The sequence below is a fragment of the Trachemys scripta genome, chromosome 5 (genome assembly GCF_013100865.1).
Source record: "Trachemys scripta elegans isolate TJP31775 chromosome 5, CAS_Tse_1.0, whole genome shotgun sequence".
NCBI lineage: Eukaryota > Metazoa > Chordata > Testudines > Emydidae > Trachemys > Trachemys scripta.
In genome coordinates this window covers 74,043,800-74,115,888 of record NC_048302.1, presented here as the reverse complement: position 1 = coordinate 74,115,888, position 72,089 = coordinate 74,043,800, and the positions used below count along the sequence as shown (strand labels likewise).

General features: G+C 40.6%; 1 protein-coding gene across 4 annotated transcripts; it reads right to left on the bottom strand.

Annotated features, from left to right (window-relative positions):
• Window positions 1–16,809: 16,809 nt before the first annotated feature.
• On the bottom strand, window positions 16,810–63,429 carry NEIL3 (nei like DNA glycosylase 3). 4 transcript variants are annotated; one of them, XM_034772515.1, is made up of 10 exons: window positions 63,377–63,429; window positions 53,019–53,143; window positions 44,576–44,710; window positions 41,173–41,386; window positions 37,046–37,120; window positions 30,726–30,892; window positions 25,531–25,700; window positions 23,168–23,594; window positions 18,978–19,152; window positions 16,810–17,542 (listed from the first exon to the last, which is right to left on the bottom strand). In XM_034772515.1, exons 1-10 carry the CDS (start codon window positions 63,386–63,388, stop codon window positions 17,360–17,362), a joined length of 1,683 nt encoding a protein of 560 aa, XP_034628406.1. In that variant the 5' UTR covers window positions 63,389–63,429; the 3' UTR covers window positions 16,810–17,359. The 4 variants fall into 4 exon arrangements, with proteins under 4 accessions (XP_034628406.1, XP_034628404.1, XP_034628405.1 ...); XM_034772513.1 differs by lacking the exon at window positions 63,377–63,429 and adding an exon at window positions 57,253–57,622; XM_034772514.1 differs by lacking the exon at window positions 63,377–63,429 and adding an exon at window positions 57,301–57,622.
• Window positions 63,430–72,089: the final 8,660 nt, after the last annotated feature.

Below are 72,089 nucleotides of genomic sequence, written 5' to 3'. Positions count from 1 at the left end.
GCAGGCTGCCCTGTACATTACTCAGTACAAAATTTGGGCATGAATGATAGTCTCATAGGGCAAAACCAAAGATTTGTCAAACCTTCCCCATTCTAGAATTTCATCGTATACTTTTGCCTTTAATTCTAACTTTGCACATTCTTCAGAGTGTCCTGAAAATGATTTTCTCCATGTTAGGACTGTAGCTAACACAAAGTGAGCTATGTCATCCTTCAAGTATCAGAGGGGTAGCCGTGTTAGTCTGAATCTGTAAAAAGCAACAGAGGGTCCTGTGGCACCTTTGAGACTAACAGAAGTACTGGGAGCATAAGCTTTCGTGGGTAAGAACCTCACTTCTTCAGATGCAAGTAATGGAAATCTCCAGAGGCAGGTATATATCAGTGTGGAGTTAACGAGGTTAGTTCAATCAGGGAGGGTGAGGTGCTCTGCTAGCAGTTGAGGTGTGAACACCAAGGGAGGAGAAACTGATTCTGTAGTTGGATAGCCATTCACAGTCTTTGTTTAATCCTGATCTGATGGTGTCAAATTTGCAAATGAACTGGAGCTCAGCAGTTTCTCTTTGGAGTCTGGTCCTGAAGTTTTTTTGCTGTAAGATGGCTACCTTAACATCTGCTATTGTGTGGCCAGGGAGGTTGAAGGGTTCTCTAAATTTTTGGACTGAAAATATTTCCTATCAAAATGTGCTCTGTGAGCTGTTTGCTGCTGACCTTTCTGGAGATGGTCAATAGCCAATATAAATTGTGAGTCTGAGTTCCCAGCCCTCGCTTGCTCTTCAGTTGCCTATGATGTAACATTGAGCATATGGCTGCATATATTTGTTGAATAATAACTAGAAGTAAAGGGTCAATACTAGCTACATTGCTAGTAGACAGAGGGGGTTGGGGGGATTTCCTCCAGTGCTCCCCACTCCTATTCTCCATCCATTTTATTGTAGTTTAAATAAATTACCAAAATAATTGAAACCAGTGTGATTGTATTGCATTATTTTATCAAATAAAATATGCAACATTTTGCAGAATTTTTAATTTTTTGGTGCAGAATTCCCCCAGAAGTAATCTTCTTAAGTGAGAGAGATGGATAGGGAGAGAGAACTTAGGGTGATTTCCCTCATTTTTATAGTTGTCCCCTTTTGAAATGCATTTTTTTCCTGGGAGTTACCCCTAGATAACCTTCATTCCCACTGTGAGGATAGAGACAAGGAGTTCTTGTTTGCTAAGTTACTTGCCAAAGAATGGCCACTTGATAGATGATAGCCCATCAACTTTGAAAGTTGGCTAGAGGCATCAGCTTATCCTTTTACCTTTTGAGAGACAGGCTTACCCACTTCCCAGACTTGCCTGGTGAACACACTTCAGTCATGATTTCAACTTATATTCATACATTTACATATAATGTTGCTAAACATATTTCATCATGATATTATAGACCAGCAAGTTGTTTGTTTTCAAATGACACCTTATATGGCATATTTTGTACAAAGATTATTACAATAGTGTGTAGCATATGAATACAAGGGTGCAACTGGTCATACAGCTACATTGTTCTGGTGTATATTTTAACTTGTTAGAAGCAATACTACACTTGCCTATATAGATTTACTTTAACTTGGCAATGTCATGCGTATTGTTTATAACACATGCTTTGTTGGTATGGTGGTTGTTACAGTGTGTGGTACGCTACTTGAAAACAAAATGGCTGTTCTAGTTTCAAATAATTGTGCTGTCATCCCAAAAAATAGACCGACAAGAAGATGCTATTTTAAACTACAACAGTACACTGCTGGCTTAGTCTTGTTCCTGGATATTCACTCTAATGGGAAAAATTCCAAAGCAAATTATCATATATGGCCTCTGAGAAATGAGTCTAAGCTTGGCAGGTGGATATATACTGTAGCTTGAACAGACAAAAACTTTCCCTAACTAAACACTTCTATCTGCAACAGTCATTTTTGTAACACCGAGGAGCAATATAGAATTGACAGTTTCTTTTTGTCACATATTTTCTGCCAAGAATGCCATGTCTCTAGCAGAGTTTCCTACTGCTCTGCCAGCCATTGTTACAATTAAATAGAGCAATCCTGCAGTGATGCAATAAAAAAAAGATACAGCCTGGGGAACAATCAGAGGTCAGCTGTACAGAAAACAAATACCTATCTCATTAAACAACAGTAAAATGGGAGTCTTGATGATCACCAAAGAATTGTACAATCTGACACTTTCTAAAGAAAATGATTATTTTTTTTGTTTTAGTAGAATGGTGTGAAAATAAGACAATCCTTTGTCTATATGCTGTTAGTAGAAGTTTTCCTTGTGTAATGGCTGGATGATCAGTCTCTAAAGAAATACTGGTAATAAAGGTTCACAATAAAGAACAAAATGAAATTTAAGTATTAAAAGTCAATACTGAGCAACACACTGGTATAACTATAACTGGGTGACATCTGCTTTACTCATGAAAATAACCTGAAATGTTATGGTAGAATTCAGCTTTTGTAATTATGAAAGTTTGGAGTAATTCTTAGGAGCATGAAGTGAAGTCTGAGATTTGTTAATACACAGTGGTGTCAATGAACTATAATGCTATTTGAATTTAATTATTTGTAATTAATATGAACTTGTCAGCATGGAAGGTCTTAAATTTTCTGTTTCAAACAAGTCTTGTGACAATTTGTATTATTTCTATAGTTTATAGCACTTATTGCTTTTCAGTTAGGTTTCTGTAGTGTTTCATACTCGTAAGAATGAAATCCTTTACAAAACGGAGACTGAAAGTTAAACTTTGATCTTATAAAAATCCTAGATGCATAAATGTTCAGTGTTGGCTGTTCAGATCTATAGAATTGCTTAATGGGACAGTGATCATGAACTACTAATAGGAAAGATTAACTTAAAGTTGATGAAAAAGATGGGTGCAAATGGAGTCAAATTCGATCTTGATAAGTTCAGGTATAGCTGTGTGAGGGAGACATGCAAGGTGACACTTGGAGAGTGTTCAGGCCTTTAATTTGTGGTGATGAAGAAATATCACTAAAGATCAGAAGGGAAATATTCAAGGAAGTGATACAAAACATAGTGGAGGAAATTAGTGGGAAGCATAAGCAATCAAGGAAAAGCAGGACAAACACTACAGGAAAAGTGTAAACAAACTAAGACTGCTGGGATAGCTTAAGAAGTAAAAGCATTATGCAAAGCAGAGAAGAAATCACAAAGACTAGATGAGCAAAAGTTTTGGAAAGGAAAGGCTCAACACCTTTAATAATAATAATAAAAAAAAGTCAGAAAATTATATACCAAAAGATTAAGTTGTATCGAAACAATATCAGGTCAATGATGCAAGTGGTAAAGTATAGAAGAAACATGTTGACAAAGTGTTGAATCCTGTATTTGTCCAAATGCAAGCATTTTAGACATGGTAGATAAATAGGGCAGCTTGCAAGGCAGAATGGGTATGAGCACTGAACCACCATCAAAAAAGACTGAAAGAGCAGTGAAGCAGTTTAAAAAATAGGAAAGCTGCAGGAACAGACACTGTAACAGCTGAGCTGCTAAACACCAGCAGACCAACCTCTATCAAAGTATTATAAAAAATATATATAAGAAGATATGGGAGCAACAGGAGGCACCAGATGACTGGCTAAAGGCAATAGTTGTACCAATCTTGAAGAAAAGAAATCCTGCTGATCTAAATAATAATAGAGGCATAAGCTTTTTGTCAGTACTGGGAAAAATCATGATGAAAGTAATTAACAGATTAAGGCCAGTTTTAAAGGAAGTAGTAGGCAAGGAACAGTGCAGCTTTAGAGCAAGCTGAAGTTGCATTGGTCAAATATTTACACTTTGATGGTTGATTTGGGGGTGGGGGGTAGGGGTCGAGAGAAAACAAGAATGGAGAGTAAAGATGTTGGCTGTTTCCGTAATGCTTCCCTCCAAACTGAATCAAATGCCTTCATGAAGCCAATGAAAGGTAGCAAAATCATATGGAGTTCCAGATAAGATAACTGCAATTACAAAAGCTATGTAGATTCCTGCAGTGCTTGTAAGAAGTGGTGGAAAAGGCACTGTTTCAAGTCTAAGTTTGGTATAAAACACAGAAAGAAACTATTTGAATGCTCATCCCTGGGTAGATGGAGCACCAGAGCGGAGGGCAACCCTTTCCATGGGGAAGAGGCTGGCAGGTACACAGGCCCAGATTCTCAAAGGTAAATTTAGCTTACTAAATTCCATTAAATAAATGGAACTTAGGAGCCTAAGTACCTTTTTGAGGCTCTGGGCTACAGTCTTTATTTTAGGTGACTGGTCTAGCCCATATTGGTGGTGGCATTTCAGTTGAGGTGTAACTACTACACATCTCAAAGTGTAGTTAGTGGACCTATATTGTGTCTGATCCAGAATTCACCATTGCTGTCTACTCTTAGCCAGAATCACTGTTTTTTGAAGTATTGTAGGTGAAAAGGAAATACAAGTAGCTGTCAAATCAGACATCTCTAAACTATAGTAAAGACAATATTTGCTGATAGGTTTCAGAGTAGCAGCCGTGTTAGTAATATTTGCTGAGGGTCAGAGACTGCGTCTGCTGTGGGCTGGAGGAAAGTGGTGAGGGGCTAGAGAGAGTGGGAGATTTGTAGATGTCATGATGTATTTTTTCCCCCTAGCAGAGGTAGATTCACTAACCTCTATCGTAGGGAACAAATGTCCTTTAAATGTTTTTATCTATTTACTTCCTCTCTTGTAATCTTTGAATAAATACTTTCTTTGCATTATTAATGTGATTTAAATCTGGTGAGCTAAGAACACCACAAATCCCTCGCTAGTACTAGGGGACGCTATCAATAAAATATATTAAGTAAAAAAGCCTTTCATATCTCCAGTTCTGGAAGAAGAAACCAGAGGAAAAATAGCTTGACTTAATTGCTCCTTTGTCAGAGCAGGTCTTTGGACCAGCTGGTAGTTCTTCTGCTCCCTTCTCTGCTCCCCCCCCTCCCCCGCATGAAATTGTCCTGGAACAAGGTTGGCAAATGTTGGGGTCTATAAAAGGCCACAAGCAGGTTCATCCTTTCAACTGAGGTGTATTGTCTCTCCCTTTAATCTCCCTACATAAACTATATGTTTCATATGCAAATAAGCGAGAAATATTTCCCTTAAGAATGGTATGTTTTACATGCAAATAATTCTCATGTTTCCTACAGGGTTTGGGAAGGAGAATAAGCCTGCTGTCTAGAGCTGGATTTTCTACTAATTGTGAGAGACCAAACCCATGCTAATGTGTTTTAATGTGACTTTATATCACAGGCACCAGCTTTCTCCTTTCCCTGGGGGTGCTCAACCCCAGCTCCACTCCAGGCCCCTACTCCACCCCTTCCTTCACGGCCCCTGCTCTGCCCCCACCTCTTCCCACCCAGATCCATCCCTTACCCAGAGTGCATCCCAACCCAGCTTCTCTCCCTCCCTCCCCCCAGCACCTGCAGCACACCATGGAACAGCTGATCTTGGTGGATGGGAGGTCCTGGGGGGAGGGGGAGGAGCTGGCTGCTGGTGGGTGCTAAGCACCCCCTAATTTTTTTCCATGAGTGCTCCAGTATCTATGCTATTTTCAAAAACAGGGTAAGGGCACTAGGTATACCTGGAGATTTCTGGATACACAAAATTTTTAGGTGTTCCAGCTGTGGCCAAGGGTTTATGCAGCAAATGGGATTTTCAAGAGGTGAGGCTAAACCTAGCATTTAGGCACCTGAACATTGAGTATGGTCAGGCTCTGCCTAACTCATTAAATGCCGTGTGCTCACAATCAGTTTCCATTGGTTGCTAAGGCTATAGCACACTACAAAATGGGCAGCAGGGGGGAAGGAACCCTGAGGACAGTGAGCTCTTTGAGGCTGTTGGCATTACCATTCCCAGTGAAGAATCTCACCTTTCGCTGCAAGTTCCTGATCAAAAATTCTTCAGTCTGTTGGTTTACACTGTCAGTAAACAAGGATTATACTCACTCACCTAAACTGTCATTCAAAGATTCTTCCCTATCAAAGCCTGCTTGATGGTGGTCACTGAAACATTGCCATGAACCCTGTGATTACTATTTTGATCAAAGCAACTTAGTTTTGCTTGATTAATAGTAACCTCACAGGGACTGATCTCTGATAAGAAATCTCTATCAGAAAAGCTGTCAATGCTGCATTCTCCATTATTGTTAAGAGAGTTTCTCTGAAGGTAGTTACAGCAAAAATGGATGTATGTAAAATATGCCTTTTAATTGATTTAATGTGGTATGTGTAAAAATACCAATTGATATAAAAATAAGTGAAGAATCTCATGAAAGCAATTAAAAATAAGGTAACCTACCACATGCAATGCACCACAGGATTTATATTGGATTAATATGTATATAAAGGTCAAAAGACTTCCAGTGGAGAATTTGAAAAGAAAAGAAAATTGCATGTCTTTTAGAGCTCTACTGCTGCAAAGGAATGACAGCCTTCTACACTGACATAAGCAGAACAATGAAAATACAAACATGTCATGTCTAATTTTAAAAGTTCCAAGTTCTTCCTATATACTTATCTGAACCACCAACACCTATCTGAGCACCTCATAACCTTCTATGTTTTACATTCTTAGTTTCTTTTTGACTTATGGTAATTGTGTTTAAAATATCACACATGGATAAACTTTTAAAATGACATTTTTCTGAAAGCTGAATGAGCCTATGTTTCCCACTGCTGTTTATCCACAAAACATAGAAGTAGACAAACACTTTGGTTTTTGGTTTTTGTTTTTTGGATTAGCAACTTTTACCTTCCAGCATGATTCTTTTCACTAGAAAATTAAGTTGTGGTAGCACACAACCATGAGATGTCATGTTAACTGCACGTGACTTGTTCCTGTCTATTCTGATGGCAAAGTCATATTAAGTAACAGTATTAAAAAAACCAAACTCCTTGAGGTTATGTTCTACCCCAACCTAATTTTCTAGTGAAGACAAGCCTATTCATACAAAAGTGCAGTGCTTGATACAAGTGCTTCTATGGTGAAGAGCTGCAGTATCAAAACACTGGATCTTGACCAAGTGATTTGGAAAAAGAGAAGAGGGAAATGTAGGCAGGTGGAGAATAGAAGGGAAAAGATACTGTTTACACATGAATATACTGTAATAAACGTTTTAAAGTTTGCCTAAATGTGGCTGTGTTCCTTCCTATTTCCAGTAAGCTTCAGTTCTCTCTCTGAACTCTATACTTTCTTTTGAAGTATTTAAAGTAACATGAATACAACTTAAAAACAGCCTTGCAATAACACAACCCATATGAGGGTGGATGTCAAATTTCTGTTCATGGGGATATTTAAAATAGTTCAATGAACTATTGGTTTCTCATTCAGTTCTTTCAGCTTCCTTTCCTATTGAGCATACAGCATTTTAAAATCACTTTTATACTGTTCATAGACTAAGCACAGAACATGCATAAGGAGTTTTTTATGGTTCTGATCAGAGTAAATTATACCTTTGCATTCAAGACTGTTTCAGCTGGAAGTACTCTAAGAAGTTGAAACCCACCACCTTTACCTTCAAAATTCCACTTGAAATAATTAGATTTTCAGTGTCTATAAAATGACTAAAGCATAATGTTAAATTAATGTCACTTAAATTGCAAGGTTGTATTTTACAGCTTACGTTGCTTGAATATTTATTGTAAAGCACAGTGAGCAATCATTTCCATTTGTATGTGTGAGATCATGTAAAAGTAAGTACTAATATGTAATAGCAAAAGATTTAGTCCTGTCTTATTCAAAAAACTGTGTTTGAATTTACATCATAGTTTTCCTAATTCAGGTCTTTTAAAATAACTTAATGACATTATTTGATGGTGGAAAAGTACTCATTATGTACAAGGTACAGTGAACTGAATTACTCTCTATGCAAGGTGGTTTTGTTGTTCATCCCTTTTCTCCAGTTGTACCTGGCAACTTCCTATGCAGGAAATACAGCATCATCTGTTAGGGAGCAGGAGGCAAAGATATACCAGTCATAGATGGTGTATAACTTGCAGTTTGCCTCCTTCTTCCCAGTTCTTTACCTTAGGCTCAGTTAAAGCAGTCCTTCCATGAGGTATTACAGCCTTGGGTTCTTTTTTCCCACACAGCTTCCTCCTACCCTCATCTTACCACTGAGCATAGAGCTCCCTACATTTCATCGTCAAGACAACAAAAGCTCTTCATCTTCAGTGCTCTGGCCAACTCTTGAATATGAAGACAACTTAGCTGTAGACTCTTACCCACTGAAGCCTAGCTTTGCCGGGTAGTGACTTAAATATTTGCCTAGGGAGATGGAGTCTTCTAAAAGACCTTCTCAAACTCAACCTCCCTTATCTCCCACCCACTGTATAAAAAAACCTCAACAGACCCTCAGGTAAGTTACTTCCTTTGCACTTGGCCATTCTGGATGTGAATCTTAAGGAGTGGGCCCAGATTGATTGCAGATCTCATGACTCTGATCCTGTGGTGCAAGGATAGCTAGGAGCTTTGATACAAAAACCCTGGGGAAGATGTGCCTTCTCCTGAGATTGAAGGTAGGCACTAAGAGATTGCTTTTCTGCTTTGTACTTGAATCCCAGAATATTAAAGAAAATCACATAGAACAGAGTGGAAATATTCTTACAAACTCTCATCCTTCCTGGTGATTGCCTTAAACACAGCATTGTGGCTCTGCCAAGAAGTGGGAAGCAAAGATCTGTCAACGATAGGTAGTATATAAATTCATCTATCCTTTCCTTCCCAGTTAGAAAATGTTTAAAACAATTGTAGGTGCCCACTAAGTGACTGTATGCTGTCTTCTTATGACCAAGATAAGATATTTTAAACCAGAATTATAATGTAGCCTTCTCAAAGTATGGCAACATCTAAAACTTGGTAGGCTGAGATATCCATTTCCTATTTCCAAGACAGTTTTTTAGTTTGGCCCTGCCTTTTTACTGCAGATTTAGAGCTCTCTGTCAGTGATCTATTGTACAGATTTATACTCAAAACTTCCTGTAGGGTAATGTTACTTGCAACATCTACTAATAATAAACACTGGTGGATTACAACAGAAGAGAGTCATAGCTAAAACAAGGGAATATTATTTACCATGAATTTTTCGTCCTGTTCTCCCATTTTCCCATCTCTTTGGTTTCCCTGCTTAAGAAGTGCCACTATCCTTACCTATCACTTTCCTTCTACAGTTTTGTTTCTTGCTTTGAAAGTTCTAAAATGGGGCAAATTGGGGCTAGTATTCCACCTATGACTGACTGATCTTTGCCTCTTGTTTTGAGATAGATGAAGGTGTGTTAAGGTTCACACGAGGAGAATGGGAGAAGAGAAGATTACAATACACAATTACTAGTGACTAATCACTCTTTGTAAATAAACGTAACAGGATGTCATTGTAGGATATTACACTATACATCAGGCTAAATTGTAAGCCACAAGAGGTTGAGAATATATAATATGTTTTATTATTATTAGGAAATCAAGCTAACCTTTGAATGAATCCTTCACTTATGAAAAATATGTAATTGTAGAAGGCTAACTAAAAACAGGGAAGAGGACAACTGAAACACTATAATCTTACATTCTTAAACACAACTTTTGTCTTGTTTTTAATCTAGTTTAGTATTTAGAACTATGTTTGAATCTAAGTCCTATTTTGGTTTATATTTCTGAACCTGTTTTTCTGTCCTATGCACCAAGCATTGAGTTGTGCATGTCTGTCACTAGCTTCTTTGGAAACTGCTTTTAACTTTGGTTTTCAATTAAAATTATTACATTGGAAGTTTAGTTACTACTTTTTCAATTTAAAATTAAATATAAAGCACACTCAACATCAATGTTTTTACCAGGGTTCACTATGGTAAGTCACACTACTTTGAAGTATACTTTTTACATAGAGAAGATTTCACGGTATGGGAAAATATTGCAGTGCGCAGTAAGTGTAAAAGTTAAGCACAACTACCACATGTATTTGCATTTCTCTTCTGAATTTTAATCGAAGGCCAAAATATTATGTAGTTCTTCGCTTTGGAAATACCTGTTATGTATATAGAGAACTCCTAGTAGAGTGGTGTAACGTTTACATCAGCATGAATAGCAGATGGTTGCATTACTCAGTAATTGCAAAGCCATTAATCAATTATGTGGGTTATCTCACATTAGGGTAAATAAAATCTGCCACCATACACATTGTCATACATTTGACAAAGTATTTAAGAAATGTCAAATACAAAAATAAGCTAAGTGTATTCCTTCGCTTCTGACCCTCTGTAGTAGCAATGGTCCCAACTGTAAGGAACCAAGGGAGAACAAAATTAACTAAATTTAAATAAAACCACTAAAAACTTTTTTTTAGCTAAATGTCATGACACTAAAGTCCAATATCTCAGAATTTACAGTATTTGCTTCTAGCCCAGGATGGACCAATGGATGTGGTGCCTGTCTTTAACACTGCAAGTCTGCTAGCTATCAACCATAACTCTGGCACTGGATTAGGACTGACTATTTCCTGAACCAGTGGATTTCTGGTGGAAGAAATGCTACATTGGGAGGAAAGGAAACGTTTTTAATGGCCACTGTCTGAGTGGTACTGGAATTCTAGAATAGATGCCAGTGGAGATGGCTTAATGGACAAAGTGCACGTGGGGCAATTAAATGAGCATGATTGTCATATTCTAAGGCCTGGGTGATGTGAGAAAACAGAGTTGATTATCATATTTGGCAGTTTAATCTCAGAATAAATACTCTTTAATACATGGATATCATTTACCAAAAGTGTGCCAACTAGAGATCTGATTTCTTGATTAAAATAACTCTCAGATACGTGTTTGAATCTGGAGGAGACACCTTGCTACTTCATATTTTTCTTGTCTCATTCTTTTTCCCGTGAATCTTATCTATCTGGATTCTGTCAGCTTTTGGGTGCATTCTGATTTTCTTCTTCTAAATTCTTCAGAGTGAAGACATTATCCAAGGTAAAGAGTCCTCTTTGTTTGGTACATATCTATGCTGTCATTCTTCTTAATATCAGACTTCAAATTTTTCCTAAGTCCAAAAATCTTGGTCATCCTTAATGTTGAACACTGTTCCACCTCAATCCTATGTAGAAGTCTGTTACCATCTTGATATCATTCCTTGATTCTTCCTCTGCTGTAGTTCTTTTCCATGCTTTAATCACATTCCTTATAAAGTAGTGCAAGTCTGTTTACCAATTTGTATTTGTGAAGCAAAAAAGCTTGCAAAATGCTGCAGTCAGATGTCACTCAAAGAGCAGGGCCATATCACTTCCACCATCATTGGTGTGCTAACCATATCCAAATATAACTAGGAACAATCCTCTTGTTTTTTAAAACTTTCCCTCACTCTTATCCACTTAGACTTTCATTTTGCACTTCTAATCTTGGCTTCTTTTGTCTCTTTCCTTGTCTCTCGATAGCTAGGGCCTTACTTTCAATTGTACACCCAGCTATCTGCGCCAAGGTGTCATTCATCTTAAGCCTTCCTACTAAAAACAAATACTAAATTACTGGCTCACACCCACAACCCTAAGAGCTAGAAAATGGCTATGTTATTTGAACCTGCTTTCACAATGAAAATGATAAAATCTGGGTCCAAGAAGATTTGCACATCATGGAGAAGTGACTATTGGCAGCCAAGAGACGAGGTCGTCTTGCAGCCAGTAAAACAACCAAAGCACCAGTTACATTTAGATGTCTGTACATTTCCAAGTTCCACCACCTCATAACTTTGCAGAGGTAGAACTGAGCAGGGAGCTTGTGTGTCCATGGAATTTTAAATTAGGTTTTTATTTAAGTGTGAGGATCTATTCTTACCCATTTATTTCCTTGAATGTCTGCTCTTATCACCTTCTGTTCCAACTATAATAAAAAAAACTTCAGCCTTCTCTTTCTGCTTTTGATTGGATTTTTATACATTTTGTTATGTTGCATGCTACAAAAAATTGGTTATACTGTATTTCTACAATGGTCTGACTGGATTTTTAGTTTATATCCTGAATGTTCAAGTGAAAAAAAAATGGAAATAAGCTTTGAGGTATTAGAGGAATGAAAGGGAAGGCAGGTACAATGTGTAAATTCAAACTGGATGCTGAACATTGATTGCTGGCATCAAGAGCACAGGCCAAATGTCAGTTTAAATGCATAAAAGTGTAGGTGAGTACAGGTAAGATCCAGAATAGAAGGCAAAATGGTGATGACTATAAGCCACCGAGAAGCCTATTAGCTACCATTATATAGTAATTCTTGTTTGGGATAGTGTTTTGGAGGTTATAGGAGAGGTCATAAGCAAAAATTCATAAGCAAAAATATGGCAGCAGTCAATTGCTTTTGTTTTTTTAGAGCAAAGTAAATATATTTCCAACAGTGGAAAATATTAAAATTGCTTTTGATTTAGTGTTGTTGGGTTTATGGTTTTTTAATCTCTTGCTTCCTACAGAACAAGTTACACAAAGGTTTTATTTAAAACACCTCTAATTGTAAGGCAAGTGACTGACATAAAATCTACAAAATCAAAATCCTTACCCCAGGCAGAGTTTTCACCTGAAAAAGGGAGATGGGCCAGAGACTCCATGAAGTGAAACAGGGACTTAGCTCCCACTTTTGATTTTAATTGAAAGGTGCTTGGATGTTATGGGGATGGGCAGCCAACAGAGATAAAAGCATGCCCTCTTTCAAGGGTCTTAAGCCTAGCCTTGAAATTTCACCCACAATTTTTCTCATACTAGGGTTTACATGTTGAGTTCTCATGTACATTTTTTATAGCTACAGGAAAACATTATGAGCAACTTGCATTTTGCATGCAAAGGCATTTTTTTTTAATATGTAGCTCAAACTTGAATCTCTCTGCAGTAGAATGGGAAAAAACCTTTTGTCACAATTATGCCTTAATAGTTTCTTAAATTTTGAATATATACTGTGGGTATCTTATGAGTTGCCTCTTTTTTCTCTAGTGAATTATGAACTTAAAGGCCATTGACTACCCTCGATCCAGTTGTGGAATGCCTATTAACATCAAAGGGGAGTTATGTGTATGGTCGGAGAACAGTACATGGCCCTTAGAAAATAAATGGTAATAAAATCAATCCAAATAAAGAGGATAAAGGCCTGAGGCTAAAGTATAAAATGTGTTGACTATAACCAGTATGTCATACACTGGAAAACAAGTATTCCTTTCAAAGCCAAAGACTTACTCCCTTGTACATTCAACATGAAATAATAGAGAACGTGCTAACATAAAACTGACTGGGTATGACATTAGCATTTTCTGGATTTAAATATTCTACTTCTCATTTCTAATATGACCTTGCTCTTATCCTCAAACAATTTTACCCTAGTTCCTGCACAAGGCTGAATGACTGGCCTTTAAGAGTGATGCTGCAGGTCAGATAATTTGAAAAATTAGTTACACTTCTGTTTACAGTATTACTGCACTAGACGATCACATCCATTGAAAAGAAAATGTTTATTTAAAGAGGAGCTTGTATAATGGGCTTGTAGTTATAACAACTTGATATACCAGTTTCAGCATACCCCATTTTTCCTATCTGTGTACAGATACAAGTTGAAACAGTTTCCTCAGGGACTCCTAGTGAAGATGGCTACCTCTTCTCATTTTTTCAGTGGGATTTAAGTTCCAAACTATCCTTGGGAAAGATGGCTCCCTTTTCACTCAAAGCTTTGCTATCATAGTCTGCTACCTTCAAACCAGCATGTAACCTAAGCCATCAACATTTCTGATAAAGTACTGAAATCTAAAAAACCTGTTTTGTTTTCATGTGTTGCCATGACTGAAACAGTAATAGGTTTCATAGTGAAAATCTGTTTAAGAAATACAATAAACCAGGTTAAAAACCAGAAACACACTAATGCAAATGTAAGAATCCCCCAAATGAGCTGTCAGCAGGGTATGAACCCTAGAAGACCTCACTTTAGTGATTTCAGAGAGCATTGCCAAGCATGTAGACCAGGGATCGGCAACCTTTGGCACGTGGCCTGTCAGGGAAATCTGCTGGCGGGCCGGGATGGTTTGTTTACCTGCAGCATCCACAGGTTTGACCAATCGCAGCTCCCACTGGCCGTGGTTTGCCATTCCAGGCCAATGGGGGCTATGGGAAGCGGCTTTTGCTTCAACTGCCACAGGCGCAGCCCTCTTAGTCAACTGGTACCTCTCAACTGTATCAGGAGTCCAGTTCACAAGCATTGCTCGGAAGGCCTCTTTTGACTTGAGAGATTTCCTCACCACTTGAGTCCACCAGCAGGTTCTAGTGTTGCCACCATGACAGCGACCAATCGCCTTCAGGTCACAGCTTTTCGTGGCTGCCTCAACGATTGAGGCCCTGAACATGGTCCACTCAGACTCGATGTCCAAGACCTCACCCAGAATGCAGAAGTTCTTCCAGCGGTGGGAATTGAAGTCTCTCCGCACAAGGTCTTCCATCAGACATTCCCGGTGACCCATACGGATCATTTGAGCCTCCTATGTCTATCCGCCCAGTGTCCCATGCGTCAAATCCAACTCACCACCAAGTGGTGATCAGTTGCCAGCTCTGCCCCTCTTCACCTGAGTGTCCAGAACATATGGCCTCAGGTCTGACAAGATGACTATGAAGTCAATCCTCGATCTTTGGCCCAAGGTGCTCTGGTACCAAGTACATTTATGAGCAACCTTGTGTTCTGAGATGGTATTCATTATGAACAATCCATGACTAGCACAGAAGTCCAATAACAACTCACCTCTCGGGTCCAGGCCAGGGAGGCCATTCTGCCCAATCACTCCCCCAGTAGAACCACAGAGTTGGTTGGTGTGAAGCCTCAGATTTAAAACAAAACTTGAGTTTATGCAGCTGTTCACAAGCTACTTATCTGCAGTCACTTCTCATTACTTAGTAGGCTATCCTAGGACATCCCTTTGATGCTATGTTTGAGTCTATGCTTTAGGCTTTAATGTGCTAATATGTTTAATTGTTATACTCACTGCTGGCTATTAATAGGAAAGTCCTGGAAATAAACTTTCAGCAGAGCTTGCTTTTTTACGATAATAAAAAAAATTAACTGCAAGCTTTGATACAACATGTACCATTTTAAAATAATGCAGTTTTTTAATGCAGTAACTTATTTCTAATACATTTAAATTATTCAGGCTTCGTGAACATTCATTATTAAAGAGATGAGCCAATAACCATGAAAAAATATTTAGTTTAACATATTTCTTGCTCCAATTTCTAAATTGCTTTCTGCAATTTATAGCAAGAGACTTTTTTCAAATGTTGCCCAAATAGCAGTATTAAATGCCTAATCCAAAACCTACTGAAATCATTAGGAGTCTATTCATTGACTTCACTGGATGTTGGATCAGATCCTAAAAGCAGACATTTTAAAGAGTAGAAGCCCCTTTTCTGATCTGCTGATGTTATGCATGGTGCAAATCATGCCTTCAGTTTACGCAGGACTGACCACTTGTTTCAATGGGGAATTCTGATTAAAAAGCAAATTAATATTTGATTGCTTTCTGTAGCTCACTGCTCTTTGATCAGATTGTTAGCCTTTCAAGTCTGATATTTTTCTATATGGATTCCCAAATTGCTGGAATAGGGCACGAAAAAAAATCTGCAATAAGGTACAAACAACTATAATCCTTTAACCTAAAAATAGTGAGATGCATTTGTTTCAGTTTGTATAGCATAGCATTTAACAACTAGTTTGGCTTTAAAAACTGGCTAAAAAAGAATTCAAGAATTTGCCCTTTTGTCAATATTCAAGAATTCGTCCTTTTTTTGAAATGTCGAAATTTGAAAAGTTTCATCCAGTTCTAGTTTCAAGGTTGACCCTGTTAGCAAGATGGACAGTGCCAAAAATTACTGTTGTTTTTTTTTTTTAAAGAATTTAATATAAGCTAGTGTTAAGCTACTATTTTAAAAAAATCTGAAAAATGTTTATTTTGAATTTAGTCATTTCCTTGAAGTGTTTACAACTCAAGCACTGCAGAATTATGCCTGTGCAGGAGAACCAAGAAAGTGACAAATGACTTGTTTTCATTTTGCACTTCAGTCAGGTTGCACAAAGTAAAATTGACAACACAGGTTGAACAAAATTTAAAGGCTTTAATTTTTACGATCTGAGTGTTGTAAGAGGTAAGGGAGACTCTGTAAAATGAAGGCATTGTCCCTTTAGTAGTCTGTCACCTAAATAAACCTTTTACTCGTGTTCTTATTTTCTATGTAATTTAATATTTTCATTGTATTATAAAGATGCATTAGTGCTTTGTGGAACAAAGGTCACAGGGTTTTATAATTGAGGCTTTAGTTAGATTTTAGTTTGCTTACTACTTTGAGCAGATTATATTTTAGTGAGGAAGCGTAAGGTTTTTTGATTACTCCCTCCATTTCTTCCTCTTTTCCATGATCCTGAACAACAGCCACACAGACATGACATATGCAAACATAAATTTCCAGAAGCTGTTAAGAATAAATAGCACGGCTGCTTAACGGATTTACACTGATTGTGAATCACAACAGAATTAGGGTCTTTAGTATTGTTATACAATAACACACTAGTAACATCCTTTCAGGGGTCTATTAAGTGGCACTAGAGGCATTAAGACAGATTAAAATATCCATTAGAGAGATTTGTAAAATTATAAAACAAATGTTAGTGTCTTCTATTACAAGTCTAGCCAACAATAGTGAACTCATTAAGTATGACAAGATTTAAGTGTACAAATAGTGATCCTCATAACGAACTATTAAACATGGATCTGTATAAATAAATTTAAAGAGTGATTTTTTTCTTAAATTTTATTGAACGCCAAATTTTCACCTTCCATTATATGAGAAGTTCACATATAACAATAAATATTTGAACACCTGAAATGCTGAGGAACTAACGCGACACCTATATAAGGAACAGACAGACTCCAATCAAAACCAAAAATACTGCACTGACAGAATATTACAATACATCACAAACTGCAAGTGACAGCTACATTTTAATTACAGATACATTATTCCCCCTTCAGACTAGGTCTTCTCCCAGGAAACTAGCATGCTAATGATATGTTACCATTGTTTAACTTTCAGAATGCCAGATACGTTAACTGCTAATTCTGAAAGATGCTACAGTTAGATAAAACAGCTACAATGACAAGGAATGAACAAAAAATAAAATTTTCTCTAACCCCTACCTCACACTTCTCCTTTCCAAACACCATCTAGGCAAAAATTTTATTGTGAAATGTCACCTGAGAATGAATCTCCTAAAATAATATCCTTTGGAGCAGAGAACTATAGTACACATAGTATGAAAAGTACAATGTCACTATAGATGAAAATCTCAACATCCTGGAATAATCTTCATTCCTGGTCCATTTTCTGTCCACTTGAAGAAATCACACTGTTTATCCTTCCCAAGGGGACACACAAAAAAGTTCTTTCCATTATTAGGCCCAATCTTCAACACTGTCCTCATAATGCAGCGTTTCCCATGATTGCAGAATGGAAACTGTAAGTCTGCCCACTGTAAAGAGAAATTATTAATTTACCATGGGTGTTACTGTGTCTAATGGTTAAATTCCTTTTTATGGACCAATGACAAAAATTCAGACCTACAGAATAAGCCCTCCCACTCCATTCAGCCATGCAAGTGGCAATCAAAAAAAAAAGCTCCCCTTAAAACTGCAGGTTTCATTTCTTAGAGTCAGGTAGTTTGACTTCCATAGCTATAACTGAAGTTACAGTAAATTACTTCAACTTGGTATTAAAATGCACCTTTCTTCTGAATGATGAGTGTTGCAAATGAATTATTGTGTTATAAGTTCTTCTCAGTGGCCTGACAGTCACATGCGTAGATCAATAGGTCTAAGTTGCAATTCCCTCATTTTACTAAGAATAACGAAGGGAAGCAACTGCTGTTACTAATTAGACTTGTGGCATTTGAGGGGGAATCTTTCTTGGTCACATGGTCCTAAAGCCACTGACTTAAATGCACCAGTCTGCCCCACCCCATGTACAAAGTGCAATAGAACAATGGGTCTAAATTCACCACACTCCGGAGGTGGTACACACATTTTCTTTACCCGAGTGATAGCCTCAAGAACTGAGCATGTGAACTGGGAGTTATGTGCCTACCCTGCTAAGGCACTTTTGAAAATCCCATTAGGTAACTATCTGCACCTCACCTAAATACTTTTGAAATTCTGGCTCTTTGGCGCCTAAGTCACGCTGAAAGTTAGTGGGACCTGGTTACTTTTGAAATTGTATCTAAGATAAAATTTCATTTTCCTATAGTGCTCAGATGTAGAAGATTGCAAATATGCATACACAGTTATACTCTGATTCTTCACTACTACTAATAGTTCAGTAGTAATTGAAATGTGTACAGGCAAGGTTTACACTCCAAGCTAGGGGTGTGATTCCCCTGCTCTCATTGAGCCATCACAAGTATAAATAGCAGTGTAGCTGTGATGGTATGGGTGGTGGCTGCAGAGATATGGCTAAACCAGACCGAGCACATACCCTCTGCTGCCACCACGTCTACACTGCTATTTATACTTGCACTAACTTGATGAGAGCCAGCATGAGTATATGTATGCGAGCAGGAGAAACACGCCTAGCAGATAGCATAGATGTAGCCAAAGTGGGATCTCCCTCAGACATTACTTTTGAATAATAGTAATGTTAAAATCTACAACAATCCAACCTTCCTCAGGTACAAAACAAAACAATTGGCCAGAATCGCATCCATTTTCCATGGTGTTTTTTTTCTATTTAATAAATAGGAAAGTATATGAATTTGTGAACATTAGGTATTAATGTAAGTATTATTCATACTTTCTAAAACATAAAAATATTTGAGAAAAAAGGACTTAGTTAAAGCAAAAAAGGGGGTTTTGACTGATGAATAATAGTTTCATTGGGAAGCTTAAAATTAAGGCCCGAGATCTTGTACTTACTTTGAAATAGTCACACTGAGTCCCTCTGGGTAGAGGACAAGTATAAAATTGTCTGCCCTTGTTTTCTCCCTCCTTTCTCACAACTCTGAGACTGCAGAGGCGGTTGTGTTTACTGCAGCGAGGACTGACCGCATTTAAGGTACAAATACCATCTGTCATGTTAACACGATGTTCACTGTAATGACAGGTTACAAAATAACTCCTGCATAATATTAAAGGGATTACACCACCAACCCCCCCCCCACACACACACTCCTGCTTGTAAAACAGGATTGTCAATAATGTACCTTTGCACAGAGTGACAGCTGGATAGAATTTTTCTAATCCACCCCTTTGGTTCTTTATATATAAAATGGATGGATTTCACTGACATTGAATGCTAAATTTAAACTTCTAAAAAAAAAAATGTAGTAAATTCCAATCTACATCTAGAAGCTGTCTTACCTCAGGGCTTTTACATATATACCAGTTTTCCCACTATGGGTCGGATTTTATCTAGTTTAAAACATCCTGAATTTCAGCAGCAAGAAAGATTACAGTTACCATCTTCTCTCAGTCTCTCATGCAATGGAAAACCATCACAAATAGCTTAGACAAGGATCTTTACCTACTTGTTCACTTTAGAGAAAATTTTCCACACTCTGATCAAATCTACTGTAATGATCCCAATCATATTCCAACAAGGAACTGTCTAGCTGACTGAGCGGAAACTTCTCTTATAAAGCTGGTAGGGAAGCTTTGTTCTCCCCTACTGTTATTAAGAATAGTTGGAGATTGTATCTGAATTCAACACAGAAGGGCATATTTCTTAGTTACCTACAGTTTAAATTAGGTGAGTTTTCTTTAAAAGTGTTTTAGAGAAAAAAGGAATCTGTTTTAACAGGTACAGGTTACATGTCATGTTTCCGGAGTGGAACAGCCTTCCACTAGTGAAAATGTAAGAGATTCATTCATCTCTACCTTAAAGAGCAAAAATCTGACCAGGAAATTTCAAGCATTTTATGCACAACACAAGTTATCTGCGTAACCTTGTGTTCCCATTACTGTTACCATGTCTCCCTTCTCTCCCTTGACCACCTCAGTTGCTTCCAACCTGGTTGCATTTTGTCCTATCAGGGTCTGTGTTTGTTCAGAGCTCAGCCCACCATGTTTATTTTTAAATGTGGGGAACGTCTACAAACATTCACCTTCCAACAGAGGGTCATGTTGGAACCTCTGGTTTGGAAGACTGGTGAAGATCACTGGTGAGCCTAATGGTCTCTTTGGATACAATCACAGTAGTACAGAAGAACCTCTGATCTAACCCCATTTAAAATATGACTGTTGGCCAATTACTTTGCAATATTAAGGTAATGGGAATATACATATTTAAGCAAAAGGCAGAATTTATCTTTGGTATTTGGTCTATAACTCATTGTCATTTGCTCAATTTTTTAACGAGCTCTCAAGAAAAATTTCTTCCCCCTCCCTTTAGGAGGTGATAAGCCCCGTGTACTAAGTGCACATGTACTTGCAAATAGGAGAAGTCTGAGGCTAACAAATTCATTAACTTATTTTCCCATTTAAAAAAAAATACTCAAAGATAACCAAGGAAGGAGGAAACACCACGTGGCAAACAAATAAGTTAAAAGGTGCTCTATCTACTTGACTTTTCATAATGAATTTTCTGCCTTCTGATGATGTGTTATAGATCTTTCAGCAAGGTAAAGTGAATGAAGTAAATTGCTAGTGCAGAAGATCATGGGACTGATCCTCAGCTGGGGTAAATCAGCATAGCTCCACTGACTCATCCATGCTGATTTACCACAGCTGAGTTCAGATAATTATCAGGCTGCAATGAAACTGACCAGATGCTAAAAGCTTGATTTTTTTTCCCCAGTGGGAATCTGGGTTGCTCTGCACCTCTGAAGTCTGGACATAAGTGCTGTCAAATGCATAAAGTAAACAAACTGGAAGAGAAATATTTTCCCCATTCACCCATTTCCATTTTAGTAATCGTAGATATTTCTCTTAACTAGAGTAGGTCACAAATTTTCAAACAAGTGTGATTTTCAAATTGACTGCATCCCTTGAAGCTGTTCTGAAAAGTATTTATTATATGCGGTCCAGGAAAAATTAAACTGAATATGTGTGACAGAACAGGCCAATGTTTAACTTGTGCAATTTGAAGCAGGGTTTATGACCTTGTAGAACCATATTTATTTTTTTGTCAAGTGAATGTAATATAAAATATAATATAATATATAATATAATAATTTTGTCCAATTCCCAAGGCAGCGGCAGCAGCAGCAGCAGCAACAGCAGTTAAAAAATAAAATGAAAAAAGAGGTCTTCAGTAGTAGTGTTTTTTGTTTTTTCACAGGAATAAGTCACCTCCAGCAGGTATCAAAGATGGAATAACTCCATGAGAAGAAGAACTATCACTCCAACCTTCTCAAATTTCGTAGTGAATTTTAACAAAGGAGCTCAAAAGGCCCTTCCATGCCCATCACTGGATGGATTTCTCTAACCAGTTAGAACTGAGAATCTGGCTTTTAAATGTGCAAAATATAACGAAATAACTGCTGTGGCCTGATAATCTTTGCTATAAAATTAGTTCTCGTTTTAAAACAAAACATTGCCTAAATGATCATTTTTTTAATCTAAGTAATATTGGAACCATTATACTTTTTAAATCATCCAGAATGAATGAATTCCTGCACCCCAAGGCAATTAAAGATATTTTCATTTTAGACAAAAGTCAGGTCCAAGTCCCAGTGGATGTTTGCACTGAATAATATAATTACAATCCAATTAACCACAGAGACCAGAGATTACCAGGGAAAAATAGCACTGGTGGCTAGTTTTGTGACTGGTTCCAGTGTTTCTAGAGTAGCTCATTTTCAGTTGCTGTTCAGGATACATTACTGCCACTAGTCAAAGGAAAATGAAACAAACCACACCAAAGGAGTTTGAAATTTATACAATTCATTGAGTGGAAGTGCCACTGGAAGTATGTATTTTATTGGATGAATGTGTTCTGATTGTGCCCAATAGAATGCTGATGCTAATCAGAATGGGGCTGCATTGAAGTTATGTTCCTTAAACTGATGGTCTAGCAGCATTATGTAGTGTACCTAACCTGAAAATTAGAAAGAGAATATGATTTTTTTTTTTTAAGTCACAGTGTTTGTAAGCTACATTCATTTTTACCTGTGTGGGTCCTTATATATAATATCCAAGTGCCAGAAACACTCTTGTGAGATACGGAGATTTCTTCCCAATTTTACTGGGAATAAATTTCCCTATTTTACTGGACTATATAGTGATTGCTTTTCTTTCTGGCCCACTTAGTATTTAATTATTTAATTGTTCTGGAATGGCTCTCACGAGAGAGGGAGACCTACATAATAATATCCCATAGTCTGGTCCCCAAAAACGTGAAGATATTTCATCCCATCTCTTTCAACTACTATCACTATCATTTCTGGAAATGTCAGTGGAACGGAAGCAATACTTAAGTAAATACTGTTCAAAGTTCTCTCATTACAGTGTGATCACATACTGGGCTCTTGGATGTGGGAAGCACTGGTTCATCCACCAAGGCACCCAATCACATTGTTCCTGCAATGCTCGCCCACTAATGCCTGTCTCTTTGGAGACAAGATTGCAGACAGTGAAACATGTTTGTGTCAGGCTTTGACATAAATGTATCAGAATCCGCCAACTCAGTGGTTCCCAGCCTTTAATGGTAATAGATTGGCACACTTTCATCATACCCTAATCCCCTTTTGCTGTCTCCTTTTTGTTTTTTTAATCTGTTCTTATTTTCTTCCTTTTCTGTGAATTTTTTCATTTTGGCTTTGTTCTCTCCCCCCCAAATCCCCCGACTCTCACTCAACTCTCTGACTTGCTTCATTTCCACGGAACACATTGTTCCATCTCCAGGCCAATGTCTCCCCCTGGGCTTTCCGCCCTTCTGCCTCTGAGCCTTCTGAAGTTACAGCAAGCAGTTTTGATGTTGCTCAATCACACCAGCACAAAAGAAATAAGTGAACTGGCTTAGGTTCCTAAAGTAAAACATCAAAGGCCAAAACCAAGTTTCCCCCCAAACACAGATTTACATTAATTTCCAGTTAGCAAATTTATTTTTATATTAGACTGATGCACTTTATATGAAAAGCTTGTTTAAGTTTTGGAAAATAACATACCTATTTGACAAACTCACGTTACTTTTGAAATCTGAGGATGAATGATCAATCTTCTGTTTCTTCCTCACTGGATTAGAAGAATCAGCCTGATGGTGGGAGGGTGATGCTGTATTTACTGCAGTGAGTGAGTTTGCTGAATGTAATTCATACTTTTCCCCACTCCTCTGGCAGGTGTTATTCTGGCAATAGTTGTAGTTTCCTGGAGAGTCACAGTGAGAATTTCCATCTGGCGTTTGGCTATCACCTCTGTCATTTTTTAAGGGAGTGAATTTACTGCTGAGATCTGTCAAAACTAGAGTTGTCATTCCAAATGTGGTTTTCCTATTGACCTTTATTTCTGTGTTTGGCTTTCCAAAGCAGTTACAAGGGTACTTGACTAAGCTGCTATTAGAGGCTGTAGAATCTTCATCATTCTCTACCTTTGAAACTTGGAGAAAAAATTCTTGGTTATCCATTTGTGTGAAAGTTTGTCTATAGTTCATATATAAACTGCATGTATTAAAATCCGCTATACATTTATATAGACTACTTCACAGATTAGATATACACAGAATTCATTTTCCTCCATCATAGAAGTTCAGCCATTTTTAGAGTCAAACATGGCAGCTGTTTAACAGCAGGTAACAGTACTACACAAGTGTAGAATACTGTTCACAACTGAAACTTAAAGGGGAAAATTAATTATATAAAATTGAACAAAGGGGGAAAAAAAAGGGGGGGGGGACCAAGAATCTCAATGTCTATAAAGACAGATGAATGATAAAGCCCTACATTGGAAAAGAAAACCCACTTTACATACTACTTTCTGCAACATGAAGAAAATTTGATTTAAACAGAAAATATGTAATTGAAATTTTGTAGATAAAGACGTTTCACTGAATTAACCAAATCCTCAAGTTCCAGACCTCAGTCTTTGATAACAGCTTAAGTGCTACATGATTGGAATGGGGAAGAGGTGGAGAAAAAGAAACAGAATAATCAGGATTTTGTTCTAAAGCCTTAGGCTACAATGCCTTTGTTGTACAAGACTGCTGTAAGTTTTAGAAAATCAGGTGGGTGTATACATTTAAAAAAAAAAGTTAATTGGCAAATCTGAGTTTGTAGACAGGTTTCAGGTTTCTCACACTGGGATTCTGGAGGAAAAGAACCAGCCAGCTCAGCCTCTCCTGGCAACAGAAATCTATGCTAGCTGCAGAGATAAACACTTTTCTTCCTTCCTGGCCTGGGGAAAGACATCTGTGCCAGCTAAACATGACATAGGAGTCAACGCATCTCACTCCCCAGTACAAAAAGACACCCTGAAGTAATAGCCTCTGTTAAAAAAAAATAAATAAAAAGTATAGTAGAAACAAACATCATTTGAGATTATCAAATCGACTAGGGAATTGTACGTTAAAGTGCCCTAGTTGGTTTTGACAATCTATATGATCCTTTACACTTCTTGCACATATACATAGGAAGCATAAGCATAGTGTAGAGTAACAGATGCAAGTGTTTTTGAGGTAAAAAGGCACATGTGCCTGTGGTGTAAGCAGTCTTCCTTAAAAACACATTTGGTCTTATGATGCAGATTCTTAGAATACATGTAGCAACCAAAGGATTTTTGAGCTGGGTTCTTAACGTAGGCTGTTTTTCAGAGTTCCCTTTGTATACAGATCTCCTTTTCACCTGGAAGAATTGGGAAGGGCTCCTCGCCCCTGCCCCACTTAATGTCTCTATGCAGGCCTATGCAGTTGAGTTGGACCTGGGAAATGATGGAGCCCAGGGATATCTGCTCTCCACCTCACCATTCCCTGCCTGGTACACAGATTTCCAGACAAATCCAGGCAGGAGGTATTACAGTTCAGAGCTCTTTTCCCACACTTTCTTGGTCCCATCCACAGTTGCTACTGAGCAGTCTCAGGGAGATCTAGTCAAAAGCAGCATGGCCTAGTAGGAGGCACCCTGCCTGCAAGAGGGAGCTAGCAGAGCCAAGAGTCATCCCTACTCTGAACAGAGTGGAGTTAAGCATGCACAGCACTTTGTAAAATTAGGCTATTAGTGAGCAAATATTACAGGATTCAAAGGGTCAAATAAGTTACCTTTTGGTGCTCTTGTGCAAAATCTACACCCGTGCACACAAGGTAATAATCAGATATGCAGTTAGTCATGTAAAAATAACCTGCAAGGTTATATTCTGGATTGAAATTCACTGAAAATCTGGCCATAAAGTTTGGTTTTAAAATTAAAACCAAGACTGGAGTTTGCAACAAAAAACAAACAAACAAACAAACAAACAAAAAAACAGATTCTCAATACTATTTTCTACAACATGACAATACTGTAAACAGACTACAAAAGCAGCACACAAAAGCCATCATTACCTTCAGGCCTTGAAGTCAAACAAACATCACAGATCTTAGCAGAAGGTTTGTTTATTAGAGTGCAGATAGTACATGTCCACTCTTCTTCAGATTTCTGAGCTACATGTTCATTAGAACATGACCCCCTGCCATATGCCCAGCCAATTAGGCTATTTCTAGTTGGCAGTTTGCTGTGAAACAAAACAAAACAAAACGGAGTTAACCTTTTGTGAAGTTTCTTCCACAAATTGCCTTGAATCTAGCATGTATTGGGAGATGTGGGGCTGGAGAACAAGTGGTACCCAGGGCTACAGCTGCATATCATAGTTTGGATTAGTTAGACGATTCCTTTACCCAAAGGACAAATCCTCCTCAATGCTGAACAGGCCAATACAAAAAAAAAAAATAGTTCAAACTAAAATGGCATCTCAGAGGATCTCAAAGTGCTTTAACAGAGGTTATTATATGCTATGTTATATATCATGCTATAGCCTCGTGCACCAGCAGCAATAAGCAGTAGAGTATAGGGAGGCAGTATCCAGTAGTCCAATTGTTTTCCTTCCCCCCCACAGTATTCATCAACAATGAACCAAATGGGGAACTTAAAGCACAGAGAAGCTGACTTGAACAAGATCATATAGTGAATCAGTACTAGCATAGGGAATACAACCTTGATTTCACACTGAAATGGGAATCTAACACTTACAAATAATAAGCATAAGCGTCTACTTACCTTTCATTGAAAAGGAAACAAAAATATTAAATATATAAATCAGTCTCGTACAATATGAGTTTTATGCATACGGCTGAAACAGGTTTGGTATTTAGGAACCTATTCAGAATCAGAGCATTAAACAATCAAATCCACCATTTTTTTGTCATAGCTGTAAATCCAGATACCACATTCCTGACTCCTGATTAACCTGCCAAGTTGTACAGGGATCTTAATTTATCTCCAGAAATCTGACATGCAACTGTTTTCATGATATATTACTATACTCTTTTGTTGGCACACTTCAGCACTATAGTGGTGGATGTGAAACAGTAACATGATTTCAAGGATTGGTATCCGTGATGGGATCCCCGGGGTGCAACCTGGGACTGTGGGACCGCTCTATCCCCTTAACTGTCCAACCTGGGCTGTCTCTCACGATGCTTTGCTAGTGGCAAGCAGCAAGGCCCTCTGAACTCTGCTACCATATTAATCATGCCTAGGATTGTATTTTATAAATTTATCAATTTTGTGAGAGGTAAGAATTATTTACTTTTTTAAAGTTTCACAGTCTCTTTTTAAAGGTTTTATTAATGCTGGTTAAAAAAAATTCCATCAAAACTGACAAAAAAACCCTGGGTTTTTGGCTAAAAGTTTTTTGCAAAAGTGTCTTTCCAGAAAAAAAATCATAGGTTGATCAGAAAACAAATATTTAATCTAAAAATAGATTTTTTTAAATTTGGAAATGTTGCTGAGATGCCACTTGGAAGTTTTCGTTAGCTACTTCATGCCCCTTTCCACTGTGTTAGCCCAGCTCCCTGGACAGACTACATTTTCCATGATGCAACACGGCCAGGAACTTCCCTAATGCATCACCTCTCCTCTCCAAGAGGAGAGACCATATTGCATCATGGGACATGTAGTCAGACCAAGGAGCCTGGTTCATAGAGGAAAATGAAAGCATGAGGCACCCTAACTATGTATTGTATGGCGGGCCATGAATGCTCACTAAATTGGGGGCTGGGGTGTTGGAGGGGGTGAGGCCAGAAATAATGAGTTCAGGGCATGGGAGGGGGCTCTGGGCTGGGGCAGGGAGTTGGAGTGTGGGGGCCTGCAGCTGGGGGTACAGGTTCTGGGGTGGGGATGAGCGGTTGTGAGTGCAGGAGGGTGCTCCGGGCTAGGACCAAAGGGTTCGGAGGGAGGGAGGGGGGGTCAGGGGTGCAGACTCCAGGTGGCGCTTACTTCAAGCAGCTCCCGGAAGCAGCGGCATGTCCCCCCTCTGGCTCCAACACGGAGGCACAGCCAGGTGGCTCGGTGTGCTGCCCCATCCACAGGTGCTGCCCCTGCAGCGCCCACTGGCCGTGGTTCCCAGCCAATGGGAGCTGTGGGACAGCACCTGGGGTGGGGGCAGCATGTGGAGCCCCCTGGCTGCCCCTACGCGTAGGAGCCGGAGGGCAGACATGCCGCTGCTTCCGGGAGCCATGCAGAGCGGGGCAAGACCCCAGCTGGAGCACCAGATCAGGGCAAGCCCCCAGACCTCGCTCCCTGGCAGGTGCTTGAGGGCTGGATTAAAATGTCTGATGGGCTGGATGCGGCCCCCGGGCTGTTGTTTGCCCATCCCTGCTCAAAGGGCTAGATCCAAAAAGGGGATTTAGACTCGACATTGCAATATTTAACATTTAGGCACCCTGCTGCCTAGTGGAATCCACGGCCTCGAGGCACGCATGCTCCCTGTACAATGCATTGAGAGAGTCATGCACCTAGGAATGGCATCCACAAAACCAGCCAGATGAGTGGGGAGCTGCCTAACCTAGCCAATAGGAAATGCCAAGGAAAGGAGTGGGTATTAAGTCCCACCCCTCAAAGAGTTTTATGCACCTATGTCTGGGTTGGAGGAAGGTGCCTATCTCTTCATGGAATTTACAGCCATGAACCCTCTCCTGGAGTTGGCACCTAATTGCTTTCTCGCAAAAAACAATGGTGCTGGTAGTGGTGGTGGCTTATTATTTTTGCACAGAACTGTGTATTTCGTGTGCAATTAGGTAAAGAGCAATGATTTTAGAATCCTGGGCAAAGTGTGTTATGTGTTACACTATTCATGTGTCCCTTGAAGAGGTAAACTGTGGGCCCAGAACACCCACACAGTTGGAGCTCTGGAAGAAGATGTGTTCAAGCTACAGGGGGAAGCCTGAAGGGTCAGCACCCTTCCAGGGGTGGGCAGCTGGCTGTATGATTGTGGCTCTCATAAGCGGGTGCTGGACATAAGGTGTGCATCCCAAGAGTGTGTCTAAGGACCCCAAGACAAGAGCAGTGCCTGGACTCTGTTCAGACTACTGAGGCTTAAAACACCCAGGGATTCAGCAGTTGGATCCCCTCACAGCAGTCTGGCGAGTGGCCAAGACAGATGCTTGACTGGATCTGTGACAGCTCTAGGTATAACGACTACTTAGTAATCTAAAATATTTTTATTCTTAGTTCACTGGAATTTTGTCATTTCATTATCTTAAAGATTGAAGACTTGCTTGGATTTGATAACATAAAGAACATTTAATAGAATTCCTTTAAGTCTTTAGGATACTTTAATCAGACTGTCACCTGCAACAAATCACAATGCTCCCTTCTGGCCTTAAAAATCAGAGCATCTTAAAGCAGTAAATCAGCCTTTTCATAAAATACTTGACACTTGAAATAAGTGCGTTTTCATTCTGGGAAAGGTATTGTCTAATAGAAAACACAAAGCAATGGAACATACTGTGCTCTGACACTTGAATAACAATAGTGCTGGGAGAAAAGGGAGATTATTTTGGTCTATGGCTACCTTTACCAGATAGCTTTTTCAAATGAGAAATTATATTGTTTCTTTTACTGTTTCCTTAAAAGCACGATATTGCACAGCTTCACTTTTACTGTTGTCTGTGAGTTCTAGCTTACCAGTCTGTTCTAGGAGGGGGTGAGAAAAAAGCAGATTTTTTTCTGTATCATTCTCGGTTTACTTGACACCACAGAAGACCACTCTCACCCCAGCCTGCTGCTAGTGACTTCTCATTATAACCCTCTTCCCCCATATTTTCAGAAAAGTTATCAGCATGTGAAATATTTATCCTATAGGCTGAAATTTTCTTTGTTTGATCTGTGATCAAAGGTTTAAAAAAACCCAAACACACCTTTAGCAAAATCCCTTCAGCTATTTGAGTTATAATTGCCTGAGAAGAAGATGATGGTGGAGGGGATTTAAATGTTCTCTAATCTTCATTAAAATAAAAATTTTAGCTAAGTCTTGAGTAAAATTTTCAAAAGTTTCTTAGGCACTAAGGAACTGAAGGCTCAATGAAAATGAGGCACTTGAAAATTATATCCCTTGCTCCTCTGTGATATCAATGTATTTTCTCCCTTCCCAACTTTCCAAGCAGAAAGACTGAGGCTAGCACAATTGTTTAAGCCTGAAAATGTCTCAATGGCACACAAAGAGTAAAATCCTCCCAAAACTCGTGAGGAGAAAATCAAAAGTATGATTAAAATAATAAGTAGATTCCCATGATTTGACAAGGAGTGCAAAATTTTGTTCCATTATAATATGTTGCAAATTCAGTTTTCATTTAAAATATGAGTTTCGATAATTTTATTCATTATAACTATAAAGCCAAAACAAATTACGTAGACATGCTGTTGCCCGATTCATTCACTTTTATGCATCACAGCCAACCAACAGCAACATCAATGATGTGAATTCATTCCCTTTCTATCCTGTTCAACTCAACAGCATGTAAATCGCAAAGGCTAACTAGGAACATTTAGCTGGTAACAGTAAGAAGATGGACCAGGATTTTCAAAATTGAGGAGTAACTTTGGGTGCCCAACTTGATTCACTTTAAAAATGGCCCGAATTGCAGAGGGTAGATGCTCAGCATTTCCTCGAAATCCAGCCTCTGTAAAATGTCAAGTTTGGCAAGAAGAGTTTATGATCTAAAATCCTGATCCTCAAAGACTTACAGAAGTGCTTAGCTTTACACAAGTAACCCCAGTGGGATCAACAGGACTGATATGTATAAAGTTAAGCACCTGCTTATGTATTTTCAGGATCTGGATCTAATTTAAGAAAAGATGACACAAATGAGTAAAAGATGATTGATGGACAATCAGAGCGAGAGTAAGGAAAACTTATAAATTCACATAGTTATGTAAATCCACATTATGTAGGCTAACCATTGATGGTTCAAATAATTTTAAAAGGTTTGAATAGGGTATTTCGAATTGGAATTTAGCCAATAATTGAAACGGTGTGGAATTTAGTCAACAACTATGTTGACATACAAATAGGAATTGAATTCAGCTCACTCTCTTAGCTGAGCTAGTGCTGCAGTGCTCACAAGAAAAAAAACAATAAAAGCTCCTTTTTGTCAGTAAAGGCAGAATACAGAGTTCTGAATACACACAGGGAGCAGTTCTATTCAGCACTTTTCAGAGTAGGGCCACACTTTAAAGGGTTATAAAGCAAATGCCATACCTAACATCAACAAGCTGAGGTTTATCCTTTTGACACTGAGGACAGAAGTATGTCATCCTGTTATTCTCTCCTAAACGACAAACCGTGATCTTTCCACTGCACTGACCACAGTTAGGGCGTTTGTACACCTTGTAATGTTTGTAGAGTGCTGATCCTGTTTTGCGGCACTGAAATAGAACATTTGTATAATGCGATTAGAAAGAGATTTGATCCAGTGCAAGACATCTGTATCTTCCAATATAAAGAGAGAGAGCACACACACAAACTGACAACTTTGCAGCTAAATAAATTACACAGATAATTAAGAATGGCCATATTCATCTATTGTCTTTGCATCTGATTCAAACATGAATACCACTTCATTCAAATATTCATAATTCAATTCTTCTTGGATTTCTGTTCTACATTTAGAATTATGTTCTCATTACCAGCCAGTTCCCACTCCTGACATGTTCTTTGGGGTGTATGGGGTGGCCAGGGAGGGGTAGTACCTCTGATGGGGGGACTTGTCGTACCCCTTCGGGGGTAGTCCGTCCACTTTGGTCCCCACCTGTCACTCAGCTCTCACCTGTGGCTCCAAGTAGCTGCAGCATGCACAGCAGCCACACCACAGGGAAACGGCTTTGACAGGCCGGCCAAACCATGTGAGTGTAATTGATAGGATTCAAACCCTCAGTGAATTAGGGATATTTCTACCCCGCATGCGACGTCAGCTCCGGCGGACTGGGCAAAAGAGATCCCTAAGATCCAATGGCCAAGAAGGCGGTTTTGCAATGCTTTGTGGAAAGCGAAGGGCTTGACGAGGCACGAAAGACGTCAAGGCCATCCACTGCAACCAAAGAAGTTACCAGTCATGACGATTTTTCATACCATTGGTGTCTGGCTTCTAAGGTCGAGAGAGTGGGATTGCTCCTGTGCAACGGCTCTACCACTTAAAAAGCTTCACGCACACGTCCTGTGCAAATCATCAAACATGATCATCATACTACCCAAGTCCTGCGGCGATGGGGGAGGGGCAAAGCGACAGATGGAGGTTACCACTGGGAGTCGTAGTCCCAATCCTGAATGCAGGCAGTCTGTGGATAGGTGGCTGTCCAGCTCTGTACTTGGGGCAGCAGAGTTGCCCGGCAGCATCCCAGGCATCTGAGCAACCCTCTTCAGGACAGCACTGCTCAGTAAGAGATGGGCCTAGAAAAGGTGGCCTAAAAATTGCCTGCCCTACAACAACAACAACAACTGGCCAGCAAGCCGCGGCTGGCAGTTCAACCCAATCTGCGGCCGAAACCAAAAGAAAAATTTGAGAAAACTTACCATTGGTGTATGGAATATTCGTACCCTCATGGATCGAGAAGCTGTTGCAAGACCTGAGAGAAGGACAGCTCTCATTGCTCGAGAACTAGTCCATTATAACATCAATATAGCAGCATTAAGTGAAACAAGATTGCCTGGGGAAGGTTTCTTGAGTGAACCAGGAGGTGGTTACACCTTCTTCTGGAAGGGTAAGACTGAGACAGAGGACAGAATACATGGAGTTAGTCTGGCAATAAAAACCTTATTGATTCATCAACTCCCAGACCTTCCAGTGGGTATCAATGAAAGATTGCTGAAGCTGCACTTCCCACTAAATGCCAAACGTCTGTCACCATCATCAGTGCATATGCATCCACTTTAACATGCTCTGATAACTCAAAGGAACAATTCTATGAAGATCTCGACAGACTGATCAAGGCCACACCTGTAACAGACAAACTATTCCTACTTGGAGATTTCAATGCCCGAGTTGGGGCTGACAGTGAGAACTGGAAAGGAGTTCACCACCTGGTGTAGGCAAAATGAACAGCAATGGACTACTCCTTTTGAGTCTTTGTTCTGAAAATGACCTGAGCATTACTAACACTCTGTTCTGACAAGTGGACAAATACAAAACGATGTGGATGCACCATAGGTCCAAACAGTGGCATCTGATAGATTATACCATTGTTAGAAGGCGAGACATCCGAGACGTACTGATTACTAGAGTAATATGAGGTGCAGAGTGCTGGACAGATCACAGGTTAGTCAGGACGTCTCTTCAACTCTACATCGTTCCTTCTCGGCAGAAACACTCTAAGCATGTGCAACCTGCTTTCAATATAGCCAAACTGAAGGCTGCTCAATGTTTCAACAAATTCCAGAAGAGTCTTGATGACAAACTGACATCCCATGGACAACTGATCGGTACTGTAACTGAAAAGTGGGACCAGTTCAAGCAGATAGTGACTGACACAGCAATAGCATCTCTTGGACCAAAGAAAATAATACATCAGGATTGGTTTGATGAGAACCAAGAAGAAATATGCTCAGCACTGGAAGTAAAGAGAAAAGCTTTTATCGAATGGCAGAATGATCCCTCCTCAGTCTCTAAGCGGGACCACTTCAAGTACCTTCAGAGCAAAACACAGAAAGACCTCTGTCAGATACAAGACAACTGGTGGGAGAGCAAAGCCAAAGAAATTGAGCACTATGCTGAGACCCACAACTTAAAGATGTTCTTCAGTGCTATTAAGACTGTTTATGGACCTTCTAAACCAAGGATCACCCCATTGCTCTCATTAGCCAACACAATGCTGATTAAAGATAAAGAAGGCATCAATGAAAGATGGCGAGAACACTTTAGCAACCTTCTCAATAGACCATCAACTGTGAGTAATATTGTCCTCAATGAAATTCCACAACAACCTGCTCTAACAGATCTTGACTTTCCACCTACTATAGATGAGATTAAGAAAGCTATTAGCCAGATGAGTTCAGGGAAAGCTCCTGGAAAAGATGGGATACGAGCAGAGATATACAAAGCAGCAGGTCCAGCAGCACTAGCAGCGTTCCACAGCGTGATCACCAACATCTGGGAGGATGAAAACATACCACAGGACCTCCGCGATGCTACTATTGTCTCTCTTTTCAAGAACAAAGGCAGCAAAGCAGAACGTGGAAACTATAGAGGCATATCCCTCCTCTCCGTTGGAGGGAAGATCATCGCCCGCATCATCTTGAATCGCCTAATAGCCAGTATTTCTGAGGCAAATCTACCTGAAAGTCAATGTGGTTTTCGACCTGGCCGGAGAACAGTCAACATGGTGTTTGCTGTCAGACAAATACAAGAGAAGTGCATTGAACAGAACATGCACCTGTATGCTGTCTTCATAGATCTGACAAAGGCGTTTGATACTGTCAACAGGGAAGCCCTTTGGACCATTCTAACACGACTTGGCTGGCCAAGAAAATACGCCTTTTTCATGACAGCATGACAGGCGAAGTATTGTCTGATGGAGCCACATCAGCCCCCTTTAACATCACCAACGGCATGAAACAAGGAGGTGTTCTCGCTCCTGTCCTATTTAACCTGTTCTTTGCATGTGTCCTTAACCATGCAACGAAAGATATGGACCGAGATCTATATTTGAAATACCGGCACGATGGTTCACTTTTTGACCTCCGTCGCCTGAATGCAAAGACTAAGACAGTGCAGAAACTCCTTCTTGAGGCACTCTTTGCTGACGACTGTGCCCTCATGGCTCACACTGAAAATGATCTTCAGCACATTTTCAACAAGTTTGCTGAGGCCTCGCAACTTTTCGGACTAACTATCAGCCTTGGAAAGACAGAAGTTCTCCATCAACCTGCACCTGGATCAAATGCTTCTGTCCCAAGTATCTCCATCAACGGCACTCAGCTGAAAGTAGTGGAGAACTTTAAATACCTGGGTAGTGTCATATCCAGTGATGGATCACTGGATAATGAGATCAACGCACGAATATCCAAAGCAAGTCAGGCACTTGGCTGTCTGCGTGTCAAAGTTTTAAATCACCACAACATCCGGATGTCAACAAAACTGCTTGTGTACAGAGCTGTTGTTCTTTCATCTCTTTTGTACGGGTGCGAAACATGGACACTATATAGGTGTCACATCAAGCAGCTTGAAGCATTTCACATGCGCTGCCTCTGCAACATCATGAAGATCCACTGGCAAGACAAAGTGCCCAATCTCGAGGTCCTTGAGAAAGCCCAGATGACAAGCATCGAAATGATGATCATGAAATCACAGCTACGTTGGACCGGTCATGTCAGCTGCATGGATGCCAACAGAATCCCCCGTCAGCTTCTGTATGGTGAGCTCTCCCAGGGCATCCGGCATATAGGTTGTCCACGGAAACATTACAAGGACACCATCAACGCCAATCTGCAGTACAGCAGTATTAAACCTAGGGACCTTGAGGACGCTGCCAGCGACGGAACACAGTGGCGTGCAACAGTCAGAAATACCTGCATCGCCATTGAGGAAGACCGCTGCCGGCGTCTACAAGAGGCACGCGAACGACGTCACAGAGCATCAGCAGCGCACAATCCATTGACCGCGAACTTCCCATGCACCATCTGCAGCAAAATGTCCACCTCTAGAATTGGCTTGTACAGTCATCAGAGGGCACACCATGACACCAACAATTGATGACCTGCACAGATTTTGTCATCATCGGATCGATGGACTACCAAGAAGACCAGCCAGTTCTTTCTGTAATTTGTAGCATTTGTTTAAATACTTGCGCTACTTTCTATTTTAGTAATGTTTTTAAGAATACCCAACAATGTGTGTACACACAAATCAGGACCCAAAATATTTGCATCATAGATTCATAGATTCTAGGACTGGAAGGGACCTCGAGAGGTCATCGAGTCAAGTCCCCTGCCCTCATGGTAGGACCAAATACTGTCTAGACCATTCCTGATAGACATTTATCTAACCTACTCTTAAATATCTCCAGAGATGGAGATTCCACAACCTCCCTAGGCAATTTATTCCAGTGTTTAGCCACCCTGACAGTTAGTTTTTCCTAATGTCCAACCTAAACCTCCCTGGCTGCAGTTTAAGCCCATTGCTTCTTGTTCTATCCTTAGAGGCTAAGATAAACACGTTTTCTCCTTCCTCCTTATGACACCCTTTTAGATACCTGAAAACTGCTATCATGTCCCCTCTCAGTCTTCTCTTTTCCAAACTAAACAAACCCAATTCCTTCAGCCTTCCTTCATAGGTCATGTTCTCTAGACCTTTAATCATTCTTGTTGCTCTTCTCTAGACCCTCTCCAATTTCTCCACATCTTTCTTGAAATGCAGTGCCCAGAACTGGACACAATACTCCAGCTGAGGCCTAACCTGCGCAGAGTAGAGCGGAAGAATGACTTCTCGTGTCTTGCTCACAACACACCTGTTAATACATCCCAGAATCATGTTTGCTTTTTTTGCAACAGCATCACACTGTTGACTCATATTTAGCTTGTGGTCCACTATAACCCCTAGATCCCTTTCTGCCACACTCCTACCTAGACAGTTTCCTCCCATTCTGTATGTGTGAAACTGATTGTTCCTTCCTAAGTGGAGCACTTTGCATTTGTCTTTATTAAACTTCATCCTGTTTACCTCAGACCATTTCTCCAATTTGTCCAGATCATTTTGAATTTTGACCCTATCCTCCAAAGCAGTCACAATCCCTCCCAGTTTGGTATCATGGGCAAACATAATAAGCGTACTTTCTATGCCAATATTATGTAAAGTTTAACTGGAATTTGTATACACCACAGTATTTAACATTTTAAAAACAATGATAAGATGTTACTACTCTTACTAATAATGCTGCAAAATGGGTTAGCTAAGGAGCTATTTTAGAGAGGATTTAGGGGCTTACTTCATTCTTTAAAAGCATTTTGAGGTCCTTCAACGCAAATGCTGTATAAAGGCAGAATATTACATCTATTTTAAAGATTGAGAAACCAAGCCACTGAAAGGGTAAGCTACTTAGCCAATGTTATGCTAAAAATCACTGGCACAGCCAGGAACAGAATCCACATCTCCTAGCTCCCAGTTCTGTGTCTTAACCACAAGACTCTCTCCCCCTCCCCCTCGTGCTGACTTCAATGGATTCAGGGTTTTAAAGCCCCACTCATCCCTGGTGAATGAGAAGATTGTCTTGGTGAATTTCTACAAAATTTAAGTTCAAAAATCTAAAAAGCTAGGTCAAAATCTACTCTTTGTATTTAAATAACTCCACACATCTTATATCAAACTTTATGAACAAAGCAGTGAGGATTCAATTACCCTCAAATATCTCACATTATTTGCTTGCTTTTTCTCAAACAGTTAGTAGTGCCTGAACCAAAAAGTCCTTCCCACTTCAAGCATGTTGACTTATTGCATCTTTTTATTGTTTCCACTAGATGGCTACATACAGCTTACACATTTTGGTGCAAAATTTCAGTGGATTTTCTCTCTTAGAAGTTATTGCCCTCACCTTATAAAAGAGAAGAGTAAAATCACGGGTCATTTTCACTAAGTGATGTGTCTGTCCATCTGTTAATTGACAAGCCTGTGAAAAAGGCAAAAATGCTTTAAAAAAATAGGTTTCTACAATTATAATACACTAGAGCAACTACAGTAAAGAGATTTATAATTAAAGTGTCTCTATGGATACCTCCAACAACCATGGTATTACATAGCTACTTGATCTCATATATTCTCATACTTTTTTGCCTCCTCTGCTGTATATTTAGACACACAAATATGCTTACTTACTATTCCACAGTGTCTAACTTTGTGCTGCTTCCCCCAAAACAGCTACAAATTTTCAGTGTTTTACTTCAATGTTGACCTAATGATCCCCAGTAGGACAGTTGAATGGGTTTTAGTTTCATGTAGTAATCTGCACTAGCTGCCTCTTGGTTTCTTGATGGAGTTTATAGGTTAACACCAATACCTCCATGATTTAGAATCTTGTATTAGAGAATTTAATTCTCTTGTGTGTGACATCTCCACCACCTGCTTCAATACGGAAATAAAACCCCTTCCAACCGCATACCCCTAGTTATCACTAGGGCTCCGGGTCTTTGACGGAGGTCATGGAAGTCACAGATTCAATGACTTTTCATGACCTCCATGACTTCTGCAGCAGCCAGTGTGGCTGACCCCAGGACCGCCCACGCAGCTGGCTCCAGGGCCAGCTACTCTGGTGACCCCCGGAACAGCCACACCAGTTGCTGCTGGAGCCGCCCCGCAACCAGCCGCACTGGCCACTGCTCGGGTGGTCAGTAGTCCCCGGAGCGGCTGGAGCAGCCACTGGCCCTGGCCCCCACTAGCAGCAGGTGCCCTGCAGCAGCAGCCCCACCCCCCCCCCCCCACCCCCCCCCACCACAGCCCCCCCCCAAAGCCCACCCCCCCCCCCCCCCCCCGCAGAAGCGGCCCTCCAATGCACACACACCCCTGCAGCAGCAGCCCCCAAGATTTAGTCAGGGGTATTTATACTGAAGTCATGCATACGTCACAACCATGAATTTTGGTTTATTGCCCATGACCTGTCCATGACTTTTACTAAAAATACCCATGACTAAATCATAACCTTAGTTATCACCTACCACCCCACACTGGAACCCATATGGGGTATTAGCAAACAATTACAAGCCATCATTGATGGGGACCCCATTTTCAGAGAAATATTTTCTGAACTCCCACTTCTGGCCTTCAAACAACCCCCTAACCTCATAATTAGAAGCAAGCTCCCTACAGACCAGGACACACCAACCAAAATGGCACCAGAACAAATGCAAAACCTGTAGATCTATCTCCATTGCTATGATGATTAACATCCCCACAACACACACTTCAAGATCCATGGGTCCTACTTGTGCCTATCACTACATGTGGGTATCTCATCCAATACACTAAATGCTCCAACAACAACTATGTGGTGAGACAATCATTATGCTCTCAAATGAACTCACACAGAAAAATGATAAAAGACAAACACAACGTATCACCTGTGGGTGAACACTTTTCATAAGGCAATTACTCTATGTATGTCCTCTCAGTCCTCATCCTCAAAGGAAACCCACACAACAACTTCAAAAGACGAGCCTGGGACCTTAAATTCATAACTTGCTAGATACTAAAAATCATGGAATGAATAGAGACACTGGATTTATGGCTTATTACAACAATCTCCCCCCACCCACCCCTTCTCGTCTATGACTAGGAGAAGTATTATCAGGCCACTTCACTTTGTATGGTGCATTGAATTGTGTGTTAACTACTTATGCTAAACAATCTGTTCACCTTGTATTCCACTGTGACACTGAGTACATTTCCCAGACCTGAAGAAGAGCTCTGTGTAAGCTTGAAAACTTCTCTCTCACCAACAGACGTTGGTTCAATAAAAGATATTATCTCACCCACTTTGTCTCTCTAATATCCCGGGACCAACACAGCTACAAGAACAGTGCATACCTCTAGTTAAAGGCTCCTCAGTTTAATCAGGAGAGTGTCTAGAGCCACACATTTTCTGTTATGGGTCGCTGAACTTTGAAATGAACTTCTCCCCCAGAGCCCAGATTTATTAACTATCAGGACACACCCCACAGCACTTCTGTTTCCCCTGTAATTTAGGATAGGTCTACAGAGAGATAAAAAAAAATAACCCACGGCAGGCCTGGGTCAGCTGACTGAGGTTCATGGGGGTCCAGCTCCAGGGCAGAAAAAAATCAGTATGTAGACTTTCTGGCTTGGCCTGGATCCTGTGGAGGTGGAGGGTCTCAGAGCTCAGGCTCCAGCCCAAGCCTGAACATCTACACAGCAATTTTTAGCCCTGCAAGCCTGAGTCAGCTGACCCAGGCCAGCCACAGACGTGCCACGGGTCTTTTAACCCTGTAAAGTCATACCCATAGGGAGCAAGTGAAGAGAGGGTCAAAGGGTTTCCATTTCTGAGCGTGACTCTCATTAGCTGGTGAACATAGTTATCATGTGGAAGCTGCATGGGCACTAAGGTTCAAACCATGAGCAAAACTAAAAATGGAGTGAACAAAAATACCCGAGGAATGGACAGGAATACCTGAACTCTAGAGCTGTGGAAGCATATGAAAAGATTCCCGCCACCAATTCAGTTGAATCACTGTTAAAACCAATGAGAGATAGAGTGTAGACAAGACTCTGGCAGCTAAACAGTTTTTAAACCACCACTTTACTTAAATTTGCTGTAACTGAAACAGTGGTAAAATTGATTCCAACTGCTGGAGACTTATCCAAGCTATGGTTCCCACTGGTTTTAACCTTGGTTGAGATGAGCCAGTGACAGAACCAGTGGGAATTTTGGGGTAACGTTTGCCAGTGTAGACAAGGCCTAAAGCCCATTCCTACAGGAATACTTAAGTTTTTAACCTAAAAGCCCTCAATCCTGCAAAGAGAATGAGAGGTCCCCTCACTAGCTTCAGGAGTTCATTTTGTAGGATTAGGGCCTACATTTCTAACTCACCTAGATTAGCTTTCGTACAGTCTAAGGCTAGATATGTTTTCATTCCATTGACTTATCACGATTTTCTCTCACTCACTCTGATCAACCTTGTTTTAGTTAAGAATCCAGGTGATCTTAAATTGTTTTGAGGATATTTATTCATACCTGTCATGAAAGACAAGGCGTACACACTCTGAGGAAGCTCTGGAGCCTCAAATCAGATAGAGCAGAGGTCGGCAACGTTTGGCACGCGGCTCACCAGGGTAAGCACCCTGGAGGGCCGGGCCAGTTTATTTACCTGCTGATGCGAAAGGTTCGGCCGATCGGGGCCCGCACTGGCCAGCACGTCCCTCACCCACGCCGCTTCCCGCCACCCCCATTGGCCCGGGACGGCGAACTGCAGCCAGTGAGGGCCGCAATCGACCGAACCTGCCACGTCAGCAGGTAAATAAACTGGCCCAGCCTGCCAGGGTGCTTACCCTGGCGAGCTGCGTGCCAGAGATTGCCGGCCCCTGAGATAGAGTCTCACGAGGTTTGGTGAATGCACTGCATGGGAAAAGCTTGAGAGCAGAGTCTGAAGGACTAAAGTAACTGAATATGATGAAGAAAATATGTTGTAATTTAAACTATCTAGAGCCCACAGAGATTTTTGTGTAGGAATTTTAGCAAGCAAAATCAGAACATTCTGTTATATGCTTATTCATTATTTTATAATGGCTGGCATGGAAATTTCATGGTAGCACAACATGATTCAAGACAGCAGGTCAAAGTCTGAAAATTAAATTAATTTCTGGTCAAGAAGGGATGTGAATTGAAGAGATAGCATGCCTGTCCTTATGGGGAACGAAATGCTGCAGCAAGTCTCCCATCCAACCCATGAGCAGTATTGACAGGCTCCAGAGAGTGCCACACTAACCCTCCAAGGGCAGGATGGTCAAGCATGACAGTAGAGTCTGGGAGATCACCAGAATCCAGGATGGCATCAATTAGGGAAAGTGGAGGGAGCAGAATATTATTCAGACCTTACAAGCTCCTCCCTACAAAAATCTAAACTAGACCAAAATATCTTGTAGATATATGTTTATGTTCTTAATAGCTGTTTGCAATAAATACAGAAGGGAATCCCTGTGAATTTCACTTACTTTAACAGCTGGATGAAGACCACTGTCAAAGAGTGCTTCATTTTTTATGATATTTCCCACTCCAGGTAACACTGCCTGATCCAACAACACATCACATAACATGCGACCTTTCTGCTGCTTAATCTCACTTTCTGCTCTTAAGAAACTAAATTTTGGAGAGCATACATCTAAGTCTTCCATCATTCTTACTTTCTGCTCACTTTCAGCAGCATTCCTGCAAGACAAGATAGATTATTTTGTATTTTATCTTGCATTGTAACTAGACACTACTTACACAATGTGTATTATTTATGAGTGCCATAGCACATTACACACAGATCAAAAAGCCACGCAGATACTCATGACATGCATAGAAAAACACAGAAGTCTTACCCTTTTTTAAAAATATGGTGGTTTAATGACACATACATAGAATACACTAGTGCCAGGCCATGTGCATAGGCAAGCATCCCATCCTTGTTCAGGTCAGCTCTAAGAATAAATTATCAGTCCGTGCCTAGCATTTACAGTGTTAAATGCATTTCCTAAGCAGAGACTCTCAATTGTAACTAACCATAAGGGAGGATGGTCCAGTGGGTAAGGCACTAGCCTGGGACTTGATTTCAATCCCTTTCTACACCACAAACTTTCTGTGTGGCAAAACCCTTTAAGCAAGATTCATAAAGATGCTAGGTGCCTAACCCCCAGACTTAGTCACCTACATCCCATTTTTAGGCACCACTAGAATTCACAAAACTCTTTCTCAGTTGCAACCTAACCCTGGGGAAGCCTGAACTCGCTCGGCACCTAAGCTTTTGCAGTAAAAAGTTCCCTAAGTACCTAAGCTTTTGTCTCTGAGCATATATACTGCTGTCTCCAAGCATCCAGGCACCTATCCCCTGCCTGACCCCCAAATGATTCACAAACTAGGGGAAGACAGGTTGTTCATCTACCTAACAGACACAGGCCCCTGATCCAGTAGGCATGTTCAGAGGCCACCTAACTCTTCACAAAACATGGAGGGAGGAGAGAGGGGGAAGAGAAATGGTGCTCTCTCATAACTTTTGGCCCAGTGATTAGAGTGCTCACCTAACTGACTCAACACTGGGATGTGGGAGACACCAGTTGCAGAAGAGGATTTGAACAGGGATCTGCCACCTTTCAGGGACATTGCACGACGGGATATTCGGAAATAGGGCTCCCTCAGTCTTTCCCAGTGAAGCTGTTCTGCGGTGGATAAATCAAAAAGAAAAAGTCACTGGAGCAAGAGGACTAGACCCCGGCTCTCTCACCTCCTAGGCGAGTGTCCTAAGCAACAGAGTCACTCTCACTCGCTCTCTAGCCCAAATAATATTTATTTATCCATAAGTGAAACAGCACCTCCAGGCAAGACTGAGGGAGACACCTTAACCTCTGATTATGAGGGAGCTGCTCCTCCTCCCCCACAATAAGGTGCTGGGCTCCTGAGCATTTACAGTGCAATGTGGTATTGATATCTTAATCCAATAGCTTTCACTTCTGGACACTGAATTTTTTTATTTATTGTTTTATTTATTAATTCCATTCAGTATCAGCTGCCCTCTTTGTAAGTTAAACTGTAAATAGGTATTTTTATTTTATTTTTTTACAGTTTGGCTAGAATGAAAAACAAAAATCCTGTCTCAGAACATCAGGAATATTTGCATTTGGAATGACACACACACTTTTTAAATGATGCCATACAGATATGTTTATGCATAAGAATGGTGGGCATTCAAATCTGATTTAGGTCATGAATGAAATGAATCTAATGGTTCCTCTATATCCCCAAACTGTTTTTGAGGACCTGCTAATGAAATAAATTGCAGCTCCAGCACAAAACACAGTTTGCAGAAGTGCATGTTTCCATGAGAGATTTGGGGCAAATTTCCCTAATGCAGATACCTAATCTCATTCATATTTCTCCCTTGTCACCATAGTATCTGAGCATAGAAACTCAGTCTTTAATTTATTGATCCTCACAACGCCCTGTGATGTGGGGCAGCACTAGTAGTTCTACAGATGGGGAACTGAGACACCCAGAAAATAAGGGCTAGATTCACAAAGGGAGTTGAGCATTCTGATGCTGAGTGTTGCAGTGCCTAACTTTTAGGTGCCTAGCAAATCACAGGAATAACACTGCCATTCACAAAGCCTGAGTTAAGTGCTTGGGCTCTCTATAAAATGAATGGGGAGAGAGGGGCACCTTAGACTGCCATTGACAAAAAAACAGTAGTCCAAGGGACTTCCTGCCTAAGCTAGTGAATGGGAGATGCCATTGACATGGGTGTGTCCTAAGTCTTACCCTTCTCACAGAGATAGGCACCTAAATACAACCTGCAGAAGAGCACTATCTCTGCTTGTGATTCTCAGTTATGAAGCCTCTGCTAGAGTTAGGTGCCTGTGACAGTGTACCCTATAAGGCTTTATGGGGGGAGGTGCTTATAAATGTATATATGATATAACTGGAATAGGGTTTTGCTACATATGCCATGTAACATATCTATGTAAGGTTATGATCTACTGGTTATGTTCATCCTAGTTGTATTCCGACACCATTTGTATGTTCAAAGTTATGTATACTTGCTTGATTTCTAAGTAAGCTTTGTGAGGCATTTGATCAGCTTCTTTAGGAAGGAATTCGCGAGGTTAAGTACCCGATCAGGAAGCATTTGGGGAACAATGCATCTTGGAATGCTGCAATCCACATAAGAAGTCTTCCTGGAGACATACAAGATACTATGTGGACAATGGCTTCTGCCTGTAAAGATGCTGTTCCTCACTAGCTTCCATACAGGTGAGAAGAACAGTGCCAATGGCTGGGAATATGCCCAAAAAAATGTGTCACAAGCACTGCTAAAAAATACCTGCCTACATTTTTTGGGACAGATTCTGAAATATTGACGCACAAGATAGAAGTACATGGTATGTTTTAAGTACAGGAACTATACAGTAACTACTAAAGGCTTAGACCCTCACCCTGCAATCAGATCCATGCAGAAGCAGAAGTCCATCTGCCTAGATTTGATTGCAGAAGCGGGAGTGTAAAGGGCAAAATACAGGCGGCACATTCAGTTGTTAGAGCAGGGAGCAGAATCAAGAGTCATGGGTTTGAATCCCAATCTACTGTTGACTCTCTGCTGTTGACTCTCTAGATGTCTTTAAGCAAGTCACTTTCTGTACCTAAGTTATGTATACACAAGATTTAATGAGTTAATGAGTTATACTTATCTACCCTAAATCTGGGAGGCATATTTAATTAATTTTTATGAAGTGCTTTGAAATTCTCAGATGAAAACCACTATATAAATGCAAAATAATATTTCCTCAACTGTATGGTGAAAACCTTATTTTTATAAAAAAAAACAGATTGAACACTGAAGAAATGCTTTAATTTTTACTTTACCTAAGCTCTACTGTTGCATCAAAGAAACAAACCATATCATCAGTAAGGTGTATTTCCAGAATTGGCGGTGCTCCATTTCGGTCTTTGCTTGCAGTTGGATTAATACACATGGAACCATTCATGCCAAAGTGAACCCTAGACAAGAAACACATTTCTGAAAAAAAAAATCTGCATCTTAACAACACACCCAGGCATGTTAGTAGTCTATTTTCTAGCTTGGCAATTAAATTCACTAAGTATATATAATAATTCTTATCATTAGCAGCAACAGGGTGACATGACGTGCAGCGGCACAGGAGGCAGAAAACAGGGCGGCTAACAGGGGAGTTTGAGTGGGAGTTCTCATTGGAGGAGAAGGTATCTGTACTTGTGTCTGTCTTTGTTGTCCTTGTGTGTTTGTAGAGGCCTGTAGGGGCAGGGTGCTGGGAGGGATGCCGAGCCTTGATTAGGGGGCGAGGCTTGGCTGAGTAGGGGGCCCATAAAAGCGGCCGCCCAGCCAGGCAGCGGCACAGGAGGCAGCAAACAGGGCGGCTAACAGGGGAGTTTGAGTGGGAGGTCAGGGGGGCGCGGCGTGGTGTGTGCTCTGTGTCTCCAGGTGCTGTGGGAAGAGACTGCAGCAGCCATGAGCCAAGCAGCAGCAGACAGAATGCAGATGGCTGCATGTGAAAGCTGTGGTATGTATATAGTCCTATCAGGTGAGCCAGCACAGAGGTATGTTTGCATGAAGTGTCGCCTTATAGCGTTACTGGAGGAAAAGATTAAGGGGTTGCAGATGCAGGTAGATACCCTGGTGGAGTTTAGACGGGGGTTTGAACAGCTGATGGAGGACAAGCAAGGAGGGACTGAAGGGGAATGGTCAGGGGTGCAGGTGGAAGCAGAGGTAGAGGACAGTGAGGGGGGAATGTTAGGGAGAGAACAAGGGCAGTGGAAGCATGTGACCGTGAGAAGCAGGCCAAGGAAAAGGAGGGCTAGTGAGGGGGAAATAGAACTCAGGAACAGGTTTGGGTGTTTGGATAACGAGGGGGAGGGGCAGCAGGTGGTGACTGAAGGTGGGAGGGTGAGGAAGAAGAGAAGAGCAGCTAGTCCAATAGAGAGAGGGCAGGAGTTGATGGAGACAGCACAAAACCTGGGCCCCCAGAGGATAGAGGAAGGCATAAGGGGGAGTATAAGGGAAGACAGGAACAGACACAGGTCAGGACTAAAGGGATCAGAGACTGGATTAGTAGATCGCAATGTTGCCAGGCAACGGCAGGTGTATGTAATTGGGGACTCTTTACTGAGGAGATTAGACAGGCCTGTGACCAGGGCGGACCCAGAGAACAGAAGAGTGTGCTGTCTACCGGGCGCAAAGATACGCGATGTGGACCTGCGGTTGAAAAGGATCCTAAAAGGAGCAGGTAAGAACCCCTTGATAATCCTTCATGTAGGAACGAATGACACGGCTAGGTTCTCGTTAGAGAGACTCAAGGGAGATTATGCCAGGCTGGGGAAGACGCTCAAGGAGATAGAGGCTCAGATTATCTTTAGTGGGATTCTGCCTGTTCCTAGAGAAGGGCAGCAAAGGGCTGATAGGATTGTGAGAATAAATAGTTGGCTAAGGGAGTGGTGCTATAAGGAGGGCTTTGGGATGTATGGCCACTGGGAGGCTTTCGGGGACAGACAGCTGTTCTCACAGGATGGACTTCACCTGAGTAGGGAAGGAAATAGACTTCTGGGAGGGAGGCTGGCTCATCTTATCAAAAGAGCTTTAAACTAGGAAGTTTGGGGAGACGGTTGGGAGATGTACAGTTAATCTCCACGCCAGATTCCAACATTGAAAAGGTGAGTGATAAGATAAGAGGTGATGCATTTAGGGATGACTAACAACAATTTTAGTTACAAGCTGGGGACGCATCGGTTAGAAGTAACGGAAGAGGAGAAAAACCTCGGGGTCCTTGTAGACCGCAGGATGACTATGAGTCGACAATGTGACGTGGCGGTGAAAAAAGCCAATGCGGTCTTGGGATGCATTAGGCAAGGTATATCTAGTAGGGATAAGGAGGTGCTGCTTCCGTTGCATAAGGCACTGGTGAGACCTCATTTGGAGTACTGTGTGCAGTTCTGGTCTCCCGTGTTTAAAAAGGATGAACTCAAACTGGAACGGGTACAGAGAAGGGCCACTAGGATGATCAGAGGAATGGAAAACCTGTCGTATGAAAGGAGACTAGAGGAGCTCGGGTTGTTTAGTCTGACCAAACGAAGGCTGAGGGGAGATATGATTGCTCTCTTTAAATACATCAGAGGGATAAATACCAGGGAGGGAGAGGAATTATTCCAGCTCAGTACTAATGTGGACACGAGAACGAATGGATATAAACTGGCCGTGGGGAAGTTTAGGCTTGAAATTAGATGAAGGTTTCTGACCATCAGAGGGGTGAAATATTGGAACAGCCTTCCGAGGGAAATGGTGGGGGCGAAGGACCTGTCTGGTTTTAAGATTAAGTTAGATAAGTTTATGGAGGGAATGGTTTAATAGAGAAACATGATTTTAGCCAAAGGAATACCGTGCCATGGCAGGTAAATAGTATAATGAATAACAAGGGTCAGGCTGGAGACTCTTGCCTACATGCTCGGGGTTTTGCTGATCGCCATATTTGGGGTCGGGAAGAAATTTTCCTCCAGGGTAGATTGGCAGAGGCCCTGGAGGTTTTTCGCCTTCCTCCGCAGCATGGGGCAGGGATCGCTAGCAGGAGGGTTCTCTGCCAATTGAAGTCACTAAGCCACAGGATTTGGGGACTTCAACAGCAGAGTCAAGGGAAGGGGTAGGGACGGCTTTGTGGCCTGCAGCATACAGGGGGTCAGACCAGATGATCATAATGGTCCCTTCTGACCTTAAAGTCTATGAGGTCTGAGTCTTTACATGGTCTCTCTTTCCTCCCGCAAAGGACTGTGTTTAGTAGCAACTAAGAAGCACTCAAGTATATAGTGACTTTATTAGATCTTTATATAATCAATCATTCAGTTAATGATTTAAATTTGAAACATGTTTGTGCAGCCATAATACATGCAACATCCTGGGAGTTTCTTCACCTGTACTGCTGCCCTCCTAGAGCCCCTGCCAGGCTCCTCTAGGGAAGTTCAAGCAAGTCCAGGGACAATGGCAAAAAAATACATTTGTTTTCTTTCTTGCTCATTCATTTTAAAATTAAGACTCACTAAAACAAGAACAGTGTTCTTCTCAAAGAATATTCTATCATCAGCTCTTCTTCTGCCAAGTGGAAATGATCCAATATAGAAGACAAAATTGCCAGCTGTTTCACTACCACAACTTTCACCACGGTGTCGAGCATCTTCCAGTTGTCCTCAAAATAATATGACTAGCATCTGCCGTATGGTAGCTGGTTCTTTCTTTTTCTGACCTCTCTTCAGGAGAAAGATTGTGTAGGTTTTTAAAATTTATTATATTTAAATATAAGTGCTGGTGTTTATTAGTTAAGGCGAGGTTGAAAACTAAAGGCACAAAAAATATAAAGTGATGACGTTTGAGGTGGTTGTTAGATACTGCAGAAATTCCAGTCTTAAGCCTGCCCATAGAAAGATCTGCCTCCTTCACTAATGAGCTTTACTCTTGAGGCAACATGCCTAAGGAGTGGAGTTGTCCAGAGCTTGATATATCTTTTAGGTACCCTAAGTGCAGATCTTTCAATGCTTTTAAGATGAGGACAGAGATCTTGAATTTGATGCAATATCCTACCTGATATCAGGGTAGTGAGCAAAGGACAAGTAAATCTGATTTGCAGCCCTGATTAAAGTATTCCTTCACAAGTTAATCCAAACATACCTTATATACCCCATGTCCTCAAAGGGAAGTCTTATTTCTAAGCTTCTCCTTTAAAAAATATTTTATATCAGAGGAAGGTTAATTATTTTCAGAGTAACAGCCGTGTTAGTCTGTATCCGCAAAAAGAAGAACAGGAGTACTTGTGGCACCTTAGAGACTAACAAATTTATTAGAGCATAAGCTTTCGTGGACTACAGCCCACTTCTTCGGATGCATATAGAATGGAACATATATTGAGGAGATATATATACACACATACAGAGAGCATAAGCTTTCGTGGACTACAGCCCACTTCTTCGGATGCATATAGAATGGAACATATATCTCCTCAATATATGTTCCATTCTATATGCATCCGAAGAAGTGGGCTGTAGTCCACGAAAGCTTATGCTCTAATAAATTTGTTAGTCTCTAAGGTGCCACAAGTACTCCTGTTCTTCTTTTTAATTATTTTGTGGTTTAGGAGATGAACAACAAAAAGGCCTGGCACATGACAGAAAACAAAGACAGCACCTCAAACATTTATTTGTTTTTAATCCATCCCTGTAATGCCACACATCTGTTTACTTTTATTTTTCCATAAGTACTGGAAGGATGGTTTTAAAAAAAATATTTACAGATAAAAGCTACAGTATATCAATTAATAAATATTGACAAACTACATTGTTAGTAATTGATTACAAATCCAAAAGAAGAGAAGTACTGTAAACTGATTCTCAAAAAATATATTGTGCCTTTCAGAAGATTTTTCTTATTGTTCAGTTAAGTTAATAAATATAACTATTTTGGCAGTAGTTGTTACTGCTATATTCTTCCAATTCTCCGGTGCGATATTAAAGCATTGCACAAGATTAAGCAGTTTTGGGGGGTTTTTAAATGTAGGCTTTAAACTCTGTGTCGTGCTATCAATCATAAATGCATTTAACATTTCCCAAAAGTTCTTGATAAGAAAAAAAATAATGTGCATGTTTGTAATTAATGGTCTCAGCTATGGAGGAGGTCCAGTGCCCTGTTTAAAGGTGCACTACTGTCACAACAATTAGCGGTCATAACTACTTCTCAGTTCATGGCTACAGTAATAGAATATTTCACAATCACTTCTATGCATAAATTCCTTTTATATTAAAAGCCTTAAGAACTTTACAAATTCCACTCCAGTGTACCTCATTATCCCTTATGTGCTGAAACAATGAAAAATAGCATTCTTGTCATTTTAATTAAGGAGAAAGTAGGATGGAAGCTACTTTAATTGAAATCTTGGTTCTGCTGTCTGATGACAGCTTGTGTTAAAAAGCTCGATATTTTTAACAGAAAAAAACTGAGCTGTTGTAACTGTTCAGTTGTGTACAAGACTTAAGTTCTTGGGGATTTTGTTTGTTTTTTAATTGCAAAGCTCTCATTAGTTCCTAGAAAATAGTTGCTCAATAACAGCACAAACTATGTTATAGGCATAAGAAAAAAAATTGGTAACAGAATTTTATTAGAAGGGTGCATTAAAGTCCTAGATCTAACTCCCAATGAAATCACTGGGAATCTTTCCACTACTTTTAATAGCATTTTATTTGGGCTCTACAAATGAGAATCCTTTCCATGTGGAATGTGTCTAAGTTTTGCCTTTTTTAAAGAAAATAAAAATATATGAATTGTTATAGGTTCTTGAAGATTTCCAGATGGAATTATTCAGCCGAGGTCCAAGGGTACATTTATAGTTATTCTGAAGAAAATAGATTGTCGGAACATCTTCTATATAGTATCTCTCACATCCCTAATTGTCATTTCCTTCACTCTAGAGCAAATTATTCTCTAGTCTCTGGTAAAATGCAACTACAAACTGTGCTAATTTACAAGATTCCCCACCACTCACCTCTTCAGGTTTTAACTGATTCATTTTTTTCTTAGTTTTAAGAGACTACCATAAACACAAAGATAACTAGTGGTAATTCTCAAAAATCAACTAAGAGGAAATACAAAAATCAAGGAAAACATAGGAGATAAGTTCAAATTCTCCATGCCGCTGCTTACACTGTGGCCTTTGGTGAATTCACTGCACCTGTTCTATTACTACTACTATTGGATGCTTGTTCTCAGATGAAAGAAATTTCTCAAAAGAATTATTCCCTGACATTATTGTTCATTAATCAGAAAGTGGATCATACTGTCCCATTTATCAGTGATAGATGGATCTCAAATTCAGCAAAAAATGGGACTTCCCTCATGTGCTACTTGTTATCCATGATGAACCACGTTCATCTATAAGTCATTCAATCAGCATAGAGGATTTCCAGGATGGCCAGATCTTCCTTTTCTCTGAAGTGATGCTAGCCAGGGGGACAGAAATCTACAGTGTTTGGCTCTTTGGCCAAAGAGCAAGTGTTTCCTTGGGCCCTTTCCCAGCTCCTCCCTTGCACACTCACTTGTGTTAGAGCTGTATACAGTCCAGCTTTAAGAGAACAATTTTAAGGTCATTTTTCCATGGTAATAAGGAACTTCTGCCTGCTAGCTACAGGGTGAATTTCATAGGTGCAATTTATAAAGGCATTTCAGAGCAGTTAGTGATGTGATTGAGTGGACCAACATTAAACAAAAAAACAAAAAAACAACAACAAGGGACAACAGTTTCCCTTGTTAGACATCCTTTAATTTTCAGATCAGGATTCAAAAGTAACAGATGGGGTTAAATGAAGCATCTACATAATTTTAATTGTTGTTATACTTACAGCTTTGATCACATACTTTCAGTAACTAATTTAAAAGGTAGTTTAAAAATGAAGATTACTTAAAATCCTGCAGTGCCATATGATTGTAGTCCAATACTACAATGAGGGCACATACCCTCTCTTTTTTTAATGGACATACAATGAAAATAACTTTTGCAAAATGGTATCGTTGACAAAGAAAATTTTAGTTAATGCATGCTTCATATTCATGTTAAATATCTGAGAACTCTACCTGTTTATATTACACTACGGACCATATAAACTAGGTTTTCTGTTTGTTTTTCAAATGAGTCATCCCAAACGTTTTAGTTTAGGTTTGACACATTTCACTTGCATTGCAGTAGACATTTGCAATACACATACCGCATGCTACGTTGGAAAAAGGAAGTATAATTAGATCCTTAGACAGTATGAGCCCAAGTTTCAGAGGTGCTGAGTAGCCACTATTTGAATGGAAATCATTGGGAGTTATCTACATAAGGTATTTTTAGACTCTTCAGTATATTGATTATGAACAAACCATTTAAGTTTAGAAAATTACAACAAATGTCATGTAAGTGTTACCAATTTTAGAGGTCTGACTTTTGTGCTGTGAAGTCTGTGGAGGACTTTTTATTAAAAATTGGGTGGGCTCATTTTGGTTACCATCCCATGGGACTACTATAATGTATTTGGTTATTACACAAAAAAGGAATGTTAAGAATGCAAAACCAAACACGCATCATTTAAGAAGTACCAGAATTAACACTGACTATGCAAACTTGATTTGACCTCCTTGTGCATAAGTAATATCATCCAGTCTTGCCTAACGTCAAATAGAAAATCTGGAGCAAAGCAAGGAATAGGACCCAGCTCTGCCAACTCTCAGACGTTGCAACAAGAAAATATTCTCTCATCTTACAACCCTCTGCCTCAATTCTGTAATTTATTTCCTAACTTTTGAGTGCTTTACTCTACCACCTAAGTATTCTTTTAATGTTTTTGTATGTGATTTTTCTAGGTTTTTTTTTTTTTTTTTTTTTAAGCAAACAGAAAGTCTATCAGTGTGGATGGAACCCAAGACTTTTAGATCCACAGCACAGAACTCAACTACTTGAGCTAAGAGAACTGGGTGCAACAGTATGCTGTTGCCTTGTATGTGGACCAGCCACTAGAAGGGAATCTGACACGGTTTGCCACTAGAAGTGTTGGATAGCTAATGTGATGCCAAGTTTTAAAAAGGGCTCCAGGGGTGATCCTGGCAATTACAAGTTGGTAAGCCTGACTTCAGTTCCAGGTAAACTAGTTGAAACTATAGTAAAGAACAAAATTGTCAGACACATAGATGAATATAATTTGTTTGGGAAGAGTCAACATGATTTTTGTAAAGGGAAATCATGCCTCACCAATCTACTAGAATTCTTTGAGGGAGTCAACAGGCATGTGGACAAGGTCAAGTGGATATAGAATACTTAGATTTTCAGAAAGCCTTTGACAAGGTCCCTCATCAAAGGCTCTTAAGCAAAGTAAGCTGTCATGGGATAAAAGCGAAGGATTGGTAACTGGTTAAAAACATAGGGTCACGAGGTTATGACCGGGGGAGGGGGAGGTCGTGAGCTGTCAGCCTCCACCCCAAAACCTTGCTTCACCTCCAGCATTTATAATAGTGTTAAATATTTTAAAAGTGTTTTTAATTTATAAGGGGGTGGGGTCACACTCAGAGGCTTAGTGTGTGAAAGGAGTCACCACTACAAAAGTTTGAGAACCGCTGGTCTAGTATATACAGCACCTAGATGCAAACTGCACAGAGAAACTTCTCTACAATACTAATTAACTTTCACATAATTTAAAATGATAGTACCGAGAGAAAAAAAAACTGAAAATGGATAGAGAATATATACGGAGGGAATACTGAAATTTCTCTTACCTCAACGCTTTCTGTCCAAAATACATAAAAAGCTCCTTCCCCAAAGTTTCTACACCAGTATACACACATCCTTTCAGCAATCTCAGGAAATCCTGACAGGAGGTTTTATTCCCAGTCCCAGCATTCTGAAAATAAATTCACACACACACACACACACACACACACATTTAGAAAAGAAACAGTCCTAAAGCCAATTTCAAAATCTCGCAGTCATCAGTTAATACCCAACTATACAGACAAAATCTGCCACCCTTAATCATATTGAGTACAACCTTATTCCTCCAACCATCCCACTGAAATCAATGGGACTACTTGCAAAGTAAGTTGCTATTCAGTGTAACTAAGGCCATCAGACACTCGCCCATTTTACTCTGCCCTGTTGATTTCCAGAAAATATTATCCTAGAAAAAAATATAAGTAATTCATCATTTATGTAAAAACATAATTTGACAGATAAGATGTCACCTTAAATCTCTAACAGACACTTACAGAGTGTCCTGCCAGATCACCAACTCCATTCAGGAGTTCTGAGAAGAGTATTTTGTAGGAGCAAGTGTGTGATACCATTTTTTGTTAGTTTAAAAGCAAAAACCTTTTCAAAATGCCACTGTTTGGAGCCACTGACAGTGATGATATATGTTCTATGTACTAGATGAGACTTGTGTCCAGCAAAAATCTGCATACAGCCCCACAGGAGTACCTTTCCTTTCAAAGATCAGATTTTCAACAGCAAGACACAAAGGTGTTGGGGTGGGGACACTGGTGAAGGAATGAAGGGAATGGATCATTTTCAAGGTCTGAGTCAAAATTCACTACTCACATAGTAAGTGTTACTCCATTTATTCAAATAGAGACGTAAGTACTTACACTAATGATTAATTTGGCCCAGGGTACTACTTTTTAGTGACAGCATTTCAGAGCTTATGTTTTGGTGTATGGATCAAGCATTAGCATAATCAGACTAGTTTCAAAGCTACATTTGTAATTCACAAGTATCCAGGACTTCTGTCATCATTGTTGCAAAACCTCTAAAGCCAGTGCTATAACATTTTTCCATTCGTAACAGGCAGAAGCCCAAGTGAACAGTTATGACACAGGTCTGAGGCAAAACTTCAAGTCTGTATAAAGAATACACAATTAGACCTACATTTTGTGCCTTAGATGACTAGCTGTTTTGTCAGTATGGTACAATTGCTCCTTATTAACAAAAAAAATTCTGTTAAAACCATGCTGACATTTTTAGTTAATTCATTTGCCATACTATTTTAAAATCCTCTCTCTATTTTTGAGATATGTACAGAAGTGTCAAAATTATGAGTAATTAACAGACTGTTATTTCTCACTATCTTTTCTTTTTAAATAGCTTTGTGAAATATCTAAGTTATATATAGATTATCCTGTAACTTAGTATTCCTAACTATAATTATAAAGTACCTATTCAATCAAAATAAGTTGGACAGCCCATTGTTTATTATATTCAATATCACTTTGCCTGTTGACAAAGAGAAAAGAAAATGTATGAGCTTTTGCCTATATAAGACTGTCGAACCAGTCTCAAGTTGTGATTTTTAAACAATATATTTAAACTCGTGCAAATCTTATAGACAGTTATTTTGGGATAGGCAAAGTTTATTATAGTTTATCTTAAGCCAATTAGCAATCAGTTTAATCAGAACAAGAGTTTCCACACAAAAAAAGTTCAATTAAATGGGTTTCTTAAAGGATTTAAATTAAACCATTTCAACTTCTGTGCTTAGATAAGGTCTTGCATTCTTCCCAAAGCAGAGGCCCTTTATGCCCCACTTAAGTCCTTACATGGGCCATGATGCAGAGGATCATCACAAGGACTAAGTGGATCACTTGTCATGATGTGTCACTTGTCATGATCCTCTGTCCAGAGAGAAAATTCATCTTGGGATGAATTTCACCAGCTGAGAATATGATTCTTACTATCTTTTCCCCTTTGCTAAATTCATGAGAGCATAAAAAGTAAAAATACTATTTAAGTCCTGAAACCAGAAGGTTATGAGAATTAATTTATGACACAATCTCTTGCACTACATTCTTTTTAAAGTTGTGGGCAAGGGCACTGCTGTAGAACCTTTTACAGACTTATGGCAAAACATTAATCTGTGTCTAGACTTACATATCAAACATAAGAAAAAATCCTTCTGTGACTTTCCTGTTGCTTAGAACATAAGGTATGCACCAAGTTTCCCACACTAGTGCAGAAACTGACAAAAAAAAAAAAAAAAAGCCAATTCAACAATCAGGAATGGAGTACTGAATCTTCACAGCTCATTAACCAGACCTGCTCATGTATATTTTAACTTTTTCTACAAAAAGGTCCCACAAGCCCCAAAAGTTGTACGCTGTTGAATAGTTTTATATTGTCAACAAAAATGGGTAAAAATTAGCCAAGACATTACATACCGAGTACGTGGAAAGCAGATACCCCAATCTTTATTTGGTTAAATAATTTGTCTGGTTAATGTTTTTTTTTTTTTTTTTTTTTTTTTTTTTAAAGTAATTCTGGAAGTAAAAAATCCTTTTCTGTGGGCTAATGTGTATCATTCTCCTTGTAGGCTTTGTATTATACACTTCTGAACCCTATATAATTAAAAAGCAACTAATGCCAGCAACAACTTCTATGATTTTCCTTACAGGGTTCCTGAACTCAAATGATATTAAAAAAATTACCATCTGTTTGATTAGACAAAAAAATGACTTGAAAAGATTTCCTTCATTATTTCCTACATGGGTTCATGTTTCTCCAGCTCTATCTCTTCAAATTCATCAGATTTGCTATGGCTGATTTATTATGTTGATGACAAGAATATGTTATGGTACACTGATTTAAAAAAAAATGTGAAAAATCTCAAAACTGCCAGAAACCTCTGCTGTAGTTAACTCTACCATGATTTTTGCAGAAACAAATTATGTCAGTCACATTGATGATCTTGTTTGAAGTTCAGATCAGTCAGGCACATTTTATCATCCCCAAAACTACAACAGAATTTTTACAAATCTAGTAAAGCTTTCTTGCATTCTTTCAAAACTTAAAAGGAGTGTCAACTGCATCACTTGTACTGGTGTAAAACCTTTACATCAGATACAGCTCACCAGTGCAACAAATGCCTTCTCAACATTTATTTAAAATTCAGTGCACTTATTCTGGTTTCCTAGCATTAAACAGAGAAGGTAAAGTTTTCAAAAGTACTAAGTGGCTTAGGAGCCTGAATGTCATTTTAAAAATATTTAGGGCAAGATTTTAAAAAAGTATTTAGGTACTTAAAGATGCAGATAGGCACCCAGTGGGATTTAAAAAAAAACACACACACACACACACACACACCTAGGAATGTAATTCCCACTGAAATACATGAAATAAAATGGGCCATCAGGGTCTAGGCACTTTTTAAAACCCCATTAGATGCATCTCTAGATGCCAGAATTCTTTTAAGAATCTGGCCCTCTAAGTGCCTACATCTCTTCTGAAAATGAACATGTACTTTTGAAAACTTTATCCTGAATGTAATTAGTGGGGAAGCAGCGAAATAATTAGTCCTTGTATCGGCCTACTTGAAAGATTACAGTGCAATCGTTTTCTTCTCTGTGCCCAAAGACAGGAGGAGGGCGCTATCAAAAGAATGCCTGTTTTGAGGAGACAGAGAATATTTACACTTGGGGGAATGAAGTCAGGCTATCTGCACAGTAGGAGAGTGGCTTTCTTGCATAAGCACCAAAGGAGATTGTGCACATCCCGCCAGATTTTCCTCAACTGCCACGGAGCATCAGGTCCTGACACCTTGCAACAGGGCTCAGCGTTTCATGACAAAATTCAGAAACTTGTGTAACGCTCTCTAGTGTAAGTGTCCTAAAATGCCCAGCGCTTGGGCTCGGCGCTTGAAAGAGACAAGGGAAATGAATGACGACACTGAAAAGCGCCAGAGCCAGGCAGGAGTGCAGCAAGGGACAAGCTCTCCCCCTGCACTTTATTTACATGGGGGGCCGGAAGGATTGGCAGGAGCTCCCCCCACCCCTCGCGTTTCTATAAACATCGCGTCTTTCCCCTTTCAGCTGCTCCCACGCTGCGGGGCTCAGCAGGGGGTCGCCCCTACGCCAGCCCCCTTTACAACATGGGGATACCAGCAGCGTGTCGCTGCCGCCCCCCGTGGCCCCAGACGGGCCCGAGCAACTCTCCTGTCCCGCCGGGCCATGGGGCGGCTGTTACCGTCCGCCGCACGCCGTCCGAGCTGCTCCCGCCGCAGTTGCTGCTCACCCCGGTGCAGGCGGCGAGCCCCCGGCCCCCAGGTCGGGCTGGCAGCAGCGAGCTGCCCCGCACGCCCCGCACCGCCTGGCCGCGGCGCACCCGGGCCCGGATCCTCTCCCCGTGCAGGGCGCAGCCGGGACCTTCCACCATCCCGGAGCCGCTCAAGTCTCCCGCTCGGTGTCTGCTCCGCCCCTGTCTTCGCAGCGCCCTGCAGGAGGAGGAGGCCCGTAGCCTAGGACTGGGGTGGGGCAAACTGGAGGCCCGCCCGATCTCTCTGTGTCCAGGGTCTAGATGGAACCCCCATCTGTGTAGGGAACTTGCCAGCTTTCTACTGCCCCTAAACCAAATATCCTTGCCCCGCCCCTCCTCCCAGGCTCCACCCCCTACTCACTCCATTCCCTCCCATGGCTCTGGCAGGGTGTTGGGGTGCCAGGGCTCCAGCTGGGGGTGCGGGATTTGGGATGCAGGGGATGGGGGGTTCAGAGGGGGATCAGGGGCACAGGAGGGGGTGCAGGCTCCAGGCAGTGATTACCTCAAGCAGTTCCCAGAAGCAGCAGCATGTCCCCTTCTGGCTCCTACATGGAGGCATGGTCAGGGCTCTGAACACTGCCCCATCCACAGGTGCTGCCCCCGCAGCTCCTATTGGCCATGGTTCCCAGCCAATGAGAGCTGCAGAGCTGGCACTTGGGGAGGGGCAGAGTGCAGAGTCCCCTGGTTACTCCTATGCGTAGAAGCCAGAGGGGGGACATGCTGCTGCTGCTGCTTCCGGGAGCCACGTGGAGCAACGACAGGCAGGGAGCCTGCTTTAGCTGCTGCACCACCGACCAGACTTTTAATGGTCCGGTCACTGGTGTTGACCAGAGCCGCCAGGATCCCTTTTCAACCAGGCATTCCAGTCCCAAACTGGACACCTGGAAACCGTAATCTTTGTGCAACGGTCAAAGGTGGCTTCCTGCCCTGGATCACAGGGACCAAATGGGATCCCTTTCCCTCCATCCCTATCACCCATGAAGTGGCCTAATGGGCTTCAACCCCAAACCTGAGCCTAACCCAGTCTGCACACCCTCAGCCTCAGCTGGGATCTAGGCTACGGTTCAAATGTCATAAATGGTCCGTCTCTGTAAAGGAACAAAGCAAAATGCAGGATCTGAATTTCCCACCATCAGAACTTCATGTCAGCCAGCATCCAGCTTTTGGGTCTTGGTCCCATTAGCATGAGAAAAGGTGGAAACTGTAGTGGGACATGGTGAGGAAGGCACATCCATACAGGCATTTTGCTGATCTGTCACAATGAAAGGTTCCAGAAAAAAGGACTGGAGCTACTGTCCTAACACATCATTTCCTCCTCCTCCCCCCCAGGTCCTGTGGCTCACTCATGAATTCTTTCCTATTTTCATTGTAATGCTGTATCCTAGATAATTATTCCCAGATATTATCATATGAATCCCTGAATGGTGACATAAGCACTGCTATTGCACGCGTTTATCCACACAATCTCAGGGCCCTCTGAAAAGAAGAGGAGACACCTGCGTGGAACAGCGAATTTCATAGCCAAATCAAGAGTGTTAACAGGCAAACTTTAAATGTGTATTTAAAAAAAAATCCCTGGCAATTTCAGGAGCATCACCATATATGTTTTAATAATCACTAAGGGAAAATATACTTTAGAAATTATTAACATGATTTGGACTGTATGTGACCTGGCACAAGAACTGGGAACAGAACCAAAGAATTCTGACTTCTAGTCCCCTATGCTAAACACAGGGCAACACTGCTCATGCATTTGTGCATACCTTAGGAGACTTGTTGACCCTCTCCATACCCCTGCATATACCTATAATTTTCAAGGATGTGTGAATAAATTGCTAAATACAGTACTTTCCAAAAGAAGCAGGTCAGAAAAGATAGTATATGGATAATTTTGCTTATGCTGTCTGTTTTCTTCTATTTCAAGGTTATGTAGCCATTGTAGGCAGCATTATATCATAGTCAGCTATTATACAAAACCCAACTGAAGATGCAAAATATTCCCTATAAATAAAGCATACAACATGTTGCCCAGAAAATTAAAAAGTGTACAATGTGGTGTACATCACTATGTATATCTATAGCTGGTTGTTTATTAAACATGCTGATTCAGAAGCTATTGAGATTAACTAGTACTTGAAAAAACAAGGTTTGACAAATTGACAATTATTGGCCAAAGAATTAAACTCACTAGCCAGAGGAAGCAACCACCAATATTCAGGGGCAATGTGTGAATCTCAGCCCTCTCTCTCTCTCTCTCTGCTTTCCCTGCACCCTACTTTGGGGCTCCAGCCAAGATTTACAAAAAAAATGGGTGCCTAAAGTTAGGTTCCTAAATTCATATTTAAGCATCTTAAGAAGTATTGAGACCAGCAGCTCCCATTTACTTGCTAATCAAAATGTAATTCCCACCCCCCCACACCCCCCTGAAAAAATAGTTTATTATTGGACATTTTATAAATGGCAATAACTGTCCTGTTATGACATGTTACAACAGATCAGGTTTTAATGGTCACATCCAATTACAGGGAAGGAGGTGTATCCATGGCTTCAATAAGAACCATTTAATAAGGATATCTTTACTTTCTTACTCTTCTCACATACACTAATTAATTTTATTTTAACTAGGTGATCTGTAGTGACCCTCCCTTCACATACACTTTCATTCCCTTTCTGATTGAACTCTAGTTGTATCCAAACCATTATTAGTGACCATTATATTATTTGGTGATACTTTGTAAACAGTCTGGAGTTTGTCTCATTAAGAGAAACATTTAAGGATACAAATACCTTAAAGGGAAAGGATGCAATGAAAAGCACTGCAACAGACACACTGGGTTGACACTTTTATACTTTAAAACAAATGCCAAATATTGAACTTTGTAAATCTCTGTTTTTGTTCCACGGTGAAAAGTACAAGTACATCAATGACAGCAGTTTTATAAACAACAGCAGCTGAGTGAAAATAGTGGTCATACAGTTTTCTAATTACATTGGAGGTGTAGTGAAGATCAAACATGTAAAACTGTTTGTGTTTTACAGAGTGATAAGTAGAATCATCCTAGCTGCTGTGATAACTGCAATACTTTTGAATGTTAGGAAATTCAAAATTGTGGTCCTCAAGTTTTAACCATGTACTTGGCATTTACTTGGGCTACAGGGGGGGGGGTATTTTTTTCCAAATTGTTAGTATTATCAGAACACAAATAAAATATCTTTGACAACTTTTTCTGTGGTCCATTGTTAAAATGTAGATTATTGTTGTGAACAGAGATAGGGCACTGTATTTTGGCTCTGCAAAATCCAGTGGCAAAGAAAAACAGCCCTTCCCAAGGGTAAGTCTACTTGCAGAATTTAACGAACAAGTTTAATTGTTTGGCCATTTCACATAATGATATCCTTCCTTTCTGCTGTTACATCAGCAGGACCACATCATTCAGAGGTACTGTGATAACAGATGTGGAAACTGGTGGCAAACCTAAATGTTTACTATTTCAGTAAACCTACTTTTAGGACCTACTTTTTAAATCTGCAAGTGAGGAATTCCACAAATGTGCATACAGTTCCACACAATTATTGTAACTGTGTGTGAAAATTGTGCAACTGTGCAAATGCTCATGTATGTATCTAACTGGAAATTGGATGCAGTTACCTAATTTGTGTAGGCATTTGTAATAATTGTGCATACACTGCACAAACATTTTTGTACACACAATTGCATGCATATGGTTTTTGAAAACAAACCGTGAATATGTTATCCCATTTATGAGCTCACTGGGAAAAAACACAATAGAATGACATTTTTTCTTTTTGAAAATCAAGTTTCCCAGAGTTATATAGAAAATGTATGTATCCCTTTTTGTTGTCTGTTTCCCAAGATTTGTATATGAGGCCTGATTCTCCGCTCTATTGTAAAAGTTTTATGTTGGTATAGCACGGGCATAAAACTCGTGTAACATAGTGGAGAATAAAGCCAGCTAATTCCTCTAACCTTGAAATCATTTCCACTGCCTTACTTTGATTTTCTCTAGTTCATCAATGTCCTAAGAACAAAACAATTAAAAATCCATAAAAAGTACAATTTATCAAAAGTTTAAAAAGAAGTAATGAGAAGCAAAGGGACATGTTGAAACAGAGAAATCTAAATTAATATAATTTTAAAATAACGTATAATCTCTTCTATTTCTCTGAAAACAACACACACACAGAATTGACTTTTCCAAACCTAACAGTCATAAAGGCAATTTTAACAGTGAGAGCCTTCATATGGCCATAACCTTTTTTCTTCTGGGATGGTGAAAGTATATAGTCAGAGCAGGCAATCATGTGGGTGAAAAAAATGTTAGGTAAGAATGCATAAGCAAGGCTGACATGATCCATTACATGGTTGCCTAGGGAGCTTATGAGAGGGGTGAAACACACACAGAATTGCATACCATGTAATCCTAATGAAATCCTTTCTAAACCTTGTAAAAACATTCCCAAATCCTTCTAAATGAAGTCTGTTAATGCAATTAATCCAAAGTTGTGGTGTTAAAGCAGTTTACCCTGTTCATGGAGCCATGAACCTGCCCGTCTTGGCTGAAGGTTATGTACAGTCCACAGAGATGCAAAGTTAAATCACTCTTTGGTTATTAGCCCATAATATAAATGACAGCATGTATGGTATGAACCTCTGTTTGTGGAAAGCCAATTTATTCTATTACACAAACTATACTATTCTGACTTATTCTGTTGTTGAAGGATAATACAGTAGTTATTGTAAAGTAAATTTAAAAAAAAGTGGAGATAGGAGATTCCGACTAAACCACAGTAAAATCTCTATGACTGAAATAGAGAGTTTAACTGTGTTGTGATTTTCAAGCTCAGTGTGGGCTAGTTTGTATTTTTTAAATGTTGCAGTCAAGATAAAATGTAATTGTAACTGATATGATATCATCAATATGACTTTATACTGATAGTAATAAAACTCATTTGCATCAATGGATTATAAACAACAGCTATAATTTAAAGTCACTGGAGTTATCACAATTTACACCCGCTGAAAATCTGGCCCCAGATTAACATAATTTTAGGATTCTAATTGATAAATTAAAGACCAGAACTTTCTCATTTAATTTTAAAAGTCATGGTTTATATATCCACCTTGATCAAGGGCCCACAGGGAAACCCATACAATATAAATAAGCATTCAGTTATGTAATACAAAGTTACTCCTATTTTTAGGTTCTCATAACCACCTCCTTGAGCTATGGGCTCATGATTAACAATATAACACTTGAGATGCAGTGCAGGACTAATCTCTGCTGACAGTGATTCCCTGTGTGGCCTTGATCAAGTCACTTATTTCTCTTTAGGTAAAATCTTTCCCCCATAGAAGTCCCCATGTGTAACATAGGGATAATATTTATTTACCTTCCTTAAAGAGTATTAATTAGTTTATGTTTGTACAGTGTTTTGAAGAAGTAAACCAGTATATGCAAGGGGTTTAGATTATTACTAAATATCTAGGGTGAAATCCTGGCTCCATTGAAGTCTATGGGAGTTTTGTTATTGAATTCAATGAAGCCAGGATTTCACCCAAAGAGTTTTAACAAAACCTACTTTTGGTCCTCCTGTAGCTTATAGGATACGTCATTTGCACAGTGCCTAGCACAATATTCAAAAGATGTGGACAGTGGTTTAGCAGCAGCCAGCACCATGTTCTGGGCCCTTCAGCAGGCTCTGTGGAGGCATCAGGACATCAAGCTTACTACAAAGCTAGATTACAGTTATAACAGCTCTATTGTATGGCAGTGAAATGTGGACACTGAGGAAGGCTAAAGAACACTGGATTGACCTTTTCAATTCTTGTCATCTTCAGCAGCTGCTTCATATTAAGTGCCAGGATAATATCAACAATGAGGATATTTGTAGCTGAACCCATCAGCAACCTCCATCAGCAGTGGTTTGGTTTTGGTGGCTTTCTTGATTTGAATATATTATTAGGATGGAAGATGAACTAATTATGAAAGAGCATTTACCAAGGAATGTGACCATATGGTTGGCGATCACATACCTTTGGTGACATAATAAGATTGCAGATGACAGACACAGATAAAGATCAAACTGGATGGCACTTGAACTGCAAGGAAGCTACATCCCTTTGTCATTTGCCATGATGATGATAGCACAATAGCATCCTGGTCCACAGCTGGCATTCATGGGCACTATGGTAAAAGAAATAATAAACAATAGCTCATATCATAATGTCTTGTTTTGGAGCCAGCGGCTCAAGGTTCTAGTCACAACCAAACAGGGCTGTATGGTTTATTTAGTAATAGTGCTGTTTTTCTTTTAATTTTTAGCACTGATTAATTACAGAAAGGCACCTACTGTTCCTTTACATATGTAGAAAACTAGTCAAACTGTTGCTGAATTACAGGTGTCTAAAAATTACCCTGATTATGGAACCACTCAGTAATGGCTCCATAATTCATATTGCAGCCACAGTTTTATGATAGACTATGTCTTCAAACCCCTGACAGGTGCACTGAAAAAATGTTTTTAACTAAACTATTTTCTGAATACATTTATTATAGTACAGAAGAATTTTTAGTTTTTTTAACCCTCCAGGCAAATTTTATTCAAATTATTTGATGCTTAAAAATGAAAGTTTAACAAAAATTCTCACTAACTGTATTTTCACATCTTTTAAAAAAGCTTGATTGCAACATATCAAACTTTACATGTTAAATAATACCAAAATTCAATGGGTCCACTAAAACACTTTGAAAAGATTTATTTATAAAAATTGTGTGTATTGTCTTCTATAGTGATATATACTATTTTAGGGAAAAATGAAGGAGAAGAAGAGATGCAGATGAGTAGGGTCCTACCAAATTCAGGGTCTATTTTGCTCAATTTCACGGTCATAGGATTTAAAAAATCATAAATTCCATTATTTCAGCTATTTAAATTTGAAATTTCATGACGTTGTAATTGTAGGTGTCCTGACCCAAAAAGGAGTTTTTTGGGGGTTACATGGTTATTGTAGGGGGGGTTGCAGTACTGTACTCTTACTTCTGCACTGTTGCTGGTGACAGCACTACCTTCAAAGCAGGGCAGCTGGAGAGTGGTGACTGCTGGCCGGGAACGCAGCTCTGAAGGCAGAGTCACTGCCAGCAGCAGCGCAGAAATAAGGATGGCATGGTATGGTATTGCCAGTGTTACTTCTGCACTGCTGCCTGCAGAGCTGGGCCCTCACTCAGCAACCGCTGCTCTCCGGCCACCCAACTCTGAAGGTAGCAGTGCAAAAGTAAGGGTGGCAATACCAAGACCCCCGCCTAAAATAACCTTGCAACCTCCCCCCTCTCCCATTTGGTCAGGACCCCCAATTTGAGAAACGCTGGTCTCCCCCATGAAATAGTATAGTATAAAAACACACAAAAGATCAGATTTCATGGGTGGAGGGGGAGACCAAATTTCACAGTCCGTGATGTGTTTTTCCTGGACATGAATTTGGTAGGGCCCTATGGATGAGTCAATTATGAGAACCAGGAACTTTTTTTTTAAAAGTGTGATCTTAAACTTTGCGAAAATTTTGCAAGGATAGAGATACTGCACTTGGAATGAAAAATCTTCTTATTCACCAGTAGTAAGTACATTGTTCAAACCCCTGAATATTGACATGTCAGTAATGTAATGTTAATTTATTATATTAAGTAAAGGGTTAATCATATTTATAGCTATAAGTCATGTCTCTACCTCAGCTTCTGTCTTTTCTTTACTGAATCAATAATCATCCCTGGCAATCCTTATCAATGCTTGTTTCATAAGTTAGTTCTCAGTATGGTAACCTTAGCATATAAAACTGGCATAGTAAATTAGCAGTGAATTATCTTTCAAACACTGAGAATCATATTTATTTCCTAAAGAACCTCTGTGCTATGTAAACCTCCTTTTGTCCCCTTGCTGAACTAGGATATCTGAACCAATGTTCATTCAGTCTGGCACACTTTGGTTATGTATGAACCCCAAGAGATTGAGTGCTTTTCAGATATTAGATCTGAAACCTGGCTTGATTGTGTCCTTACCATTTTGTATTTCATTAGGAAAACACTCAGATAGAATATCTGTATCCATCTTGTTTGAAACTGATAATTGACAAGACGTGTTCATTCAGAAATAAACTTAAAACTTGCTTGTGTATAAGTAAGGGCCTCATAAACCACCTTTCATAAATATGATCAAATCTTATGCCAACTTAGTTTTATTTGAATCAGGATATTGGCACTTCCCTATTTAAACCACACTAGAAGAGTCTCTGTGTACCAGGGTTACAATTCTCAATATAGCTCTTTCAATAGCTAAATGATCTGGCGCCAGGGTCTTTCAGGAGCTTTATTGGAATAGATAGGTCAGTTGACCTGGTTAATCCCACTTTTATCCAGACTACATAATATGCTATTTCTCTAGTATAAACAAAATAAGTGTTCCTATATTACCTGGGAAATTCTAAAAATAAACATTGTACAGCACTACCACTTGTTGCTGGAGGCATTTGGATATTAATTTTCTTTCAACACAGGATTGTAATCCTGAGATCAAAATAAAGTATTCCCGACCTACCCTCCCAGCCTTTTCTGGTTGTTTCAATTGCTTTTGTGGTAACTTTTGTCTTTTTAAAATAATATTTTACACTTTTATTAAAGATTACTCCTAAACTGTTTTATTTTCTGAGTAGAAAGAGCAGCATGAGAGTCAATCTGGGAGAATGGTCAGGTAAGAATAACAAATACTGTTTCTGGACAAAATTTTAAGAGATATATAAATATTCTTAATGTTTGACTGGATAGATCCCAGTATCTCAGGTCATTATTAATTGAATCATGCCCTTTGTTACTCTAAAAGTAGTTTTCCTAGGATTAGAAAGAGCTGGAAAAAAGGGAATATCTCAACACATGAATTCCCTGAGAAATGTCTGAAAATGTTCATTTATGGGAACAAAGACCTTCTTAAATTGCTAGTCATATTAAGCAAGATTATGTGTGCTTCCAAAATTATTCTTGTAAATGTGTTAGGCCTCAAAGGACTGTTTCTTTTGTTCTAATATTATAAATGAAGTATTAGAGATGGGTGGTCATGAGCTGAATTAGATTTAGAATAAAATAATTCAAAACTCAGAACAAACACATATTAAAAAAAATAGTGACAAAGGCCCCATGTTCCCCTCCCAAATAAATTCTCAATCCTGCATTTAGATACTTGGATCCTGTAGTACACTATACCTCTCTAACACACCTTTGGGGAGAGGGTGGGCACTGCTCCAGTCTCAGAGGGCACAGACTTCCAGTTGTGATGGTCAGGGCATCCGTCCCCTTACACATGGCCCACAAAAAAGCAGAGTCCTAGGATTTCAGGAGCTAAAGGGTGGGGCGGGAGGGAAGAGAAGTACAAGCTCTTCTCCTTTCCGAGAGGGTCAAGGCCTTCCAGCCATTTCCCTAATCTATAGGCTCATCTTCTAGAGGGCAGGAAGCTCTGAGTTACAGTCTTGCTTCGTTAGCATATCACGTGCAATTGCGCAGGACCTCCCTTTTAAGGACCTGGCCTCTTCCAGGCTTGACAGGCCTCACAGGTGCCCGGGGTTTGGTGCTCATTGTGCCCAAAGGATCTCATTAACTCCTTTCTGACTTGGATGGGGATCTGACTCACCACAGGCCCATTAGCACAGATCCCTCCACCTGTTCACAGTGCCATAGTCTAATTCAGAGTCACAATGTAAATTCATTTGGAGAAGGAAAGCTGACATTGATGAGCAACTGCCTCGGGGTGCAATCAGCAGAATTATTGAAACTGAGGATCCACAGGATACAAACGGACAAACCACACAGAATAGCTTTGTGAGCAGCGTCCTGACTTTCTGATGCATCCTGAGGCCCAATCCAGTGCTGTATGTCAACAAATCAGGGATGCAGCCAATAGCACCACCCAAATTCACTAAGAGTTATACCCTGTGTTTGGAAAAAAAGCCCATCACCTAAAATCAACACAGGAATAATTTAATTCAGAGGATAAAATAGTAAGCCAGAAGCAGCTCCTCCAGGCTATCTGCATGCTGAAAGAGACAGTATATAGAAAAATGAGTCTTTGCTAACTGGAGAGATGCAGAAACAGAGAGCAACCACTCTATGCAGCATACTTGCATAGTATTCAAACCATTCCAGGTGAATGATAGTGCTGTTCTGAGCTGGGTTCACTTATCTTGAATGTTCTATGTCAGAGGGTTAACATCCTCTAGAGAAAATACAAAGAGATGGGAGAAGGAGAACTTTGGATGAAGAATCCGCTGTTTCTACTTGGAATAGAAAGGTTGGGCTTTAAGACTCACCAGAAAAACCAGGGGGAAAAGCATATATTGAAAGTAACAGCACAAATATATTATAAGATCCAAAAAACTTTAATAATAGAGCTTTATTACTTGCAAAATACAAACAAGGAGGTCCATCATGGGTGGGGGGTGAAGCTTCTCTTGGGGCAGGCTAGCTCCTGATCCCGCCTTTTCTGCCCGCGGCCCCACCCACACTCCCTCTACACTCTGTCCCAGGCTCTGGCCCCTCCCCTGCCCCTGCCCTCCCCCCCCACCGCTCGCTGTGTGTGTCCCTCCTTTCCTCTTGTTCTGGTGACAGCAGGGGGTCTTGCTTTCCAACTGGGCAGCCTAGGGCTGGGCACTGGGACTGGATTTCTGAGGGGCTTGATACTGGCGGAGGCTTGTTGCCCAGCTCTGCAAGCCAGGGCCATTGACTGGTGCTTCTCTCTGGGGGCAGGAGCCTGGCTTAGGCCTAACATTTGGACCCAGTAATGGAGGAAGTGAAGCTGCTGAGCCTGCTGTGAGTCTGGGTTGAGGGAAAGCTGACAGGATTCACTCCAGATCCACCAGAGCTGTGACTCCTGCAATACCCTCCAATGCACTATCAGGGCATGTCTTTGACTGGCCAGCCCAGGGACCCTGCTGCCCCAGAGCCCCATCACTCAGAAATGCGCTTCCTGAACAACTTTGGGCAAGGCCCATCATAACCATCTCTGGCCCCATAGCTGGCACCAGGAGCTGCCATTACGGGATGCAAGCAGTGAGTGGCGGCAGGGGGGTCGAGTGAGGGGGGAGGAGGAGAGGAGGGACAGGGCGAGTGGCAGCAAGGGGACTGAGCAGAGAGGGAGGGGGGAAAGAGGACGGATGCAGCAAATGCTGCAGCGGGGGACAAGCAGGGAGGGGGTGGAGCAGGGTGGGGAGAGGAGGGAAGCAGCAAGGGGCAGTGGGAATCTCTGGAGAGCGGGGTGGAGTGGAGGAGAGCTGGATAGGAGCAGACAGGCAGCAGCAGCTGTTGGGGACCTTCGGGAATGGGAGGAGCAAGGAGGAGAAAAGGCGACACCACCATGGCCCAGGCATCTCCCCTGGCCTGTTATACCCGCTGCCCATAAGGCCCATAGGAATTTCTGGGTTAGCATATACACCTTCTTTTTGCCTCTCTGTTATATGAATATTCTGGTTCTCGGTCCTTGCTACAAGCCTTTATCAGCTGCCTGCATGTGTGCAGCACTCTATTTTAATTAGCCTCAAGATTCAAGGCTTAGATGGAATAGCAGGGGTCCATAATTATCTTCACGAACTAGTGATCTGCCCAGAAAATGAGGAATGAATAAGGTAATAGGCAGTCAGAGGGCACTGTTCAATCACAGAGAGGAGCTAGAAGAATGGAAGATAAGCAAGCAGGTTTTTCACTGACTTTTTGGATCTCAAATTACTAAAAACAAAAAACCCAAACAAACGAACAAAAGGATCCCCCCTAAAACAACCACCGCTCATTTTTACTAACAAATTGCACCAATTTTAGACATACACATATTTCTTGTCAGAGGATTTAAAATAGATGGTTTAGGTTAAAATTGCCTGGTGCCTATGGAGTGTTTGGTTTTTTATTTTTACTGTATTTATTTAGGCATCCGTAGTATTTTTTTTGAGGTCTCATATACAAAAAATATGCCTCCTAGCCATTATTTATAATTATGCTCTCCATATGGGGCGGGGAGGGGGGGAAGAGAAACCTACTTTTTTTTCCATTTCAAGAGATTTAAGACACTAGGATTTAAATAATCATTATTCACAAGATGGCCTTGACAAAAGGGCCCAGGATTATCTCTTTAGCAACTTTAGAATCAAAGCTGCATTATTGATATGAAGCTAAAAGGGCTTTGCAGTTCTTTATGTAATTAAAAGAAACTGTTATTATGGAAATTTCTCAGTGCAGCTGTTGTATCAGAAGAAAGGTTGCACTCTTTTCTGTCAGTAATCCCTTTAAATCTCTGACATGATTCATAGCTCCTTATACACTGTCTGTAAATTAAACAGAACTGGCTGCCTTCCATAGGTAAATGTTATTTATTTTTTTATCTTCATTTTCACCTCCATAAGCAAGTTATACAAGAGCATGGTAGCAGAACTTGAATTCAGTAGATGAAACAATGACAGAATTTCCTTTAATCAATTTAATTTTGGTTTTCTTTTTTTCAGATCCCTCATTATTTCATGTGTCAGGAAGTGTGATGGACACTCAAAGAAGCCATAGGTAGACACAAACCCTGTCCCTAACAGCTTTCAAATGTTGTACTTGACACAGCAATCAAGGATGACAGATATGAGGGACAGGATACAGCGTTGCTGAGTTTGGCCAAGGTTGGAGCCAGTCTCACAATGACACTAGAAGTTTCAACCCTGCCTGGGGGAAAAAGATCTTTCTGACTGGCTGCCTGCCGTACCTGTTCAGCACCTGGGGCATAGCAGCCAATCAGGGCTGCTGCAGCAAGTAGGCTGAGCTTTCCCCATCCCCTCAGGAGCCGAAAGAAGTTTTGGGTTAGGGGAAGGGAGAAGCCCACACCATTCTCATGGTGGTGGTTAGGAGGGAGCAGAAAGAATCTAGCAGCTCCAAGTGGCTCTGCTCCCTCCACTGTACTCCCCTCATGTGAACAGTGGATCATTCTGCTCTTTGTTTCTCTCCATTCCCTCTACAAGCACCAGGATGGCTCCTTTGCTTCTCCCCTCCCTGTCTGTCCTGGCAACAACTGGCAACATGGAGAGGAGAAGAGGGGAGTGAAGACCCCCAGGAGTTGCTGCCCCCAGGCCTGGGAGAGCAAAGAACCAGAGGGGAAGCTGGGGGAAGTGCAGATATAGGGACTGAGGGGGTGCATAATTAATGTGGGAACTGGAGGGTGAATAATTAATTGGAGGGCTGAGGGGAAAAATTAATTAATTAGAATTTGTGGGTTTGTGGAGAAGCTTGGAGCTCCTTACATCTGGCGGGCTCAGGCAGGCAGGGAGAACTCCTGCAGATTTGGGGACAAAAATCACCTTGCTCCATACACTTGGGAGAGTGGGCGACACTAAATGTCACATCCGTTGGGGATGGATAGAGGGGGAGTTCAAAAATCAAATGTCAGCTGCCAAAACACTATGTGATGTCTTTAAAAAAAAAACACTCATGGTTTTGGGGCCAATCTCATGATTTTTGAATGTTTGGGATTGTCAGCCCTGGAGATGGGATGAGGGTTACAGCAATAGGATCACATGATTACTGAGGTTAGGCATATTCATGTTTGGGCACTTTTGTACATTTTTTGTTTTGGTTTTGTTTATTTTGTTTTCCTTGAGAATATGCTTACAGTTTGAACAGTTTGCTGTGCTTGTCCCTTTAACTTTGTCTCTTTTGGACTCTATGTATTGTGCCCCATTCCCTCCCCCCGTGTGCTTTGTAAAATCTTTACATTTTGTACTAGTACATATTGTGGATTGTCACAGGCTGAGCATGTTTTTCTAAGGGTCCTAGGCCTAGTCCATGACCCATCTCCCCCCCCCTCTTGGATTGTATGACTGAGAGAGCAAGTGACCGAGAGGCAGGCTGCTGTTAGTAGGAAGGAGAGCTGGCACAAGGACTGGCACTGTGTTTGGAGGCTTTTCAGAGACTGGAGAAGGATCAATGGTGGTTTCCTTTGAGAGGGAGCCCAGGAAGGGCCCTTTGTAAGCAGCCAGAAAAGACCAGAGAGGAGGCCTAGGGCTGCGCTACAGAAGGATATTAGGGGATGTAATAGGATGGCCTGCTCCTTTAAGGGCCAGAGGCCTTGGGCCAGTCAGCACTGGTCTATTAGCCCCTGCCCTACCAGTGCAGAGTTGGCCATAAGGAAGGAAGTCCAGAAATAGAGTGCTGCCTGGAGAGGGAAGTAGAAGGCAGTGAGGAGCTAGTGGCTCATAGAAGATTCCAGACTTGGGAAGGAGTAGAGAGCCACCCAGAGGAGCCAGGGAAGGGCTAAGGAGAGAGAGGAAGAGGAGCCTGGAAAGGTTGAAAGTGGAGCCCAGAGACTGGGCAGAAGAGCATGTGAACTGGAGAAGAGAAGACAGAGCCCTTGGTAAGAAGGGCCCAGTTTGAGACTGGGGCAAAGACTCTGTGTCTTGTGCTTGTTTTGGACTTGTATGGACTGGAAGGGATGGACTTCTTGTTAATGGAATGGCTGAAGGGTTAAGTCTAGGAGAGGAAACTGAGGCAGAACTGCTGCAGAGTCCACCCCTGGCCATGAGGGGGCACAGTGGAAGTGGCAACCCTGTAACAGGGAGAGATTTCTATACTGAGGAGTCAGGGGAAAAGGTCTGACCTATGGACAGGCACTTTAGGAAGTGGCACTGAGAAACAGGGAAATAGGGTAGCCTTGGGTTTAACATAAACTCCTGCCTCCAGTTTAGTGTTGAA

What these genes read in the sequence shown, in the direction of transcription:
- NEIL3 (XM_034772513.1), bottom strand. Translation starts at nt 57,441, where the DNA reads ATGGTGGAAGGTCCCGGCTGCGCCCTGCACGGGGAGAGGATCCGGGCC. An exon ending in CCTCAGCTTGTTGATGTTAG is followed by an intron (nt 25,701 to 30,725) that starts GTATGGCATTTG and finishes TTTGTTTCACAG; the next exon opens with CAAACTGCCAACTAGAAATA. An exon ending in CTCAGTGTGACTATTTCAAA is followed by an intron (nt 17,543 to 18,977) that starts GTAAGTACAAGA and finishes TTCTCTTTACAG; the next exon opens with TGGGCAGACTTACAGTTTCC.